Source organism: Prosopis cineraria, unplaced genomic scaffold, assembly GCF_029017545.1.
Source record: "Prosopis cineraria cultivar Desert tree isolate PC_DT_omini unplaced genomic scaffold, ASM2901754v1 PC7, whole genome shotgun sequence".
In the NCBI taxonomy this organism is placed as follows: domain Eukaryota; kingdom Viridiplantae; phylum Streptophyta; class Magnoliopsida; order Fabales; family Fabaceae; genus Prosopis; species Prosopis cineraria.
The window spans coordinates 19,933,697-20,005,785 of NW_026555338.1; the positions used below are offsets into that span (position 1 = coordinate 19,933,697).

The 72,089-nt window shown below is 29.2% G+C and overlaps 5 protein-coding genes across 6 annotated transcripts; 3 read left to right on the forward strand and 2 right to left on the reverse strand.

Moving 5' to 3' along the window:
* Positions 1-5,152: 5,152 nt before the first annotated feature.
* LOC129315359 (uncharacterized) lies at positions 5,153-15,592 on the forward strand. Of its 2 annotated transcripts, none has more exons than XM_054958995.1 (18): positions 5,153-5,743; positions 6,247-6,766; positions 6,919-7,179; positions 7,458-7,549; positions 8,780-8,989; positions 9,063-9,473; positions 10,714-10,883; positions 11,024-11,117; positions 11,221-11,277; positions 11,583-11,717; positions 11,848-11,919; positions 13,084-13,197; positions 13,374-13,535; positions 13,643-13,771; positions 13,908-14,009; positions 14,085-14,164; positions 14,583-14,729; positions 14,997-15,592. In XM_054958995.1, exons 1-18 carry the CDS (start codon positions 5,243-5,245, stop codon positions 15,532-15,534), a joined length of 3,795 nt encoding a protein of 1,264 aa, XP_054814970.1. In that variant the 5' UTR covers positions 5,153-5,242; the 3' UTR covers positions 15,535-15,592. The 2 variants fall into 2 exon arrangements, with proteins under 2 accessions (XP_054814970.1, XP_054814971.1); XM_054958996.1 differs by having other exon boundaries at positions 8,780-8,914.
* Positions 15,593-29,296: 13,704 nt separating this feature from the next.
* Positions 29,297-30,160, reverse strand: LOC129316556 (disease resistance protein RPS5-like). The gene has a single exon (XM_054960975.1). It carries the CDS (start codon positions 30,158-30,160, stop codon positions 29,297-29,299), a length of 864 nt encoding a protein of 287 aa, XP_054816950.1.
* A 1-nt stretch (position 30,161) lies between these two features.
* On the reverse strand, positions 30,162-31,935 carry LOC129316557 (probable disease resistance protein At5g63020). The gene is made up of 2 exons (XM_054960976.1): positions 31,344-31,935; positions 30,162-31,101 (listed from the first exon to the last, which is right to left on the reverse strand). The coding sequence occupies exons 1-2, from the start codon at positions 31,669-31,671 to the stop codon at positions 30,170-30,172; spliced, it is 1,260 nt and encodes a 419-aa protein (XP_054816951.1). The 5' UTR covers positions 31,672-31,935; the 3' UTR covers positions 30,162-30,169.
* Positions 31,936-40,981: 9,046 nt separating this feature from the next.
* LOC129315515 (protein TPLATE) lies at positions 40,982-50,492 on the forward strand. Its single transcript, XM_054959262.1, has 7 exons — positions 40,982-42,257; positions 42,858-43,454; positions 44,944-45,305; positions 45,930-46,233; positions 46,937-47,059; positions 48,509-48,964; positions 49,705-50,492. The coding sequence occupies exons 1-7, from the start codon at positions 41,130-41,132 to the stop codon at positions 50,236-50,238; spliced, it is 3,504 nt and encodes a 1,167-aa protein (XP_054815237.1). The 5' UTR covers positions 40,982-41,129; the 3' UTR covers positions 50,239-50,492.
* Positions 50,493-63,612: 13,120 nt separating this feature from the next.
* LOC129316048 (protein EXORDIUM-like 3) lies at positions 63,613-64,818 on the forward strand. Its single transcript, XM_054960293.1, has one exon. It carries the CDS (start codon positions 63,705-63,707, stop codon positions 64,761-64,763), a length of 1,059 nt encoding a protein of 352 aa, XP_054816268.1. The 5' UTR covers positions 63,613-63,704; the 3' UTR covers positions 64,764-64,818.
* The last annotated feature ends 7,271 nt before the right edge of the window (positions 64,819-72,089 follow it).

The window sequence follows — 72,089 nt, forward strand, 5'->3', positions numbered from 1 at the left end:
GGGTTTCCATCATCATCCAAGAGATTCCCATGGCCTAAAACATATAATGAATTCATTAAATAGCAAATTGTGAACGAATAATTTTGTGTCTTATAAATTTATCCAACTTAAGTATAAATTATGAAAATGTTATGAAGTGAATTAAAGTGATTAAATGAAAGATTAGGAGATGAATTTAGTTATGAGAAGTTTCTTAGGAGTTCTTGATTACAAAAACTAAACCTAAAATACTTCCAAAATTTATGGAAAGTAAAATTAAAATACAAAAAATGTGTACCTTAAAGGATGTTTTAATAAATAACTTACAATATAAGTTGAATTAACTCAAATTAAACTCATGAGATTAATGAAGAACTAAAAATTAGCAAATGATGATTTTTCTATTTTTCAAAAATTATAGTTTTGCCCCTAAACTTTCATAAATTTGCATTTTTGCCTTGAAAGTTTTGAAAATTACAAAAGTAGCCAAATGATCTTAAATGCTTCTAATATGCACAAAATACCCCTAAAAAGTATCAAAATCTAGGGAAAATAATGGGATTAAGGTGTAATTTTTCCCTTAAACTATTCTCAGAGGAACAATGTTGCCCCTAAACTATTCATCGTAATAATATTGTCCGTAAACTAATTAAATTGGAGCAATGTTGCCCTTGCCATTAAAACATCCGTTACTGTAACTAGTAAAACCCACTTTTCATAAGTTAAAGTGTAATTTTGCTTATAAATTATTCTCAAATGAGTAATGTTGCCCTCACCGTTTAAAAATCATAAAATTAAATAAAAATAAAATTATAATAATATTAAATAAAAATAATATTATATATATATATAATAAATATAAGAAAAAATATAAACTATAATTTTAAAACTTGTCAAATATAAGGGTATCTTGGTTAAATTATGTATAAGTAGACTTAAAAGTATCTGTATTTGCACCTATAACTATTGGCATTTTTATAAAAAAAAATAGTCTCAAATCATATTTTACACATGTAAATTGTTCAAAAATAAAGTTAGCTTTTTGTAAGATCTAATTTTTAAATTTTTTTATTTTTAAAAAAATTGTAAGCTTTTTTAATATTATATTTAAAATCATCCAATTTTTTGAAAACTGCTCTGGTTCCTCATTCAACTTCAATTTATGGTTTAATAGCGGCATAACTCTTGTCCAATCCAACTCAATCATGAAAATAATTTTTAGTCAAAATTGAATCGTTAATGATGGCTCCAGTTGATAGTTATATGTGCAAATACAAATACTTTTGACTCTACTCATATCTAATTCAATCAAGATCCACTTACATTTAACAATTTATAAACTTATAATTTATAATATTCTTAAATTCACAATATTTTATTATCATACTATAAACTTTTTTCTTATATTTATTTCATATATACTTTTAAAATTATTTTAATTTAATATTATTATAATTTTATATTTATATATACATTTAATATTATTATAATTTTTTAATTTAATTTTATGATTTTTAAAAGGTGAGGGCAATATTGTTGCTTTGAGAATAGTTTAGAGGCAAAATTACACCTTAGCTCATGAAAATGGGTCCCACTGGCTATAATAATGGACGTTTTAACGGCGGAGGCAACATTGCTCCAATTTGATTAATTTAGGGGTAACATTGTTCCTTTGAGAATAGTTTGAGGGCAAATTACAAATTAACCCAAAAAAATATGAAAATGATATGAACAAATGATAGTTTTCAGTAGTTGAACAGAAACACTGCTACATCATAGGGGTGGCTTGTGCTATGCATTTTCAAGCAAGTTTGCTAATATAATTTTGGGGGAATGCATGCTAGCCGTAATACACCTAATCAATTGCCTCCCATCCGAAGCTTTGCACCACAAGATGCCATATGAGGTATTGCTTCACAAGCCACCAACTTATGTACATTTATGTAGTTTTGGGTGTTTAATGTATGTGCACAATCCCAGGGTTATATGTAAGTTTGACGAGCACAAACAAACATGTGTTTTTATTGGCTATCCCATAGGTTTGAAGGGATATAGTCTATATGACATTCATAGTTTTGGCTATCTCATGGGTTTGAAGGGATTTTGATTAATATTTAAATTTTAAATCTAAGTATTTACTAATCTTAAACCGAACATGAATAATAATTAGATTATACAATTAGATTTTTTAAGATAATTAGAAATATAATTTTTAAAAATAAAAAAATTATATTATATAAAAATTAAATCGAAATCAACCCAACATATTAGATTATACTATAAAGATTTTTCAAGAAAATAATTAAATTTAAAAATAGTATATTATTAACGTTGAAACCACATAATCATATTATAGAAATAAAAAAATTCAAAATCTTAAAAAAATCTTATTTGATTACCTAATATATTTAGATTTTAATCTTAATATTAATATTTGTAACATCTTAATCGGTTATAGTTATGTAGAATAATATTTTAGATTGATATAGGATGATATTATTATTGTTTTAGGTAATTACAATAAAATCAAAACAAATTACCTAGGGTAATTTTTTTAAATTAATCACATAATCCTCAATCCAATTTAAAAGCAATCACTAAAAAGGAACCCTAAAAAGTAAAATCGAGGAAGAATATCAAATCCAACCCTGTCTCATTTCATCTAATTAAAAAATATTGCCATTTAAATAGAAAATGTTATTTACATTATTTACATATCTTTCAAAACTAAAAATTAGAAATTAGAAACTATGTATCTTTTAGCTACTCTATTAATATTATATATATATATATATATTAATATTTAAAATATCATCTTGAACCAATCCAAAAATTAATAAACAAACTATCTTTCGAAGTAGAAAATTGTAAAGACACCCAAAACATTGGAGAAGTTACTTTGGCTTGAAATTCACCTTTGCCTCATTTCGTAAACAACTAAAAATACTGTTATTCAACAGCGTGGATGTTTCAATTAACACTCATGAGGTTGGGTGTTGTTACCTAGTTTGCCTTCAAATTAGTCATTAGGTATGATTGAGATTAGCTTCATTTGTTATATAAATGACAACATTAATCCAGTGGCTTGACCTTCTACCTCTCAAGTGGTGACTTCAACATGCAATAAAATTGTCAACATTCTTGCCTTTCTTGTTGCAGCAAAATGGTCAAAGTTGCCTCCAAAGTGATTATGTGCTGTTTCTTATCCTTTTCGCTTTCTCCTTGCTCCTTGTTCGGCTAATTACATGAGCATCCTTGTTTGATGGAGCCTTCTTTGTCCTTCAAGTGGAGTTAATTTTAGGTGAGTCTCAATTCAAAGACTAATTGTCATCCAACTATATGACATATTTTGGTAATAAAAAATTAATAGCTATATATTGGCTTGTTGGGATTGAGACGCAAACCTATATTGCAATGGAATATTATTACCATCATGTGAACTACAATATCTGAATGGGCTTAGACATTTTTCCAAAAAAAAAAATATAGATAGCTAGGAAAAATACAAAATTCAAGCCAGCTCAGATTTAATACAAACCATAATGAAAGTTAAAGACAAGGTTAGATTATTCACCTATTTAGCAAATTCATCTCTAGACTCCTTTCATGTATGCCAATTAGAGACAATTGCCAATGAAAAGTTGTAGCAAAATTGAGACTAAAATTTGGAGGCAAGGGAAAATGTTGTGTAATTTACCAATTGTAGCAGCGTCCGCTTTATAATCACTAAGCAGTGCGTGGATGTTGGAGTTAGATGCTTGTGTATAAGTGTGGTATGCCAAACAATTTACTTGAAAAATTGGAGAAGCTAATAAAAATTTATATCAAACCTTAATTTTTGGCAAATATTTAGGGTCTCACGAGGACAAATAGAAAATTTTAAACACATATTCTTTTTTCTAAATTTTAAATAGATAAGTATTAATTTGAATTTAAACATGATCAGATTTGGATTTGAAATAGATAAAATTTATTTTTTAATACATCTAAAAAATAATAATTGATCCTACACCTAACTCCAAACCTAAATAATATATTTTATATACATTAAAAAATAATAAATCATCTAAAAACTAAGCCCAAACCTAATTCTGAGGCACAAAATTATAAGAAATGTATCCTGAAATATAGAATTATAGCAAACTTAAAAATAAACACATAGCATTCTCTTATAGCTTTTAACCCATTTCTTCAAAAATTTGAATCATATTTAGCATAAATAATTATTTTGAGAAATTTTAAATTTTAGTATTTAGTAATATTTTATCCCATAACTAAAAACTATATATTTGAATTTTGAATAGATATATATACACTTTGTTATACGATTGAAATTTTGAAAAATCACCCAAGATATATTAATAATTTTTTATTAAAATTTATTATATGATTGATTACATGAATCTTAATTTTTAGCAAATATTTAGGGTGCTTCAAAATTTTTAAAAATCATGAGGACAGACAGAAAATTTTAAACACATATTTTTTTTGCTAAATTTTAAATATATAAGTATTAATTTAAATTCAAATATGATCAGATTTGGATTTAAAATAGATAAAGTTTTTTTTTAATACATCTAAAAAATAATAATTAATCCTACACCTAATTCCAAACATAAATAATATATTTTATATATATTAAAAAAAAATCATCTCGAATCTAACCCCAAACCTGATTCGGAAGCACAGAATGTAAGAATCACACCCCGAAGCACAGAATTATAGCAAACCTAAAAATAGACATATGATATTCTCTTGTAGCCTTTAATCCTACTTTCATATATATAATAATAATAATCCATCAATATTTTTCAAATTAAATTTAGGAGATATGCACAAATAAAATAAAATTAACTTGCAAATGTGTAAAAATATTAAAAATATCATTTATATTTTAAAATTCAAGATTTAATTAGTTAAAATTTTAAGATTATCTAATGAAATTAAATAATATCTAATTAAACTCAGTTAATCTTAAATAAATATTTAAAAATCTAAATTAAAAAAATAAAAAATATAAAATTGGTGTCTAAATCGTTTGCAGATTACGTGCGATGTTATGGGCGGCGGATTACGTGCGATTCTTCATGTATATGCTCCAACTTTGTACGGCTTATGAGGTTGAATGAAATAATTCCCCCGTTATCAAGATCTTTACCAAGGTTTCAGAATCTTACGTCCTTTCTTGAGCCCTCGAAAAACCTTGGCCCGTCTCTGCGCGCAAGCAATTAGGTTTTTCGCACTCACTGCTAGCTCTAGAGCCATGGAAGGCATCGAACTAGAAGAACCTTGCTTGTCCCTAAACGAAGACAATGGAGATTTCTGCAGTTCCATTCTTTCTCGCTTCGGCAATTCCACCGACGAAAGTCATCAGCATCTCTGCGCTGTTATCTGCGCCATGTCCCAGGAGTTCAAAGAACAGAATCTCCCTTCCACATATGTTGCCTACTTCGGTGCCGCATGTTCTTCCCTCGACCGCCTCTGTTCTGAACCCGACGCCCCTAACCACCTCGTGGACGCGCTGCTCACAATTCTTTCCAACGTCATTACCTGTGTACCCGTTGCAATATTGAAGAAGAAAAGGGACTTTTTGTCGCATCTTCTGGTGCAAGTTCTCCGGTCTCCTTCAATGGCCGAGACTTCTGTTATTCCCGGATTGAAATGCGTCTCGCATCTGTTGAGACACAGGGATAGTCTCATGTGGTCTGATGTGTCTCGGCTGCTCAGTGTCTTGTTGGGGTTCGTCATAGATTCGCGACCAAAGGTACTATACAAAACAAATTCTGTAACTTGTTCATCATCTAAATTCTCTGTAGCAGTGGGATTCCTTGCCACTCTACCTTGAAATTGACCTAATGATATCCTAGAAGAAACTCACATTCACTGGTTCAAGTCTTCTTAGCGTTTAATCTTCAAATTTATTTGGTTAAAAAGCAATAATCATAAACCCGAATTTGATAAATTTTGAATATCAATGTCACGTTTTTTCATCGTCAACGGCGCATAATTTTCACGTTTATAGCCGAAGACAGTTGATATTTGATGGTGGTTTCATACTTTTAACACTATATTTGTATAACAAAGCCAAATAACAGAGCAAGACAGATGCAAGAGAGGATCTAATTATGTTAGGAACCTTCCATGACTTCCTCAGTTATAATTAGTCTTTGTCTCAGTTGCCTTAACTGTTGAATACGGACAAAGTTCACTGACTGGGAAAACAACGCTTGCCCTTTGATATTGCGTGCTAATTGGATCTATATACAGGTTAGAAGGCAATCACATTTGTGTCTTCGTGATGTGTTACTGAGCTTCCAAGAATCGCCATTGCTGGTATCTGCTAGTGAAGGAATTACAAGCATATTTGAGAGGTTTCTGCTGGTTGCTGGTGGAGAAAATGCACGTTCTGGTGAAGGACCAAAGGGAGCTCAGCAGGTTCTATATATTCTTGATGCTTTGAAAGAATGCCTTCCTCTTATGTCACTGAAGTGCAAGACTTGCATTCTTAAGTACTTCAAAACTCTCTTGGATCTACATCAACCCCTTGTCACTAGGCGCATAACTGATGGTTTGAGTTTTCTCTGTCTCTATCCAGCATCAGAGGTTTCCCCTGAAGCATTACTTGAATTACTAAATTCATTGGCTCTTTCTATCTCAACAAATGAGATATCTGGAGATGTAATGGCGTTTACATCTCGTTTGCTAGACGTTGGAATGAATAAAGTTTTTACTCTTAATAGGCAAATGTGTGTTATCCAGCTGCCTATTGTCTTTAATGCTCTCAAAGGTTAAGATTCTGGATGCACTTCGATTGGTGAAGTTCAGATGATGTTTATATTAGCAGAATTCAATTCCTTGAACTCTATTCTGTGTCTTTATATGTGCACCTTCTGTCACAAATTAATTATTAAAGTATGCTTCGTTCTTTAAAATGTACAGATATTTTGTCATCAGAACATGAAGAGGCTATACATGCAGCTACTGGTTCATTCAAGAGTTTGATACATTCTTGTATTGATGAAAGTTTGATTAAACAGGGAGTTGATCAGATATCTTTGAATGCAGACACTCCATCAAGGAGGTCTGGTCCTACCATCATTGAAAAAGTTTCTGCAACTATTGAAAGCCTGCTTGATTATCATTTTGATGCTGTCTGGGACAAAGTATTTGAAGTTGTTTCAGCTATGTTTCGCAAATTGGGTACTTCGATTGCTGGCTAGTCTTTTTCTACTTCACAACATTCATTCATATATGTTTTGCTTGTCATTAAACTGCAGAGGTAGAAGTGTTATTTCTCAAATCGTGGGGCGTACAAGCTGGCTACTATATTGAAGCGATTAATTATCTAACTCCCTGTTTGGGATATTTTCATTGAATAGTTTCTGTTTCTTCATAATCTCATCTCTCAAACTTCAAATTATAGCACGGTATGCGTGCGTTGTTGCTGAATTTTGCTGTGACTAATTTTGTCAATACAGGAAATTATTCCACTTATTTTATGACGGGAATAGTTAAAAACTTAGCTGATTTTCAGAAGCTACCTGATGAAGATTTTCCCTTTAGGAAACAGGTCTTTCTATCTTTTATAATAATACATTTTATTTTGATTCAATAATCCTGACGCAGGTTGAAATTTTGATATGACATATTTGCTTCTTTTTTTGTCGTTTTGGCATGTGTGGTACAACTTAGAGATCACGCAATATGTATCATTCATTGCATCTTGTTTGCATGTGTTTTACTAGGGGATCCAGAAATCATCAGAGTTTGAATAATACTCTGGTTCAGTTTTATTTGATGACTTGATAATGTACATATAGCTAAAATTACAATTACATTGAATCAAATATGATCAGATTCTAATATGATTTTATTCCTAAATATCTGTTAATAATAATAACAGGAAAAAAAAGGAAATAAAATAGTTTAAACCCTAAATAGAAAATAGGTTAAGCCCATAATAGTAATGGGCTCAAGCCCAAAATAGATGTCCGCCAACAGATCCTTATTGGAAACATCACTCGTCTATTGTTAATCTTGCATTTTGATATAGAATGGAGGTAGGAAAGAGAAAAAGCGAGAGAATCTGAGAGGGAATGTGACAGAAAGAGCAGAGAGAGCAGAGAGAGACCAAAGAAAGGAAAAATAGTCTATTAGTTCACACCACACCATGCTGATTGCAATGACCCTTACACCTTATATATATATAGTTGTTGGCTTACTAACATTCCTAACGGCCTTTTAACTCCTTTACTGACTATCCCAACGAACTTCCTCCTATTACATTTATATAACACATTCTTGATAGTTATGTATTTTATGGTGAGATCCAAAATACATGTTCTATTGTCTATTTTTAATTTCCAATTACATATTAAATGTAGACCAAATATCTCAATTTTGAACAGTTAAAAAAGTTGAACATTGTTTTAACTTGTACTTCAATCTTGAAGTTCAGAAGAAAGTAACCTGTCTTAGTAATTTTGAGAGCCCCTAATGAGGTGGCAGATCTAGTTTCTGGCATGTGATATTTGGATTGATGTTTGTGCTATTGTTAGATTTGATGTTTTAGCAAATGAAAAAAATATAGTTTCAGTGCTGCTAATCTAAGTTTATTATGCTCTATAAATTGGTTATTAAAGACATTGGGAGCACCTTTATTTTCTTTCATTTCTCACTAGATTAGATTTCATTGGCAGTTTGATTTGTAGTGTAGGATTGGGGTAAAAGCTCGATCATTAATATAATTTTTAGTTTTTAATGTATTGCAGACTGATATTTAATATTCTAAAACATGCAGCTGCATGAGTGCCTTGGTTCTGCTCTTGTTGCAATGGGACTGGAAACTTTTCTCTCTCTTCTACCTTTGAATTTGGAAGCAGATGACTTATCAAATGCAAATATTTGGCTATTTCCAATTCTAAAACATTATACTGTAGGTGCACGTCTAAACTTTTTCAAAGAGGGAATTTTGAAAATGATTGATAATTTAAAGGAGAGGTCTAAACAGGTATGAAATATTAATGATGAGTTGCTTTATTATTCTTTAGGACAATCTGTTTCTTACTTTTTACTTTCTGTAGTTTGACCTACAAGGGCTGATTGTGTCATCAAGGAATGCGGATGCTCTTGCATACTCATTGTGGTCTTTGCTGCCATCATTTTGCAACTATCCTTTAGACACTGCTGATTGTTTCATGGATCTGGTCCATCCAAAAAGCACTTTATATAACACGCTTCAAAAAGAACCTGACATTCGAGGAATAATATGCTCAAGTTTGCAGCTTCTTATTCAGCAAAACAAGAAAATTGTGGACGAAAAAGATTACGAGCAATATGTGGGTGGAGATATGGCCAGTGAGCCTAGTTTGGTCCATTATACAAAAGAGGTTGCAACAAGCAATTTGAACGTGCTAAAGTCTTCTGCTGAGCAACTTTTAGGTGTTCTGACATGTGTTTTGAAGTCTACAAAAGATGGTGGAGGTTGTCTGCAGGTACTTGGGTTAAATCAGTCAGAAATAGTTCTCTTAATTCTTTATTGCCGAAAAATCCTTTTGGCTGATCTGATTTAAATATATATTAAGATTGATGAGATTAATGTGGGATTTTATATCATACATGTCTCTGCCTTGTAATGGTTATATGCATGTGTTACCTGCATCCGTGGCATTCATACTGTTATTACTATCTATGACATGTTACAGATTGCATTCTAGTTCTAGGACTGAATTCTGACAGATTTTGCCATCCACTACCCATAAAGTGCATATTGTCTTTACACTTGTGTCACTTGATTCCTAGCTCCCATTGCAATAGTAGGGGTAACACTAAGGGATGCATCGTCGCAGATGCTAAAACAATGATTGTCATGTCAATTGATGTTAGTGGGAATTTAAATTCACAACATTGTCTAAGCTTGCTTCCATGTGGCTAGGTGGTCAATTGAGGCTTGCACTTCAGGCCCAAAAAAAAAAATTAAGGCCTGCATTGAGTTGATCAGTGTGAACATGTAGGCGTAGTTTGCTTGAATAGCTTCTTCTTGTTGTATTGGCTTTTAGTTTCCACAAAAAGGTAATTACTCTAAAATCAGTCCTAAACTCTAAATCACCACATTATGACCGTCATGTTAGGACTGAGATCATTACTAATCATAGATAAGTCCGAATGCTCAAGACAGTTTCAGCCAACACATTTAACCTCTGACTCTTCCAAGTTTAGGCCTTCCAAATTTGAAAGCTTATACCGAGTTACAATATATGGGCTTTCACTGCAAATACATTATCTGGCAATTTTTCTTCCTCAAGCTGGTTCATTCAAAATTAGAATGTTGTCATGTAGATGTAGTTCTTAGACATTCCTCATAGTTCACATTGTTCACAAGCGTACTAGATTCTCTTACTTGTTTGTAAGTGTTGGAAGTGGGCCTGCGGCCACTTACAAGGCCCAAACCTAACAAAACCTATTTTTCATTTGTTAGATCAGATATAATTATCTTCTGTATTTATTTGTTTTTAATGCTCTGAGATTATAGGAGGGATTTAGGTGATTTGATTAGATTTAATTTCTCTTATCTCTTCTATGTATGTAATCGTTCCACCTGAATAAAATAAATAGAGCTGTTTTATGCAAATCGTTTCAGTAAGCTTTTTTCCCTTTTCACTGTGGTTTTGGATTTGCACTTGGTTGCCTTTACTTACTCTAAGATGTTCCTAAATGATTTTGTTCTGTTTACAGCACACAATCAGGGAGATTGCTTCCATATCAAATGGACAAGTGACATCCAAGCTCTTCAAAAGGACAATGCGTGAGCTTTTAGAAGTCACACAACAAGCCTTTAGAGCAGCCAACACCAATTCCATGCAGGTTGATGAGTCATCAAATGATGTGTCGCTATCAGTTGCCAGGTGTTCATTGTCGCCACTTGTTTATTTCAGCCTTAGATTTTTGTGTCATGAATTTTTCTAAGGTGTCTTATGATCATGGTGGGTGTCTGCATATAGCTGACAGTAATCATTTTATTTCTTTCTCTTTTTTATAATCCCAGGGCACAACTCCTTGACGTGGCAGTTTCCCTGTTGCCTGGTTTAAAAGCTGAGGAGATTGATCTACTATATGTTGCGATAAAGCCAACGTTACAGGTTTGAAGGAGATATATATAATCCTTTGTTCTTTGCATAAATCCCCTAAACTTCCTTTTTGTGATGAAAAGTTATGTTGAATATGAGGAATCATTGTTTCCAGGATGTTGAAGGTGTTATACAGAAGAAGGGATACAAAGTACTTTCAATCATTCTCAGGGTATTTTCTCTAGTTGCTCATCTGATTCATGTAATAGTTTAAAATATGTTTAGTATCATATGGCCTTTCATCTTGACTAGTGTTCACCAAGAAACTTCCCTGCCTCAATCATTCAATGGATGCAGATTGTGCAATTACTAGTTTCCTGGTCTGAACTTGGTTGTTGAAGCATAATGAAAAATGTCATTCCGTTAATGTGCATTATGTTTCCTTTGAGAACCAAAATGCCAAATTAATATTTGGTGTTTTGGCTGCTTAGCTAGTGTCAAGCTAGTAATTTGTTTGTTTATGGATTTTCTCAACAGGATTCAAATGATTTTATCCCATCAAAGTTGGAGGAGCTGCTTGCTCTTATGCTTGAAGTTCTGCCTTCTTGTCAGATTTCCTCCAAACGCCATAGAATAAATTGCCTTCACTTCCTAATAGTCCATGTCTCCAAGGTACTTATGGTTATTGGTCTTGCTTCCATTTTCTAAACTACCTTGTTCTTTCCATGATGCATCTGATGTGCAGAATATTACTATATTCATATTGCAAGTGTAATGTATTTGAAATTATGCACTGCAACAGGATAGTCTGGAGCAAAGGTGGCGTGAAATTATTTCTACTTTCCTTACAGAAATATTACTTGCTCTTAAGGAGGTAATTTGGTTTATTTGTGGGAAAAACTTTCTTCTAGTACTTTTATTTAATGCCCTTTTCATTTCAATTTGGCAATTGTAAAAATAAAATATATGGTTTAGTATGCAATGTCTTTTGGCTTTTGCTACTCCTGCCAGGAATTTTTAGGGCACAGGAACAGCACCATAGAATTTACATTCTCTCTTTTTGGGGAGAGGGCTTGTTGGTTTAGTATGCAGTGCCTTTTGTAAGCTTAGCGATGTATTATTACTAGCACAGACATGTCTAGAGCATGTGCATTTTTTCGCTATTTTGGTTCTGTGTTTTATTAAAGTTGGGGTTAAGTGTTTTCCTCTTGATTATCCAAATCAAAGTCTATTTTTCTGAGTATCATGTATGTACAGGGCTCATCATTATCTGAGGCACAATCTATTAGTTATCGTCTGATTTATCCTTGGTTATGAGCCACTATATGATGATTGGGGAGCCTTTGATGTATGAAATCTTTTGAGAAGGAATTCAAACTAGCTATTTCCCCTTGCTTTCCTTTTTTTTTTTACCATCATTTCTTTGGAGAAGAAAGTGGTGAAAGATCAAGATCGCAGACGTGAATTTGAAAAGAAAGTGGTAGAGTATTTCATATGTCCACCAAGGCCCATCAGTAGGGGAGGCCTAGTTCATTAGTTGTTGTCCAATTTTATCCTCAGTTAGGAGCCACTATATAGTTAGCCTATGACATATGGAATCTCTTAAGAATGAATTTAGACGAATTTTCTCCCTTTCTATTCCATTTTCCCCAATACTCTGCCTTTTTTTGTCGTTTTTGTTAAATCTGTGCTGGCGTTCTTCCTTGGAAATACATCATATGATTCTATTTTCATTGCTTATATTATTCTTCGAAAGTTCCATGGGTTAGAGTTGTAGATGTATTTGATTTGCTAGGAATTTTATTATATTTGCTGAAGCGTTAAAAACATTGCTTTATACCAATTTTTTGTCCCACCCTTTATTATTGTATTCTCTTGTTTCTGCAATGGCACTTATACTACAGCTGGTCATGTTTATTGTGTGATGCCTGTATGTTGTTTAGTCATCTCACACAAACATCACTTCTGTCAATATGTTTTGAATTGACTTGATAAGTTTGCTGAGGTGTTAACTTTAAAATATATATTATTTCTGCAGGCTAATAAAAAAACTAGGAATAGGGCTTATGCCATTCTTGTTGAAATTGGTCATGCACTTGGAGATGAAGAGAGAGGCGGGAATAGAGAAAATTTATTTCAGATTTTCAATATGGTAAATATAGATTTTGAATTCTTCACTAAATTATTGATAAATTAATGTATAATAGTTGATATAAGTCTGCCTTGATTGGATAATGTAATCTAATTCTTAACCCACTATACATGAGCTGTGTATTTTTTAGGTTGACCATATACTATATTTGATTCTGTTCTTTTTCTTGGGCTTAGATTGCCAGTGGCCTGGTCAATGAAACTCCACATATGATTAGTGCAGCAGCTAAAGGTTTAGCTCGTATTTGCTATGAGTTTTCTGATCTTATTTCAACTGCTTCCAATTTGCTTCCATCTACTTTGCTCCTACTTCAGAGACAAAACAGAGAGATTGTAAAGGTTTGCTTCCTTTTCTTTTGTTTTATGGTTACATGCTATGCCGAATGCAGCAATGTAATTGATTTAAGCTCCAAAATCAAGTAAACCAGTGTTGAATCTTGCTGCAGGCCAATTTAGGATTATTAAAGGTATTAGTAGCTAAATCACAAATAGAATGGTTGCAATCGCATCTGAAGAGCATGGTGGAAAGTTTGATGAACTGGCAAGATAACACCAACAATCATTTTAAAGCGAAGGTTGGTGTTTGGCTATCCTATCGTAATGTTTCATTTAATGCAGTTTCATTGACCTGTTGCTGGTGGCTGCCATTTTTCTGTTTCTTTTGCTTCTTGTTCATATTATAATGTTGTGATGAGATTCAATTTTTTTCAGGCAAAGCTTCTTCTGGAAATGCTTGTTAGGAAGTGTGGACTGGAGGCGGTTAAGGCTGTCATGCCTCAAGACCATATGAGACTTCTTACCTGCATACGCAAGGTCTGTTGAACAGCATCATATGATAAAATCTCTCATCAGCACTCAATCAGACGTGTAATCCTGTTTTTAATGCAGATCAAAGAGCAGAAGGAAAGGAAAGGAGGTGCTAAAACTAAGGAAACTAGATCTTGTCTTTCAAAAGCACCTACATCCAGGTTAATATTATGATTATTTACATTTATACATAGGTTTTACTAGCAAGGACACTTGTTTCAAAACTACCTTCCCACTCAAATATGTTGATTTGCAGTTCTCTTAAATTTGTGCAAATTGATTTTATCTTGACTGATAAGCAAGAGAATTGGCGATGCCTAATGTGATGCCTAATGCGATTAGCAAGCTAGCTTCTTGATAGATGGTTAAACTTCATTACTTAAAGTATTGCCATTTTGTGATTGGTCTTGTGATTTTTAATACCTAGACCACCTTTGAAAAGCTCATCATTTTTTTAGTGTTTGTTGTGTCATGTTCCATATTAAAATAATTAACCTGTTTTAATCTGCATATGATCAATGCAATGCAATTCTTTATTGTTGTTGTTATTGATGATGATCAATATGACTCTAAATTCAGGCAAAGCATGTGGAACCATACAAATTTTTTTTCTGATTTTGATGATGAAGAAAGTGGAGGAACTGATGCAGAATACTTGAACACGAAGACCATCTCCAGAGGGGGCAAGTCTTTCTCATGCAGTAAATCAGCAGCGTCTTCATATCGGTGAGCTGTAGTATTAAATCTAATGAGTCTTCCTTTGACTACCTTGTGGATAAATTATGTGATGTTAAATAAGTGATAATTGCAATCTTAGTGGTTTTAGTCCTTGTGGATAAATAATGCGATGTTAAACATTTTGATTCATTTTGCCCAACAGATAACCATGAGTAATATAGAACCTAGCCTAGCAAAATGAGATTGTTCTTGTGCCTTATCTTGAGTGGTTCACTATTGAAATGGATTTTAACATTGTTATTGTATTCTACCTAGGTCAAAGATCAGATACAAGAAGAATTTGCTTGAGCACTTGCCTGACCAATTAGACGAAGAGCCACTTGATTTGCTTGACAGGCAAAAAACAATTTCAGCTCTTAAATCATCCGAGCATCACAAAAGAAAGTCAATGTTAGATGATGAAGAAGTTGAAGTAGATTCTGAAGGACGCCTGATTATTCGTGAGGAAGGGGATTGGAGGAAGAGAAAACCTGATGAGCTTGATTTTGATGATGCTGCTATGAGTGAAGAAGCTGAGAGTCACTTGTCTGGCAAGTCTGGAAGTAGAGTGAAGAAAAAGCGCAGAAAAACATTAGAGTGTGGGTGGTGGGAATATGGCAGCAAGAAAGCAAGTGGGGAAGTGAAGAGAAAGGAGAAGATGGAGCCTTATGCATATTGGCCGCTTGATCGGAAGATGATGAGTCGTAGGCCACAGCTCCGAGCTGCTGCAAGGAAAGGCATGGCAAGTGTCGTCAGGATGGCAAAAAAGTTTGAAGGCAAGAGTTTAAAACTGACAAGGACCAAGAAGAAATAGAAAATAAGGAACTTCACTGCTAGTTTGTACGATATTTTTATTTACAAACAAAACTATAAATTTTAATAGACATATATTACATTTTTTTTAAATTTGTCCCTTGTCAATGTTTATTTTCATTAAATAATAAATTTATTTCATTGATTATAAAGATAATTTAGTTTAAATTTTTTAATTACAGATATAACTATTATATTTAATCAATTTTTTAAACTGTATAAGTTAATTATTTTTTTCATATTTGAAAATGGATGATGTAATTTTTTTTTTTTTACAGCAAAGTCGATGATTATTTTTTTGAAATTTTATCTGAACAGTTGAGCATCAAAGAAGGAAAAAAAATATTTTGTTAAAGATTAGATATAAAATTAATACAGTGGAATGAAATATAAAATGGCACTGGATATTGACTTTTCAAAATACACTCCGTCCGATCCTCTCTGTTCTTTTTTTGGGGCCCAACGCCGTCCGATCCCAAAACATATGTGCTAGGCAACTAACATATATAGCTTAAAGAAATTTAATTAGTTATTTGTAAAAAAAACACGGGTTGGTTTTCTTAAAATTAAATATTCCTCTTTTTAATAATTTATATTTGTAATCACTAAGGGTGGTTTGAGATAAAAAAAAAAAAATTGAGACATAACAACTAAGTGAGTGTGATATAAATGGTAGCAATTCAGATTCCTTAAATATTATTTTAAGATTTGATTTCGGTAGGTATATATGAAAAAATATTGCTTGGGTGTCTTCTTTTTTTGCTTTGACACTATTGTGATGTTGGAAAGTTTGTGAGATATTTACATACATATTTTTCAAGCCAAAAAAATACATGTCATTCAAATTTTATTTTTGGCGTTTTATTTCAGGCTTGCTATAATACTTTCCAAATAACAACATGTAGTAAAAAATAGTCTTTTAATTATTATTATTATTAGTTTCATACAAAAATATAATTAATACATACATACATACATATATGGGTGTATGTGTATGTGTGCGCACTTATATCTAGATCTTATAATTTGTTTATAATAATGTAATATTTCTTAATCATAAAATCATAGAAAGTGTTAAATTTTGGGTTATTGTACCTAAACTTTAGATCAGGTAACACTGTAAACCTCAAACTTGTTTATTATGCAAACTAACCTTTCAACTTTTAAAAATGATACAATCTAGCCTCTGTTGTTAACAAAAGTTAACTTTAACTGTTAATTGACTAGAAAATAATAAAAAAGAACCTCAAAAATTACAAAAAATGATCAAAAATTTTATCATTTTCTATAATTTTGAATCCTTTTTTGTAATTTTTGTGTCCTTTATTTTAATTTTTTGATCATTTTCTATAATTTTTTAAGTCTGTTTGTGTCATTTTTTGTTTAACTAATAATTAAAGTTAACTTTTGTTAATGATTAGGGCCACATTACACTGTCTTTAAAAGTTAAAAGGTTAATTTTTATAATAAATGAGTTTAGGGTCTACTATGATATTAGACCTAAAATTTAAGGGATAATTTTATGTAATATCTATCTACATTCATGTAGTACCTATCTACATGCATATAATAAATTTAGCATTTATAACTTTCAAAAATAATTTATATAAACAAGAAAGTGATAAAATATTTATACTGACAAATCAATAACAAAAAATATCTTGTTAATAAAATATATACTTATCATCCAGAATTGTTAATTGATTCATATTTGAGCATTAACATGCCTAAGATTAGCATATTATCTACAATAAAAAAATTTAAAATAGATGTTGTTTTACATAATACTTTAGGAGATAATTGGAGAAAGAAAAAAAGGAACAAGACAAAGATCAAATTTAGGTAAATAATTTTTTTCTAAAATGTGTCATTGGAATCAAAAATTTTAGAGCTTAAAAAATAAGTAACTAATGGGGTTTGATAGTAACTAATGGGATTGAGTTTAACAGAATAAACTAATCCCTTATAAATTAAGATTTGAATTTTTATTAAGAGAAGTACTCACATTGAATGTTTGATAATATTTTGAATAAAATTATTTCTAACAAGAAGATACATGCAGAAACTAGAAGGAAAAAAAAAAGTTTGGTGATAGAAGGATATTTGATTTCTCTGTATTCGATGCAATTTGGTGACAATCAAAGTGGGGCCAAAAAAAAAAGAGCAAAGCATCGTATTTCATAAATAAATATAATTAAAATAAAGAGTGAGAATAATTTGGTTTGTAAATCCCATTTGTGTGCCTCCTTACCTTGTTTTATATGTATTAAGATAGTTAATTTGCCAACTAGGTCATATGCCATTATTTTTGAGCTACTTCCACTATCATTTTTTAAAACTTGTGTATTTTGTATCTTGGGTCAATGAATTATGGTCATAAATCTTGTATAAGGTTAAAATACTTGTGCAAGTAGTGATATGTGTATTTTGGATTGATTTAAAATGAAAATGAGGGATTTGTACTAAGATTTCCTCCCCTTTATGTTTTATGAAATTTGGTATTGAGTGGTAAAATTTGTGTTATATGAGTATTTGTGTGGTTATGGTATGTTGCACGAGTCCAATAGGGTTCCTTAAGTGTGGTCGAATGGTCGATGTAGGCTTTTGACACTTATGTGTGAGTTTGGACACTATTGATGTGAGTTTTGTGAACAAGGAGTAAAAATAGGTTTGAGTTTCCAACTCTTTGTAGAAAATGAATTTAAAAGTAAAACTTGTGCCATTAGCTAAAGCTAAGAGAAAGCTTTATATAGACACTGAAACTACCTCAATCAAACATCGGATAGAGATTTGGGATGCATTAAAAGTTTCTTTCTTATGTTATCATTAACAACAAAATTTTACTGTAATATTTCATGTAATACACCATGATGTATGACACAGAGGTGAATGAATCTTGACACAATGACATTTAGCCATGATGCACGTGCCATTTTTGCACTATTTTCACTATGTTGAAATTTTATACAAATTCCTTTACTTTCCTTTTGCCCATGCTTCCGCATTGTTTAAAACTCTAATTTGAAGATAGTGAAATTGTATAGGAGAGATTTGAATGTTAAATTTCTTGGAATCCTATTGTAAATGGTTTGAAATTGTTTTCTCCCAATTGTAGCTTGGGAAAAACTTGGTTGTTTCTAACTGTATTTTCTATCAAATGTGAAATCATATTGATTTTTGTAGGAATGAGAAGGATTAGTAAGGGTAACCTTACTAGTCTAACCCAGGAGATTACAAATCTCATATTTAAAATTTTACATTTAAAATTTATAGATTTTAAATTCTATGATTAGATGATATTAAAAAATTCAAATTATAATATTAAAATTTTTTGTTTTGATCTAAAGTAAAATTTTATATTTTATATTTGAATTTAAAAAAAACTTGGACGACTAGTCAAAGTTGACGATTCGAATGGCTAGCTTCCACCAGGATAAGATAGTTAAAGCCGACTACGACTATAGCACTAGTGACAACCAACTACCATTGGGATTGGATTGATGTAACGACAAGTACTAGATGGCCGACTTTCATTAGGACAGGACCGACGATGACAATTAGGATTTGATCGATGGCAATGACAGGGATCGAATTGAAGACTTCCACTGGGACTGGATCGACGGTGATGACTGACCTCCACTGAGATCATACTGATAGCGACAATTAGGATCAAATGGTCAAATTCCACTAGGATTAGACCGACGGCGACTACCAGGATCAAACTACATACTTCCATGGTGACCAGATTGACAACAATGACCCAAAAAGGATGGTCAACTTCCACCAGGAACAAATGATCAACTTTCATTGTCATCAGTCTAGTCCCGATCATTGCCTTAGGTTCACTCTTGATGGAAGTCGAACTTTTGATCCCTATGGTCACCGTCAATTTGATCCCCGTGGAAGTCGATTGTCCGGTTCTAGTCATCATAGTTGCTATCAGTCTAATACCAATAGAAATCAGCCATCCTGTCTCAATTGTCACTGTCGATCCGGTCCCTGTAGAAGTTGGCCATCCCCTCTCGGACATCACAATTGGTTTTATCCTGGTGGAAGTCAATCATCTTGTTTCGATTGTCAATGTCAGTCTAATCCCAGAGGAAGTCTGCCGTCCTATCCCGATTGTCACTATTAGTTCGATCTCGATGGAAGTTAGTCATCTCATCCCAATCATTAGCATCGATCCTATCCTGATGAAAGTCTGCTGTCCTGTTCTAGTCATCATTATCGATCCAATCCCAGTAGAAGTTGGCAGTCTGGTTAACTTCAACGGTCTAGTCTAATTACCATTAGCGAACCGATCAAATCTTTATGGATTTAGGTCAAATTACAAGAAAGAATGAGTTAGGATTTGAAATATTAGGGTTTAAAAAGGATATTAAATTATAAACAGATTGAGGTAGGACTTGAATTTAAATTTAGGTCAAATCCATATTCATACAGTTTTAGTTACTCAATTAATGGATTTGGCTCAAATCCAAATTCAAATCCAAATCTGTATGCATCTAAACATAACATTAGATAATTTGATGCAAGAGATTAGGAAAATATTAGCAATTGATAGGACAGATTTGATTAAAGTGAGTTTAGAAGCCTGAGAAAGTATACGAATGTTAAAATATATTCTAATTTTTTTTAAAAAAAAAGCAAAGTAGATTAGTAGTTGATTTTTTTTTCATTTTTATTTATTATAGAAGAATTTTTTAATTCATTATTTTATTTTATTTTATTCTATTTAACATATCAAGCCAACCATTTCTGGGTATAAAAAAGTTTAGGTGAATTGGGTCTTAAAAGTAGTGTTTTAAAACCCAAACTAGTTCAAATGATTGGATTGTCACTCAGATACAAAAGCAACTCGGTTTGACTTGTTAACCTTTTTTTGGGATTAGACTATTTTAGACTGTTTTAATAGAACCAAAGTTAACCTAGAGCCCAAAATGACTAGATTGTTATTGTTTTTACTCTTATTTTATTATTTTTTTAATTTAAAAATGTTAATGCCCATTTTCTTCCAGATTTTTATAGTAAAATTTTGTGTGCTTGATTTGTTTATTGTCATTATATAATTAAACTATATAGAACATTGAAAACTTATTTGCTTTAAAAGTCAAACAAGGTAAATAAAAATATGCATATGAAAAAAATGAAGAAACTAAAACTTAATATGTTATGGCTGAAAAATTTTAAACTAGTAATAATATTGTTGATATTTTAAATGTTATATTTATGCATCTATATAAATATTATTTTTTATTTAATTATTTTGTCACTAATTCGATCAATGGTCTAACCAATTAAACTATAAAAATTATGACCCATTGACCTTTCAAATTTATCATTTAATCTGATTTTTAAACATTACTTGAAAGCATACCAAGGACAGGATATGCTTTTAGACTTAAAGAACAATTATAGAGATATCTACAAATCATCCATTGACAAGGTCTTCACATGGACAGTAAGAATTGATCCTACAATCTTATAGAACATAGCTTATGGTCCAAATATTTATCAAGTAAATTAACCTTTGTTGGTCATATCAAATCAACTTGAGTCTTCATCCTACAAACAATGCAAGAAAGCAGCAGCCACTGCTGTAGGAATAAAAGCCCAATTAAACCAGAAGATTGATGTGTTTTGCATCTTAGGGCCAACATTAAAGCCTGTTTATTACATATTGGACATCAATGATTAACAAATAAAAAGACTCATTTGTTCTCATACCCAAAAAAAAATGATTCATTTGTTCTTAGAGAGGAAAAAAAAAACTCATTTGTTCTTTTTTTTTATATAGAAATCATAATGAATTACTCACTCCATTTAAAAATTTAAGACATTTTTAATCTTTTGAGGTATAACAATTGTCCTGTTTTAAAAAATACCCATATTGATGAATGACTTTATATTTATTATAGGGTGTTTAATAAGGGTAAATATAAAAAGATAGGGTTAGTTTGAAAATAGGTAACTACTTTAATGAATGTGAGATTTGATTAAAAATACTTTATATTTTTTAATGGAGAAAGTAATTTATATCATTTTAATTCATTGCTTTGATATTTCTATTCCACCAATCATAATAATGCAAATATATTTCTATCTGATCTCAATCATACCAAACAAAGGTTTAATAAAATATCATTCTCATTCCCTTTACCTTATATCATTCATTCCATCCCAACGTACAAAATGCAGAGTAAGATTTGCAAGATTATTTTTTCTTCACCAGAAAGATTTGCAAAATTGTTTGACTTACGTGTGAATATGTAGCGACAGATTAATGAATATAATACTTACTTGACTCCTTTTTTTTCTTTTTGCTTTCATTATGGCATTTCAGGTTTTGACCCAAACTAATTTAGTTAGCAACTTGCAAGCTCTTCTTTAATAGGCATTTGTTTATTTGACTTTTGACTAGCCCATCTTCATTTACATGTGATTTTTTTGGGCCTTTGACTCATGGATCCTGAGATGAGGAAAAAAATAATGTAGATTCTTGTTCATTTCGTTTGAAATTTAATAATTATATTAAGAGTGGAATAACTCAAGATTTAATTAAAATTGAAATTGATAATAGAGTATTTTAATCATACATACATATATACATACATACATATATACATATATATAGGTTCAAATTTGTCGAGAGGAAAAGTTGGCCTATTGGATATTGTATTTGTACCGATAACTTACCTTTTAGGTCCCTGCCTTGGAGTGCCTTGAATCCTAGCATGTCGTAAGGGAAATTTTATTTTTATATCAGACCACTATAAAATTACCAAAATACCCTCAATTCAATTTTCTTCTTCAAGCTGGCTCTGATTTGCGGCAAGGAGAATAAACGAAAAACCTAACCTTTCACCTTAGATTTTCGGGTTCGATTTGACTCCCCGTCGATAGGTGCCGGAGTTGTCTGCCGCTACTGTGACAACCTACCCCGAGTTCTTCCCTAGTTCACCGTCATTCTCTGCCCTTTTCCTCTCCATTTGCTGTTTTCACTGTCGGTATGAGTATTCAAGGTCACCGTGTTTCATCATTGCTCTGCTATTCAACATTTGAATCGAGATCCATTCGTTCTTCCCCTACATTATCGCCGTCGATCACTGATGTGGAGGCCGTGGGTGGTCTGAAATTTCCTCCTTGTTCTTCCTGTCTATGGATCACCGTAGTTACTTCTGCTGCTGCGTGAGTTTCTTCGTCCTCTGCTTTCGTCGATTTCTTCTTTCCCTTTCCCTTCTTTATCATTGCTGATTCATGTTTGAAGCTTCAAACTCTTATTCCAGTTAATTCCGTGCGTGTGAATGTATTGTGCAATTTCCCCTCTCTGTTGAATCAGTGCGTGTAGGTGAGGATTGAATGACGTGAAACTGATCGTTCCTCTTTATTCTGTGTGCCGTGTGAATGTATTGGCAGTAGAGGTATTTATTCAAATATTGGCATTATAGAGCTGTTTGGGACAAATGGTTGGGATGGGATTGGATGAGATGAGCCTAAACTTGCAATTTAAAAATTGATCTCTATAAAATGCTTGATAAAAGGAATTACTTGACTGTGTATTTTTTAAAAATTTCATTAAATTCTTTAGAAAACAAATGGTTTGGAAGCTGTTATATTGTGAATTGAGTTTTTTGGGATAATGCAGTTGTTGATAAATTGTTAGGCAAGACATTTGAATGTTAAAAAAAGCTTTATGTGAGATTTAAAATTAATATACATTTGGTGTTTTGACAAAAAATTTAATAGGAGATATTTTAATGAAGTATTGAGCTATGAAATTTTGAGAGATTTTTATTTGTGAAGTCTTGATTTTAAAATTTTGCGTCATATGGGAAAGAAGTTAGTGAATTTATTGAAAAGTTTATTTAAAATCTTAATATAATTTATAAGATGTTTGGAGGAGGAGAAATTTAATTGAAATTGAGAGGTGAATTTTTAAATTTTGGGAGTATTTGAAGTAGGTGAGTAGTATTCCAACTGATTTTCTAATGAAATTATATTTATTGAAATATTATACTTTTATGTAAATTATTTTTAAAACAATGTTGATTATTGGATACTTTAATTACTTTATTTTATGAAATTATAAAATGGTGGTGAAGAATAATTAAATTGTGGCATATGCATGCACTTCTTCTTATGAGACACATCTTCCAAATTGATGAAATTATCTTTACTAATTTGATAATTTTAGTTAATTAATAAATGTAAGTTTGGACTTTAATTATAAAATTTTGTCTTGGCAATTATTGAATTGATACTTAAAATTATTCATGCAAATTTAATTAAAAATTATATTTTAATAGTGATAATTTTCTCATATGTTTGAGAAGGAATTAGAAAGGGATTATATTTAGAATACTGATTGCTAACAACAGTTCTATTAACCATTGACATGCCTTGATTGATAACTAATTAATTTGATTATTGTGAGCTCAGTTCGCATATTTATTATTCTTGAGTCTAATACTTGTGTTTGTTCTCATGAGTTCAACTGATGTTTGATTAGTACTACTTTCTTAAACTGTATGTTCATATTTGTTTCGTAACTCATACTATGTTTGATTAGTTATTCTCATAAGTTATGTATCTATGTTTGTTTTTATGGCATAAGCCGTGTTTAGTTATTTACTCTCGTGGACTATGTATCCACATTTATTAATTGTTCTAATAAGTCTCTGTAAATATGAATTTTGACTGTTTAGTGATTTTATATTTCATTGATTTTGATTAGTGATGTTACTATATTTATTTATTATGTTTATTTGTTTTCTTGAAAGCTAGTAATAATAATATTTCATAAGAAAATTTTATGGTTCAAGATTTTATTTAAGGTTATATAGTGCTTCTTAATTTCAAAGTTTATTAAACATTTTATATGAAGATTGTTATCTCTTTAGTTCACATAATTATTTTAAATTTTCCTTCTATTTTTGTTCAATTATTTATTATTTGAACGTTATTCATTAAAAAATTATTGTTGATCTCAAATACCTTGACCAATGCTAAACCTCTTACTAATCACTAAGGGCTTATTGCTGAACTGGGTAGATATATAATTATTTTGCTAATACCTCTTTTTGATGAAATGATTAAATTTATGTATTATATTATGAAAATTTGTTAGAAGTCTCACAATGGTTATAGCTAGGCTCTTTATTTTGTTATATATGCTGTTTGCTGGTTGAAAGGAGCTAAACTCCTAATTGATCTAATTTTGTGTAAAATATTGTATTATAGACTTTTTGAGAGGTTCTATTTATAGAAGATATTTTATTAAAATTTCTACAAAAATATTAAAACCTTTGTTATGACATATATATTATTAAATATATCATAATTTTAGTATAAATTTAATTGTGTTTTAGAAATAAAAAAATTTTAATTTAAGACTTAGGGAATGTGTGATATAATTCACACCTTGTGACAATTACCCTTCATTTTTGGGATGTGACAAAGAAAAAATTAATCATTTTGTTCTTATATTTTTTTTTACTTGATCATAACTTAATTCTTAAATTTTAATTTGATGTAACTAATTTTCTATAGTTTGACTCGATTATAACTCAATCTTTAAATTTTAACTCAATGTAACTCAATTTTTTTAATTTTATCCATTTAAAACGTTAGCCCCTAAGCTTTAATAAAAAATTTATTCTTTATAATTTTGTTTCTAAAATGGAAAGATCAATGTTTTAAATAGATAAAACTGCAAAAAATTAGTGGCAAGAGTCCATGCTCAGAACTAAGTTTTAAAAAGGTCAAAATTATATTGAGACAAAAATTAAAGATCAAGTTCTAACTGAATCAAAATCTTAAGGATCATAAATGATTATTTTTTCTTATAGTAACACAAATTTTCCATGTGTATAATTGACAAGGTGGGAAGTGATTTAAAAAATTCATGGTAGATTAAAAAGCAAAGGAAAAAAAAAAAGAATCTTATGAAAGATACAACATATTATCAATAAAAAAAATAAATTGTCAAAATTGTTACTGTACTAAATTGGTTCTAAGAAAGAGGAAATGAACATGAATCCAATGTTGTCAAAATTAAATGAACTAGTCAAAATACTAGTTCACTGAATTATGATGATATTGTAGTTTGATTAATTTTAGTTAACTAAAAAAAAATTTAGCAATAACTTTCAACGACAACCCTAAAGAGCCATCGTTGAAAGTGAACAATCTACTTGTATGTAAATTTATAGGCAATTGCACCAACATTATGACAAAACTATTTATCATCAATTATAAATAATCTAAATCATCAAATATGGTATAATAATTATCTAGTCAAAGTAACATAAACTTTTATTATTAACTAAAATTATTTATAAATTATCAAATATATGTATAACACTACAGAAAAATCAATCACAAGACAAATAAAAATACAAAATAAAAAACAATTGTACCAACCAATTGTTTAAAAATCAGACCGAATGATCAATCGAATATCGATCCGACCGTCGATCGATCTAGATTTTGGCCTAGTCAGCATGTGAAAATCATTTTAAAGGTTGAGTCAGATTGAGTCATTTTGGACCAATAATCAAATTGGAAACCAGAATCAAGTCAGGAATCGAATCCAGTTTTCAAAAACTGGATTGTTCAAAAAAAATTCTTTTTTAATTTTTTATCAAAATTTTTTTTAGAAAATGACCAAATTTTTAAACATTTCATATTATATTGTATCATATGGCTTATTAAGTTATGATAAACTTAAAATATTTGATTTTATTTTTAAGTTATATAATAATTTTATATTTATTTCTTATATTTAAATTATTATGTACATATATAATTTTTAATTTAATTATTATATCACCAATTTAACTATTAGTCTAACTCGATTGAACCCTATGAATCGTGAATAATTGAGCTTTTTATATTCAGTCCAATTTTAAAAACATTGGTACCAACATTATACTAAAATAAGTTCATGGCCTTTCTTTCCAGTTTTGATCAACTCTTGATTCACTTTTTATTAGTTCTAAAGAGATGACCAGTTTAGACTATTGGCTGGTCCTAGTTGGACCAATCAAACTTGCTGGTCAGGTCCAGACAACAATGCATGAACCTCAAATACATCTTCCTTCAGTTAAATTATGATGTTCCTAACAATATCAAGAATATGAGGCTATGAGCCTTTTTGATAACTCCCATAGTAACAAATAAAACATATGACTAGCAGCATAATTAAGTTTTTTGTCATAGTTATAGTATTCATTTGATCTTATTTATAAGTTATTTTTAATATGTTTTATCACAATTAAGAAAAATTTTAAAATTTATTTAGTCTATCTAAAAATTTATTAAATTTTTAATTTTATTCCTATTAAATAGAATTACATATAAATGCTTTAGTACTTTTTCTCACCAACATTTAGTAGAGGATAAAAGAAAAAACTTTTAATAAAAAAATTATTCTCTCTACTCCTTATAAATAGGATTAGAGGGAATAAATAAGATATATTGAAAATACAAAAGATGCTTATTCATAAAAATAATCCAATAACGCTTGAATTAAAAATAATAATTAAAAACAATGCATGCATAATCAAAAATAGCAAGTTGATATTTTCTTGTGTACAATATCATCCAAACCAAAGAAAAAATAAAAAGCAATGTCCATACATCACAATCGATCCAAACACAGAAAAGAAGCAACTTTCAATCACACCATGTAATGAATACAATTCATACAAATTAAAATGTTCAAATATTCAGTCTTTAGCAAACCAAATTAAGGAAAGCCATAACTAGCTAGCTAGTAAAATCTGATTGAAATCCAATAGTCTCCAATGAAGTCAGAGTTGGAGCTTGAATATTCATATCTTCATGATCACCTGTTATATGTTTGACAAATAAAAATAATTATGTACATAAAATTAATGATATAATATTAAAATAATGAAATATGAACCTTTATTATGTTCAGATCAGATTAAAATACAAGAGATTTTCACACATAACAAATAAAAAATAACAATTTATAGACCGCCTCTTTATCTCCTATGCTATACATTATTCTCATTTTATTTATTTATTTATTTATTTAAAAATATTTATTTAATATATTTATATTTTAATCTTTTGAATTTCTTTCACTTAGGAACTGATGATGGAAATATAGTGTCCTTATAAAATCCAAGTTAAATGAATTAGTGACTAAGTCTACAAATATACTCGGTTTCTTCTCGTGGTGACTCCCTCTTCTAGGCTTTCTAATTACAAGAACGTTTATTATCCAAACCAAACATTGGAATTTTGTGATTAAAACCCAGTTCTTAAAAACACTGAATCTGATTTCAATTTCCTAAATTGATGTTCATTATTCAAAGTTTTACACTCCCAAAAAATATAAGATATTTTTAAATAAATTTCACTCTCAATAAATTAATTAAATATTATCATTAATTTTTTACATTTATTATTATTTAATAAAGTGTTTCACTTAAAAATAAATATAAAATGATATATTTATTAAGAGTATTTGAAAAAATATATTAATTATATTTTGAAACATTAAAAAATATCTTATATGTTTAAACACTAAGTCCCTAAAAAAATATTTTACATATATTTAATGGAGGAAGCAACACGAGAAAAAACAGATGGAGCAACACTGTTTTATCACTCCATTTAGCAGTTCTTTTATGCCATAATTTAATAGTTAATTTTGAACAGTTTAATTGCATAGATTAGTCTTATGTGTCAGTCATATATTCCTCGTAAACTGACGTGAAACAGGGAGCAGAAAAAAGGAAGAGAGAAAATAAAAAGGAGAGAGGGAAGAAAGAGAGAGAAGGAGGGGGAATTCAAAATTCTTGAGAATTGTATTCAATAATTGCAAAAAAATGAATACACCTGAGAACTATAGCCTTATTTATAGAGTCTTAAAAAAAATAAAATGATAATAAATTAAATTTAAGTTCTGAATTTAAAAGATACTGATAAGATGCTAACCTTCTATTTTATAGAAGACAAATATATTTAAGATAAAAATAAAATAAAATAATAAATCTTAATTTTTATGGATAAATATATTTATTCAAATATTCCATAAGATAATCTTAATATCCTAAAATATCTTAATTAATTATTATCTCATATTTCATCATAAACTTATTAATTAGTTGTATCACTAATTCAAATTTCAATGAAGAAAGATAGGACTGCTTCAGTAGATCAAAAGTATGACTGCGCCAACATTTTGAGGCCATAAAATAATCTGCTATTTTTTTATATCCCTAAGACTAAACTGTGCTACATGCAAACTGCTAGACTGCGCTTCTGTGATTTCCTTCTCTCTCTCTCTCTCTCTCTCTCTCTCTCTCTCTCTCTCATAAAAATATATTTTGCAATTTAATCAAGTTATGTTATTGATGAAAATTTCATTTGAAATATCAATGCATAAATCTAAAATTTCAATTATAGCATACCACTGTTGTATATATAGTCATTTGTTAATAAAGCAAAGAATGAAATAATTAATAAAACTAAATGTGATGAAAAGGGAAATCTAAAAAAAGTGAATAATATTGTTTATACCTGCAAGATAATTAAAATTATGTTGTCCCAAATGAAAGAGAAGAAGAGTGATCATGAAAACCAAGCTCGTCCCAGCTCCCAAATATTATGATTATGACGAAATCAATCTGCAACGATATATATGCCGGTATTTAATTATAAGTAATAATTAGATACGGCCAGTAATTAAAAAGACTAATATTAATAATACTAGAACTAGAGTGCCTTTACATCTGAGAAAATAATGCTCCAAACCCTAAAAATCTTGACTGGAAAGTGGTTTTAATGGCTGGATTATCCCATTCCAAGCTGTCCCACCACTCTGGTTCTCCATTAATAAGCCTCAACTTAGCCTTGGCAGAATTGGAATCAAACGGTAACCTCTTTAGATTTGGACAGTCATACACTTCAATAGATACTAGGGAAGAGAAAGACAGGACTCTCTCATGAATGCTCTTAAGATTTGGCAAATCATCTAAAGACAGCAGTACAAGGGAAGAGAATATAGAATCCACATTAGCTTTCTCTTCTTCTGATCCTTCTCCCTTTATCACTTCTTCTAATGAGGTGCAATTAGAAATTTCAAGACGATTGAGGAGAGGAGCATGCTTCAACCATGTCAAATAATGTATTGAGTGGCATTCTCTAATAGTCACCCTTTGAAGCATGGATAGACAATGGGTACCAAACACAAGAGAATGCTCCACAATATTAGTCACCCTATCCAGGTACAAAAGTTGCAAATGCTCCATTTTTAACATTGTTGCCAACAACGATGACATGTTGATTAGTAGGAAGTTATCATTGCTACCAATCCAAAGGCGAGATATACAATTTTGTAACTTGGTTGAATCAAGTAATTTGTTGAGGCCATTCTCAGTTTCTATTTCTATCCATAGTTCCTCTAAGTTTGATAAGCACCCCAACTCCTCTAGGAACTCTTTCTCTTCTTTGCCATTATTTCTTCCCACAATTTCGATTGAAAAGCGAAACACTTTTAATTGTTGAAGATTTGATATTAGGCCCAATGGAATAACACCATTTGTCACAGACAAATTAAAAACCTTCAGATTTTTCAAATTCTTCAACATACTTGAGAATTATGATACTTTTTGTAATTCTACTACCTGTAATGACAAGTATTCCAAATGAATTAAGCCACCAATTTCTGCAGGTACATTTGGCACTCCTCTTAGTTCCAAGACTTTTAATCTACTTGAGTGTTGGATATTTTGTAATCCAGTTATTGCACCATGATTATATTCAACATTCAAACATAATGTCATGAGATTCCGCCAAGCCATGATTGGTATTTGTGATCCAATATCTTTCATGATTAATATCCTTTCAACCATTTCCCCTTTTTCAGCATTAGCTTGAGATAATGCCCATGCATCTTCTTGTACCATAACCTTCATTTTGCTTCCATCTTGATCACATGCTATCCATAATGCCATGTCATGAATGACATCATGCATTTTAATTGTACACTCCAAAAAGATTTCATCTTCAACACTTTCCAACAAGCATGAAAGCTTCAACTTCTCAATTATAGATCCACCATAGCCACACATTTCTCGTACATTTCTTGGGCTATCCGTATAAAGAAATCCCTCCCTTATCCATTTATCAATGAAATCGTACACCATAATCTCATAATCCTCCGGGTACAATGCACAATATAAGAAACAATTTTTGTGTGTTTCATCTGGTAATTGATCATAGCCAAACTTGAGGATGGAAAACACTTTCGTCTCCAAACCTGATGCTGTATATGAAGAACTCCTTAAGTTATTCTTTGAGTGTTCCCAAGCTTCCACACTCTCCACCCCAGCCATGGCACTTCCTACCACAGCTAGTGCAAGTGGTAGCTCTTTGCATTCTCTAGCCATCTCCATCACTAGCCTCGGAATGCTAGGGTTAGAGTTCAGAGTTTCCACACCAACTTTCATATGAAATAACTCTAGCGCTTCTTTTTCTGTTAGAATTTTAACTTCAAATTTTCTTTCTGAATGCATTTTCACACACACATCTTTAGATCATGTTGTGAATAATACTTTGGATTGAAAATTAGTTTCCTTTGGGTGTGGCACCCCCACCCTTTCCAAAGGAAATCTCTCCCATATATCATCCAATAACAAAACAAATTTCTTCTGTTTTAGGATTTTGTAAATCCTTGCTACTTTTTCATCTTGGTTACTATAATGTTGCCAAATTTGATCTCCAATTCCTATCAATTTTCTGATGTTGTCCATAATATTGTCCAAGTTAGGCCTTTTAGATACCACCATCCACATAACATAAAAATCTGTGATTCCTTTCCAAATTTATTATTAATTTTCTTTAACAAGGTAGTCTTACCTACCCCGCCCATCCCATGCAAACCAATGACCCCAACATTTTTGTCGTCAATACTTTTCCATACCTTCTCAAACATCAAGTCTAGGCCCACCGTCTCTTCTAAAGGCAACTCAATTGGCCTCATTCGATGCTTTTGTGTAATTTTAATATCCTTGCCAAACAACTTTTCCCCCTCATCTTGTAATTCTTGTGCATTTCGTAGAATCTTTACAACATTCTTTCCCTGCTTGTAGCTAGACATGCAATTCTTTGAACAACATCTACTTAGACATTTGTTTTGAGTTTGTTGAGCTCCACTGGTTTGGATATTTTTTATTTCCTATGAAGATAATATTTTTTATTAGCTTCACAATTAATCATCTATCATTCCATACTTTCAAATCAAAATTTGAATGTACAGGTGTACATTTACGTATACTCGTAGAGAAGAATGAGCATGCTTCATTTGTTAATATCATATAAGACCATGGGTGAATAACAAGATAAACTTTGAATTGAAAATTAAATTTTTGAAGAAGCTAGGAAAGGACCGATAGACGCTTAAATATTTGGCAGCTTAGGGTGTCCTTATCCTTTTTTTTTATTATTATTTATATTTACCGCAATTTCAAATATTTTTCTCAACATGTGGCAAGAGCCTAGAGGTGTATAGAGAATATCTAATTATACATTTTAAAGTTTCATCCCAATTAATTGAATCTTTAAAATTATTATTTACTATACTATTTTTTAGGAAAAAACCGATTTTACTATTTTTGCAAATTTCCATGCTCTATATGGCAATTTGAGTGCGCCCTATTATTTGTGTGTAAAGGTGGGGAAAACTTATATTTCCACTTCTAATAATTTATATTCATTTATGGATTTGGAAATCTGTATCATTTTAAATAAATATTTCTTTCGCCCCATTTTGCAAGACTTTTTCTCTAAAATTGTAAATATCAATAAAATCAATTAAATACATTTTAGAATATTAATCATTTAATAAAAGAGAAAAATATTTAAAGCATGAAACAACCAGAGGTAATTTTAGAATCAGTTTCATTAAGGAATCATTATTTTTAAAACAAAACATCGAAATATCTAAAAAAATTATTATAAAATGGAGCAGACGCTATATAATAAATTGAAATAATGTATTTTGTCTATCAGTTATAGTTCCCATTATATATCTCAATAAAGTAAATAAATTATATACAAAAATAATGATAAGATCTAACTATGACGATTTATTTTGAAAATAATGAAATTCTTCATGAAACAATGAAATTTGATTTACATTTTTTCAATAGCATAAGAATTAAAAAGTAGCTTCTGTTGTTGATACAAGAAATTATCTCCCTAAAGTATAGAGGTGAAATAATATGTTCCTCCCAACTTAGTTGTTGTATACTCCCTCCTCCCTTTATATAGGTTATGCTTAGGGGTGGGAGTAAGCTAAACCCATTACACCGCCTAAGACCTATTCTTATTGGGACGTAACTTGGCCTATTTATAAAGAAATCAGGCCTAAGGCACGTTTAGAGGCTTATATACCTAAATAAGTTAGGCTTCAAGTTTTAAAGCTTGGTCTGTAAGCTTCTAGGCTTGGCATGTTTAGGTAAATTTATATATTTTAGTTATTTATCTATTGTATTATATTCAAATTTGTATATTTATATATTATTTTATATTTAAATAGTTTATGCTTTTAAGCCTATTTAAAATATGAAAGGAGAAGACTTATATACTTAACATTATATACCTAATATCATTGTTTTCAATCATATTAAGACATGTAAATTTTGTATAGATTATTTATTTTATAATAAATTATTGTTATTAATTTTATTAACACATTAAAATTCACTTACCATAATTTCATTGGATATAAGTATATTAAGTATATAAAGTTGAGTGCATAAGTCTTATCCAATATGAAATATATAGGCTTTGAAGCCTTATAAAAATACATGCTTTGATAGGCTTGAAGCTCAATTAAAGACTTTGAGACCTAAATTTAAAACTTTTTTTAAAGCTCTACATATGAAGTAGGCCTTAAAAAGTTTTCAAGCCTGTTAGAAAGAAGCATATGAATACAAGCTCAAGTTTAGGTTCAAGCTTGAGGCCTATGTTATAGGCTCAAGAAACTTAGCCTGACCTATTTCCATCTCTTGATGTGGCTTATAGAATGATTCTTAAATCCTTAATATAAATTATTTGATAAAATATTAATTATATTTTTTAATATTACCCTTATTTAAATTCATTAATTATGAGAGAGAATGTAATACAAATTTAAAAACTTTCCATTTAAATAGGGATAATAACATTGAATGGTTTAATTCAATGTTATTCTCTTTTTAGATAAAGTTAATGGTTTAATTATCTTTCCTTAATTCTAATGAAGTAATTAGAAATCCATCCGAGGGAGTACAAAAGCATTGAAATTTGATTGACACTTTAATTAGTCCTTATATAGACTTGCTTTGCTATTTTATTTGTCTAAACATTGAAAGTGAATTCCCTGTTAACTGAGTAAAAATTAAAAATGTCATATTCTTGATTATATTTTGAAATTATATTTCATCTAATAACAATGATTTTACAAGTTATATGTTGTTTCATAATTAACTGAGAGCCAATTTGTTAAACTGATTGGAAACATGAAATTAACTAATTGACTATAAACACTTGAAATTAATAAATAAATAAATAAAGTGTATTACCTCTTGAATCTTATCGACTTTTTGCATCCAAGCAGTGACTTGATGAGACCTTTGCATGTCTCTGGTAAGTTCTTCTTCTACATTAAGTGCTTCCAAATCTTTCTTCGTGACTTCAAGCTTCTTCGATTTCTCTTCCAGAGACTGAAGATTCTCTTCCAATTTATAAACGTAAGAAGCTTCATTCTTGGGACAGCCACACAAAGACTTGGTCATGTCCCATATGGCTCCGCCTATGCAAGATGGATCCATAATATATATATATATATATATATATTGATGATTTTGTGAATGATAATAATGGATTTGATCGGACCTTGAGAAAAAGATTGAAACTCACTTCGTCTTCTTCCTTATCTACAAATGTGTTTTCAGGAATTTTATGTCCCAGAAAGCTTACGGCAATGGCTATATATAGCTCAATCGTACACAAAACAATGGAAGCTAAGAATAAAGAAGAAATGGAGGGGCAATATGGTATTTTCACCATATAGGGGAATGAATATAATATAGTACCAAAAAATCGACGTTCCTTGTTAGAAAAAAAAATAATAATCGACATTCATTTCTTCAGGAGACAATGTGGTCCTCCAAAATTATTGAGGTTTACTTATTTCCCTATATCTTTAGTTTTGTAAAATATTTCTGAAATTTTTATGCCCATGTTTAAAAATTAGTGTCGCAATTTTTTAAATGAAAAAAATTTAAAGATTTTAATTACTTTTTTTTGAATGTAATCGTTTCTTTGTACATATTTTATCTTAATTAAAAATATTTACAATCGCCTCATTTTTTTTAAAAAAATAATAAACTATTAATAAAAAACAATAATAAAAATTTAAACTCACTACATGGGGTTAATTAATTATATATTTTACAAAGAAAAATATTAAAATAATTAATATAAAATTGTTCAGCCTTTAGATAATATTGCATCTCCACTTATATTTTGGTAGGAAAACATCTTTTAAAATTCTTCTAATAATAAAGATGGTAGGGAGTATACTCTAATGAATAATTCAATAAACTAATTAGTTTTTAATCTTTCCTTTTTTTTTCGCATGATTTTTTTTTTTTAAATCTTTCCGTGGCCTGAGGTTGAGCATGCATTCCAAGCACAGTCTAGTTCTAATATGCTATTTTTCTTATTTAAATTTAAAACAAACAAAGAGGATTAACAAATAGTTATGTATATTGCCTTTTTTTAAACAAGTTAAGTATAATGCTTTTGCTTAACTAAGAAAAGAATAAATGAAAACGAAAAAGAAAGAAAGAATTAGGTATCATGCTTTTCGTTTAGGTTAAGCATTCGTGCCAAACACGGTCTTGCTCCCGTATGGTGGCAGTGTTGTTCTTTTTGTTTTGAAAAAAAAAAGTAAATAACAATGAGGCATAATGCTTTCTACTTAGCGAAGAAAAGAATAAATAGAAAAAGGCAAAAAAAAAAAAAAAACAGAGTGACGACTTAGCACCTGTTTCGTTTTTGTTTTAAAAACAATTTTTATTTTTAAAAATTAAAAATTAAAAACTTATTTTAAATAATTGTTTTGAATTTAATTATTTTTTAAAACTACTCTCATTTTTTATTTTTGAAAACAAAAAATAAATATATTTTAAAGCTATTTTTATTTTATTTTATTTTATTTTTTTTCAAAATGCATTACATTTGCTTATTGAGAATTATAGTATCTTGACCAATAATTATATAAGTTATTACTATTAACTGCTGATGACAATCAATTTCAGCTGATTTTTTAATTCTAAAAGTACTTTTAAATTAACACAACTAAAAAAGGTTTTTGTTTTATTTTGAAAAATAATTTTAAAAACTATTTTTCACAAAAAATTATAATGAAAAAAGAAGCCCTTAATTTTTACATTTTTTTTTAATTCCTCATGACAAAATAGCGGCACGTCAAAATTCACCCAAAGCAGAACTCGCGGACAAGACAAGCAAATCAAACAAAGCATGAGATAATTAATATATATATATATATATATATATTTTCATGTTCTTTTGCCAGTGATGAAATAACATTTTTATTAATTTTCTTAATAATAATACAAAATAAAATCAAGGATTCATTTTTTATTATTAATGATAATAACTTAATCTCTATTAATAATTTAGTCAATGTTAATATTATTTTTAAGTATCAATATTTATCACTCTTAATTAAATAGCTACTTTTATTTTAAATAACGAAATATAGTGATAAAAAAATTTAAATGTACTATCTTATCAAGAAATAATAACATTTTTATCAAGTAAATAAAAAATAGAAATAATGTGTCAAAAATATACAAGTGTCAATATTAATCTGCCAATAAAACTGTCCTCATCCATTTTTTTGTCTTAGATCTCGAAGCTTTTTTCGGTACGGCAGTACCTCATTACAGACATAACATAATGAATCAAGCATTGTGAATTAGATGTCTTTAGCTTCTATAAAAGAATAATTTAAAGGAATATTTTCCTCTAAATTATTGGTTCAGGAACCTCTTGTATTCTAAAAACTTTTTTATTGTGTAATATTCCTCTCAACATTTAAAAATTGGATAATTTTTTCCTTATCATTATATAGATTAAGTTTGATTGTTAATTGATTCAGAAAATTACAAAAAAAATACTTCAAAAATTATATTAAATCATCTTATAAGAAAATTAATATCATTTTGAATAGCCAATTTGACCAACTACTTGGTGATTATCAGATTATCATTGGTAGCAATAACACCAGTAAAAATTATTCAATATTAAAATGTTAATGTTTTAATAAGATATTATTAAAAAATTTAATTAATTATCAATGTTGTTGCCAACAATAATCATCTAATAATCATCTGGTAACTTGTCAAAGTGGTTGGTCATGGTAAGAAATACTCCCTCAATTTAAAAATGTAAAGTATTTTTTGAGAGGTTGGATGTTAAAAAATGTAAGGCATTTTTAGTCTTTCAAGATGTAATCATTACTTTTTTTCAAAAGTATCCCTATTGATTATGATTTATATTTATTGTAAGGTGTTTAATAGGGACAAATATAAAAAGATAAGGTTAGTTTAAAAAAAGATAACTACTTTATTGGGGTGAGATTTAGTTAAAAATGCCTTATATTTTTTAATAGAGGGAGTAACTTTTATCTCTTGTAATTTATTTATAATTTAGGATATATAATCAATATTAATTTTCTTATAGGATATTTATTTATAATTTTTTGAGTCATTTTTTTTTTATAATTTTAGGTTCTTTTGTGTAATTTTTTAAATCAACCAAGAGTTCAAGTTAACATTTATTAACGATAAAGATAAGATTCTACCATTTTAATTGTTCAAGAGGAATATTGTGCCACAAAAATTTAGGATGGTAGACCTGCGTGAACAGTTGAAAAGCAAAAATGTTCATTAACCTTAATTTAAAATATTATAAATTCATAAATTGAGAATTAAAGATAATTATGCATACCAAGATTTTCAAAATTGATTCTTATTAAAAAAATTAATTCTAGTAGCTAATTATATTTATGATATTGTATTTTTTTTTTCATTTTCAAAGGTAAGATTAGAAGCGATATTAATTAGAAGCATCGCATCTTGTCTTCTGCTTCCAAACGTCCATGGTGTCTTCGTAAAGAAACTATCTCAAATTTCCAATATCCTTGGACAAAAATTGTTGAAATTTATTTATTTAATTAACTGCTAGATAACAATTCTTAAAGCAATTTGAACTTGGGTTCTAAAAGACACTTTCTTCATATCTTGCAAATTAAAAAATAACAATTAAAGTGAAAATGAATACATTAACTGCGTTCAGAGATAATGATTTATTAATTTTTAACATAATTAAAGGATAGGTATGAACTTAAAGATATTTTATTTATAAAAAATAAAAAAAATCAAATAACAAATTCTCATATCTTATGGATGTTGGCCCAAGTTGGACACTTGGGGTTTTTTCTTAAGCCCAAAATATGGCCATAACGGTTGTTTTTGGTGTCTAGCTAAGGTGTAACTGTTGTCCATAACTTGATCTCATCTAAAGTTTTGTCAGGTTTTTAAACAACATGAATTGGAATTGGATTCCAAGATATGTGATCCCAAGGTTCACAATTTTTATCATATTTGGGCCGATTTCTGGCATTGCATTTTGGACCCATTTTCTGGCCCAACAGAAAACCAACCCACAATCATGTTTTCCCAACTTAGACAGGTAATCAGGGGGGAAATCCTTAACAATACCAACAAAAAGCAATCCAGTTGGTTGGTAAAAATTTGATTTATAACCCATAAAATCATAGGATTAAATTGTCTTATTAATATAAGGACCTTGTTGGTGGATAATTTGTAAGTATTTGTATAAGCATTATTTAAATTTACAGGTATATCTTAATCTTGATAAATTCTCAGAATCCAACTTATCTAAATTTTTTATAAAAAAAATACCCTTAACAATAGTCCACAGATTGTATAAGCATTATTGGACATGAAATAACAGCACATATATGACTTTACCTTAGTCGATGTCAATCATCATCAAAATTATCCAATAAGTTTGTAGGGTGTTAACTTTCCAAAGGTATGTAAATATTATTACAATTGGCTTTTCACAAAATGCTGGTAAAAAAATTGGCATTTGACAATGATATATGATATTTAAGCTCTCCAACAAAATACCAAGGGCCAAAGAGGGTCTTCATTATGTGGGGAAGGATGTGAGGGATCACTACTTTGGAGCTTTCTTGTTATAGTTAAAACCTTTAACTAAAATTGTTGAAATGGAGATAGACATGAGATATCAATTATTAAGAAAAATTCATTGTTTGTAAAATTAGATTGACCCCATTGAGTTGACCTGTGAATTGATGAACTAATCAATTTAGTTGATTGAATGAATTAGTCATTCTGTGACTCCATTTTAATCAGAAAAATTCGATCAACTCAAAGAATTAAATGAGTTGACATGATTAGATTTTATGTTCTTCTTTTTACTTTTTCCCTTTACTTTTTGGAATATTGAATCGTAAATGAAATATAAATCTCTTAATTAATATTTTTAATGTTTGTGTATTATTATTGTCAAAAATTATAATTGATATTTGTATAACATGTGTATAAGTATTATATTTTTCATGGTCAAGTTTGAATATTTTTGTATATTTAAATTGAAATATAGTGTTAAGGTGCATTTTTGCTAACTATTCTTTGAGGAACACCTAATGTTCTAAATTATTTGTTGTAGCAATTTTGCCTCTAAGATAATTAAAACATAACATATTTGCCCTTGATGTTAAATAGCACAACTTTAACTATTAAAAATGCTAACAGTAAATTAAATTTGATCAAAAATGCCACTTTTCATGCAAAATGGATCTACGTTAAGGTTTATTTTTATTATGTTTTAATTACTTTAAAGGCAAAATTGTTACAATATAAATAATTTAGGATATTGGGTATTCTTTAAAAAATAATACCTTAATGAGAGTTTCAAAGCTATAAAAAATCATAAAAAATTCAATTTCTCAACACTTTATCCTAGGGTTTGATTAACAAGGAAAATAACTCAAATTTCACTAATTAAAATAATGAATAAACCAAGAGTACTCTAAAAGCATGAAATAAACTCCTAACCTGCCATTCCAAACAATTTCAAAATCTAGTTGCCAAAACAGAAATTTCCACCAACCCACAAAACCAATTGGAGAGAAATGAAGATATCTAAACTTATTTTGATCATGGGAAGCCAAAACTTACTTGAAAATGTTCAGAAAATGATCAAAAGTAAGCTCATCCCTTTTTGCCATTGCTCCTCACTTCAAAAAACTTAAATTTTCCTTATGTCCTCTTATATTGGTGTCATCTAATTATCATCTAGTATTGAATATAAGCTTTCATAAAATTCATGTAGCATAGACCAGACAATTATTTTTGACCACATATTTAAAAAAACTAATAGATACGTTGATTTACTTGTTTAGCAAGCACTTTGTGACAACTTAGCTTTTATAATTTTTAATTATTTGCTACGAGAACACAGAAACAATATAAATTTTGATATGACTTGATTGTATTTTTTTATACATGGATTTTCTGTAACCTTGTAGTGGAGTGAAAAAAAAAAATCATCTAGCAACAATTGTGATATGTAAAAATGAGTTTTGAATTTTTTTTATTTATTTTTCAAAATCCTCCTTTATTTCATTTTCTTTTATTTTTTCCAATCCTAAACCACATTAAAGATCCTTAATTAGTGCAAAACCATGATAACTTAACCAATGAAAAATTCAGATGTTACATGTATCGTGTTACTATATTATAAATATATAAACAGTTAAGAAAAATGATTAAATTTTGCTCTAATCTAACATTTCAAAAACTATGCGTATATATATTTTTGTCTTATACAATAATCTTATTAAATTGAAAATAAAAAAATTAAACTAAAAGGTTACAAATGAAATTTTTTATAAATTAAACTAAAATGCATTCTATATAGTTATTCAAAATTTAAAGTCGGGCACATTATTCATAAATTACAAATAATTTAAAACGTCATAACTTGAAGAAAAATTTTCTTTTTCCATGTAAAAAAAAAAGAATACTTTATTTTATTAATATCATCAAGAATATGTTTTAAAATATTTTTCGAACAATTTTTAGACACACTAATGCTTTAATATTTAATAATTTAAATTAATAATTTTCATAATTTAAACTTAAATTAACTTGTCATATTTACAAATGAAATTGCGTTATTTTTAATTCACTTCCCAAATTACACCTCATTTCTCAATTGTAATAGCAATAATTAAAAAAAAAAACAGATTATTCTACAGTAATCTTTTTACACCACCATCCCCAACTCTGCAAGACTGAATTGCGTCTCCGATGAATCTTCCATTGTTTCCAGAGTCCAGATCCATAGGCATGATTCTCATTTTCAATTCTCTTCAATATCAGCTATAATCCTTCAATACGATCTTGAACTTAACTTCTCTCAATGGACATTCTCTTCGCTGAAATCCAAGCAGACATTCGCTCCAATGACGCACTTCGGCAATCCGGGGCTCTTCTTCTAGCTCTGCAACAGTCAGCCGCCGGCCGTGATATCTCTGTCATTGCCAAATCCGCCGTGGAAGAAATTGTCGCCGCTCCTGCTTCTGCAGTCTGTAAAAAGCTTGCCTTCGATCTCATCCGCTCCACCCGTCTCACCCCTGACCTGTGGGAGACCGTCTGCAACGGAGTCCGCTCGGACTTCCACTTCCCGGACCCCGATGTAACCGCTGCCGCTGTCTCCATTCTCGCTGCCATCCCTTCTTATCGTCTGGGAAGGCTCATCACGGACTGTAACAAAGAGATCTCTGACTGTTTCGACTCGCCCAGCGACAATCTTAGGTTTTCGATCACAGAGACCTTAGGCTGTGTTCTTGCTCGCGATGATCTTGTCACGCTGTGCGAGAACAACGTCAATTTACTCGATAGGGTTTCCAGTTGGTGGACGCGTATTGGGCAAAACATGCTTGACAAATCTGATAATGTTTGCAAAGTTGCATTTGAGTCCGTTGGGAGGTTGTTTCAGGAGTTCAATTCCAAGAGAATGAGCAGGTTGGCTGGTGACAAGCTGGTCGACAGCGAGAATTCGCTCGCCATTCGATCCAATTGGGTCTCATCCATGGTGGACTTTGTGTGGAAGAAGCGTAACGCTTTGATGGCTAGGTCTCTGATATTGCCTGTGGAGAGTTTCAGAGTAACAGTGTTCCCTATTGTGTATGCAGTGAAGGCAGTAGCGTCGGGTGGGTACCAGGTTATTCGTAACCTTTCAAAGTCGTCTGGTACCGTGAATGGGAGTGTTAGGGTTGATTCCAATGCTGAAAAACTAGTTGGAGTTTCAGATGTGGTTTCACATTTAGCACCGTTCCTAGTTTCTTCACTGGAACCGGCATTGATTTTTGAAGTAGGGATTAATATGCTTTACCTGGCTGATGTGCCTGGGGGGAAGCCTGAATGGGCATCGCAGTCAATTATTGCAATTCTTACACTGTGGGATAGACAAGAATTCTCTTCTGCCAGAGAAAGTATAGTTAGGGCCGTTGTCACGAATCTTCATCTCCTTGATCTTAATATGCAGGTGACTTTCCCTTGTCTAACTCTAAAATACTCCAATCCAAAGTAACAGTGTCTCTGTTTATACGTTTTGCTCTTTAGTCTTTGCTGGTCCTAAATGCGTAACCAGCCTTCTACTAGATGACAGGGCAACTTGAAGCATTTAGTGTGGTTTAGTTGTAAGAAGTTTTTGCAGCTTACATGAGATCTTAGGCTGAAGCTTTCTTCCCGCATACTAAAAGAAAGTAAAGGACCGCTTTCACCTGAGAGAATAACGTCATAATATTACTGGTTTTCTTATGAAGCTTGGAAACTTATGGGAGAAACTGTAGGTAGCTAGATATTTTTGTTATCTTAATTATTAACTTATGGGAGAAACAGTGCGTAGCTAGATTTTTTGTTTTTATCTTAATTATTAATATACAATATGCTTTCGTTTACTTTTCTGCTGATTTTTAATGGCTGTTATGTTTAAATTTTGTGTCATTTTATCTTAGTGCTAAAGGATTATACGAATAAAGATTTAGATGGTTTCTGAGAAAAACTCAATATTGCTTGATATTTGAATGCCTATTCATGGTTAAGATAAGGCATCCATTAATTATTTATGAATGGTCATGTGTAGGTATCATTGTTCAAGAGGCTACTTTTAATGGTGAGAAATCTTAGAGCAGAATCTGATCGCATGCATGCTTTAGCATGTATATGTCGAACAGCTCTTTGTGTTGATCTTTTTGCCAAGGAAAGTGTCCGAAGAGGTCAGAAGCCTCTTGCTGGAACTGATATTGCTTCTCTTTTTGAGGATGCTAGAGTCAAAGATGATCTTAATAGCATTACAAGTAAAAGCATATTTAGGGAGGAGTTAGTTGCATCACTAGTGGAAAGTTGTTTTCAGTTGTCTTTGCCTTTGCCTGAGCAGAAGAACTCAGGAATGGAGAGCAGGGTTATAGGAGCCCTGGCATATGGAACTGGTTATGGTGCATTAAATTGGACAGAGCCTGCTTTGGAAGTGGTGGAAGTTTGTCGGCCTTGTGTTAAATGGGACTGTGATGGTCGGACCTATGCAATTGACTGCTACTTGAAGTTGCTTGTTAGACTATGCTACATATATGATACAAGGGGTGGTGTAAAAAGAGTCAAAGATGGAGCCTCTCAGGATCAAATTTTGAATGAGACGAGATTGCAAAATTTGCAACGGGAACTCGTTAAAGACTTACATGAGGTAGGATTTCTCATACTGAGCAATGCATCTAGTGGCATATATCATTCAGAAAGTGATTCAAATCATTGCCAGGGTGAAAAAGTGTTTAAATATCATGTTTTTCCCGTTCTGTTTTTAGAATATATTTCTGCCATGTTTGCACAGCATCACATGGTTCCTATTATAGCACAAGGATGCTTTTCTTGAAAAGAAATCTGACTAGCCAATGTCCTCCCTCTTTCACCTTATTTTATGGAGTCACGTCTTTTTGAAACCTAAACCTATTGTCTTCTACCTCTCTGTTGATATTGTGGTCCTTTACAGTTTACTTGCTTCCAAAGCTTCTACCATGAAGTCAATAAAACTTGGGTGATGACCGTGTTGCATGGATGAAACAACATCCTGTCAAGCCAAATTGCTGCTCCATGCGTTAGTTTCCCGTATGATATAAAAGATGTGTTTTCTAAAACTATAGAAGATTGCTAGAAAAAAGAAAAAAATATATGTATGACCTTGAGGATTTGAAGAGGCGTGGCTCAAGATCTTTGTCCAAAACTAATTCAACCCAAAAGCTTAAGCTATTATGTGAAAACCCATTATTGGTTTTTATTAATATATTTTACATGCCCCTCATGCAAAATCCTTTTAGGGTTGAAGCATGAAGAAAACATAAGCTTGTTGCCTATCAAAGATTGCATATAAATCCAGTTAATTGGGGAGATAGCAGCAGCAAGGATCAAACTATTGTCCACCTGGTCATATTGACGCTAAAAACTGTCAAGGATTATTTTGGTTTTTTCCTGACAGTTTTGATTTGGAAAGGGAAGCATTTGTCTTATTTTGTTATTTTTCACAAAAGGAAATGTAGAGACAGTGAATGATGATATTGATCCTCAAGAGGATTAAGACTAGTGAATTGTGATTTATAATTTTGTACGTTTTATTCTTAAATCCATTTGAGGGTTATGATGACTTGAATGTTGATATGTTACTTTGTGGATTTGAATCTTAGGTCCATGATTTACTGTCACGACATCGCATATTAATAAACATGTCTTATTTTTTGTCATGCATTGATATTTGCCCCTTTTTAAATAATTGAGTTTTGATTAATCGTGTTATACATGCAATTCAATTTTTCTTTAAATTTTGGTCATGAATATTTCGATTTACAGTCCAAAGAGTTGTTTTACCTTGACAGAAAATGTAGTATCTATTGGTTATAACTTATAACTATATGTGATATACTTAAAATGAATGTTTCCTAATTTCAGCCATAATCTATACTAAGATTCTTATTGAAAGAATGTGATTTGATTTTACCCCTGTAGATTTGTTCTTTACTATTTTATTTGTCATCAATAACTAAATCCTGGATTACTTTATTTTTTCTCGCACATTTGGTTTGCTGTACTTATGTGACCTCAAATTAGTTGCTTGGTTCTTAATGTAGAAATTGAATTACTGTTCTCTGTTTGGAAATTATCTTGCATTTTTGTCATTGTGACAGGTGAATACCCCAAGAATATTGGCCCGACTTATTTGGGCTATTTCAGAACACATAGATATAGAAGGATTAGATCCACTCCTAGCTGATGATCCAAGTGATCCCCTCAATGTCATTATATCAAATATTCACAAGGTTCTTTTTAACATAGATTCATCTGCGGAAACAACCAATAGAGTTCAAGATGTCCAGGCAGTTCTTTTATCTGCTCAACGTTTGGGATCGCGCCACCCGAGGGCTGGACAGTTACTTACTAAGGAGCTGGAGGAGTTTAGGAACAGTACTTTGGCTGATTCTGTTAGCAAACATCAATGCCGTTTTATGTTGCAAAGAATTAAATATGCTTCAAATCATCCAGAGAGTAGGTGAGAATATTTTGCAAAATTTGTACTTTCCACTACTCCCATAGGTATCCTGACTTGGATTTTCATTGGACATTTTTACTTCTTTATATCTTTTCATCTATTTAAATTCTTGCGATCTGTTACACTCCTGACTTTTGATTTTCCTGCCTCAATTAGCATTGTTAGCATTGTGATGTTTCTTCTGTAGTTTTAGTATTGATTTCCATTTCATAGAAGCAGGCCTCAAAATCTTAATTTTTTTTTTTAAGTAAAAGCTCCAAAATTGTGTGACTCGTGACCCACTCTGGAACTGTTCCGATCTCACTAGTCCTAAATCAGTCATCTCAGGCTGTGGGAAATGCAGTCCGAGATAAAATTGGGCTGGGTAGAAAAATTAGCTCAGTCTGATGTCCCCCATATTTCCTGAGCCCATGCTTTCTTTTCGTGAGTTATCTATAAAAAAATGTTCTGCAAATGTTCTTATTCTGACATTGTCAGTAAATTCCATTGCTGGTCACTATAAAAAGCTAAAATATGATGTAAACCAATTCCTTTGGCATTTATCCATTTTTCTGATGTTGATTTTTGCCATGTGATAAATTTAATTCATCAGGTGATAACTGGTAATTGTGCTTCCTTTTTCAGGTGGGCAGGGGTTACTGCAGCTAGAGGGGATTACCCATTTAGCCATCACAAATTAACCGTTCAATTTTATGAATCATCTGCTGCTCAAGATAGAAAATTGGAAGGATTGGTTCATAAGGCTATTTTGGAGCTCTGGAGGCCAGACCCTAGTGAACTAACCCTCTTACTGACAAAAGGGATTGATTCTACTTTACTGAAAGTTCCTCCTACTGCAATTACGTTGAGTGGCAGTAGCGATCCCTGTTATGTTGAAGGTTACCATTTAGCTGACCCTGCTGATGGGCGTATCAGTCTGCATTTAAAGGTTAAAGCCTTCTTGATTTGTTCTTTCATAATTAGTCATTTGAGAATTAGTTGTTTTAGGTTATGGCTTGTTCAGATAATTTAAGCAGGATATTTTCATTGACAATATTGTGGTGGTAATGTTTGATGGCAGAGAATGTCCCACATCTGATGGGTGAGACACACAAGGATCTTTTTTTAGTGGACATTCTTCCCTCTTATCAGCCTTGTAGGATTGAATTTTACTTGAGATTTGAGGTTACCTTGACTAGAATTTTTCTAAGAATTGCATTACGTGGTACATTTAATTTGATGCACCGTCGTTGCTTCATTTTAAAATCTTGACAAATTTTCAGACAGATTGTCTGCTGTTTTTTCAAGCAAAGTTCCGTCATATTGTTTTGAGGAAATTACTTTCTTGCTTATGAATATAGTCAAATTAAAAATTGAAAAAATAAGGGATGGATTAACCATTGTATTTTAAGCATGCAGTTGCTGATGATATTGATTAATTAGAAGCCTGAAAGTAGACTGATGTTAATTTCTAACGCTACATATAAATCTGTCTTTGTCATCAATTTGGAAACTAATATATCTCACTGAAGGTGCTCTCTGAGACATAGGATTATAGAGGGAGGCATTTGTTTTCTTGGCAAAATTTTATCTAACTGCTGTAACATGTCTATTCCAGCATTTCCCATTGACTATGAGTAAAAATGTTTCAGATCTTAAATTTAACTGAGCTTCAACTAGACCGAGTGGATGTCCGGGTGGGACTAACTGGTGCCCTGTATTATATGGATGGTTCTTCTCAAGCAGTTCGGCAGTTGCGTAATCTTGTTTCCCAGGTTTCTTCTCCTTCTAAGCTAAAGTGCATTCTATTTCTATGTTTGCTTTTACCTGTTTTGAATGTTACTATTTTTGGATGTGCTTCTTCTGGGTTATTCTGCATGTGTCTCAAGTCCAATGGGTATGTCTGTTCTCCTGAGGGAGTTGACTTAGTTACATTGTGTTTACGGCTTCTCTTTGATGTCTTTCTCATAGGGAGTCATCTTTTCTAATATGCAAAGACAATGCGCAGCTCTTCTTCACCGTTTACTATTATACTGCCTCTGTAACTTTTTTTTTTTTTTGAGATTTTATTGGTTCTTTCTTGATTGAGGATTCTTAACCCAAAAAAATGTGTACTTTCTTCTCTTAAACTGAGGTTTCCATTGTTTCCTCAGATAATTCTGTGCTACTAATAGTGTACTCCCTCTCTTTTTTATCACAAGAGAAACTACTTGTTTCAGTGTTTTGTTATAACTTATAAGTCAAGCTGCAAATTTCAAAAAGCATTTATTACATTTTCCCATAATATTTCTAAAATCTTTGTTAGTGATAGAGCACAATAGCATTGTGTAATCCATGTAGTCAACACCACCTAGTGGGATAAGACTTGTTGTTGTTATTGTACATTTTTTTCCAAATTATATAATTGGAAATAAAAGTAAACATTAATTATAAAGGCATTTTAGTCTAAAATTTTCAGGATTAACTAACTTTTTTAAACTGAGTTGATTAAAATTTGCTTATATTTGGAAGGGGGGATTATCTCTGATACATGGGAATTGGGAGTAATAGGTGTAATTTGGGATGTAAGGGTATTAGAGATAGAAGGGGGAGAGAGAGAGAGAGAAGAGGCAGAAGAAGAATAGAGACGAAGAGAGAGATTAATTCCATTCATAATGACCCCTTACAACATAAAGGTGATGAAATATAAAAATTAATATATTTTGAAGAAACCTCTTATAGGAAGAAGCCTAGGCTAGTAGCTTATTACTATTTTATGTTGCTTGTAAAAAGCCTATCTAGGAATAAGCAAGTTACTTTTGTGTTATTTCAATACTTTTGTAAAGAGAGAAATCTGAACATTAGCTTTATCTAGAAAGTTTAGTTTAAATAGTTTAGGCTTTGCTCTTGTAAGGACACTTTTGACGAATGAGTTTTACGTGTAAAATCTGATAGCTGTCTCCCTCTCTGCGTTCTGCCTCTCCCTCATGCTCCACCACTGTTCTGTCTTCATCTTCTTCATTTCTTTCTCCCTGTTTCTGGTTTCTCTCTGCTCTCTCCCTCTATTCAGATCTGTGCAAGTGTGTGTGAGTGTGTGTCACATCAAAAGGCCTATTTATAGATAATATAACTAAATACCCAAACTACCCTTATATCCCAAATTACCCCTATTACTCCTAATTCCCATGTATCAATCTCTTATAGTGTATCTTGATCCTTGTTCTTGACAAATGTACCATCCCCAGGATCCAGTACTCTGTAGTGTGACGGTTGGTGTTTCCCACTTTGAAAGATGTGCCCTTTGGACTCAAGTCATGTACTACCCTTTCTATGGAAGTGGTGCTGTTGGAGACTATGAAGGTGACTACACCGAAGAGGATCCTCAAATTGTTAGACAGAAGAGAAGCTTAAGGCCCGAATTAGGGGAACCTGTGATACTGAGATGTCAGCCATACAAGATTCCGTTGACTGAGCTTCTTTTGCCACATCAAATCTCACCTGTTGAATTTTTCCGGCTGTGGCCCAGTTTGCCAGCTGTGGTTGAATACACTGGTACATATACCTACGAAGGAAGCGGCTTCCAGGCTACCGCAGCCCAGCAGTATGGAGCTTCTCCTTTCTTAAGTGGATTGAAATCTTTGTCTTCCAAGCCATTCCACAAAGTTTGTTCACATATTATCCGTACTGTGGCAGGATTTCAGGTTTGGATTTATTTCCAGTAAATATGTTCTCTGTAAACTGTCTTCCTGGTTGAATCAATTTACTTATTGTCATTTTTCTTATGAAATCTGCTGATATGCAGCTTGCCACAAGAATCTGAATTAATGTTTTCACTTGGATTGTACTTTTTTTCGAAACAATAATAACACACCTAGTTCAAAAGAAACCTAACCACAGATTAAACTAAAGGGATTATGCAACTTTTAGTTCCTCAATTTTGTTTCTATTATTAATTTAGTCCCACAAATTTAATTTTTATTAATTTAGTCATTTAAATTTACCTCGATTATCTATTTGGTCTATATTGCTTTAAAAAACAAAAAAGTTACACACTATTAAAATTTGCTGACATGAATAGCAAAATCTTGATGCAATCATGTAGATTAATAAAAGAAATGTAATTATTTAGTTAGAAAATAATAAACTCTGAAATTTTAAAAGCAGGAGACTAAAATACAATGTAAGCAATTGTATTGATAAAAATTAAACTGATTTGAGGATAACTCATTCTCATTTGGCTATATATATATATATATATATATATCAAGTCATCAGTATAATTTATGCATTAGATTTTTTTTTTGAGAGTCAAACTTAATGGACTTACATAATAATTTAAGAAAATATAAAGGATGAAATTGATAAAAATTGAAACAAAATGGAGTTAGGATGGGATCAGCATGGTATAATTTATTGAATCTTTTTTCTCCTGCTGCAACAGCTGTGTTATGCTGCAAAAACTTGGCATGGTGGCTTCCTAGGCTTGATGATTTTTGGTGCCAGTGAAGTGAGTAGAAATGTGGACCTCGGTGATGAAACCACCACCATGTTGTGCAAGTTCGTGGTTCGAGCATCTGATGCATCAATCACGAAGGAGATCGGGTCGGATCTTCAGGGCTGGCTTGATGACCTTACTGATGGCGGCGTGGAGTATATGCCGGAAGATGAAGTGAAAATAGCCGCCGCTGAAAGGTTGAGAATCTCAATGGAAAGGATAGCCATGTTGAAGGCAGCTCAACCGCCTCCAAAGTCTCCAAAATCAGAAGAAGACGAGGAGGAGAAGGAAGATAGCGAGGATGAAGAAGACAAAGACCAGAAGAAGAAAGAAAAGGATGATGATAAAGATGAAAAAACGAAGGGACCTTCAACACTATCAAAATTAACTGCTGAGGAGGCTGAGCACCGAGCTCTTCAAGCAGCTGTGCTTCAGGAATGGCACATACTATGCAAAGATAGAAGCACTGAAGTAAACTAATTGTCACTAATAGAAAGGTTTGATTGAGTAAATTCTTTGTATTCTTGTGTACTGATTCTGTGTATGGATATATAACAATTTGAGGAATCTAAAATCTGGTCAAATCGTGCTCTCCAGTTTTGTCTCCTTTTTTTTTTCTTTTTTGCTTCCCACTTCTTCAGGAACGAGCTTTGTACTTTTTGTATTGTATTGTATTCCATTTCATTGTATGTGAAAGTTATTTAGAAATATGAATCTTTCCTTTTTGGCCTGCATTTTCTTTTCTTTCACATACGTACGTACGTACGTTCGTGTTAGAGTGACGGAGGTAGTGACAAAGGAAAATTTGTTTTAATTTGTTTTAGTTTGTTTTTATCATTTAATGATGTCATGTTTCTATGGGTACAGAACAATTATTTCATGTTTAATTTCTAATTTTTTTGGCCAAGAATTAATAATTATGTCCAGATTAAAAGTTACTCCCTCCATTCAAAAATATAATATTTTTTGAGAGTATTGGCTGTTAAAAAATATAAGGTATTTTGAGTCTTTTAAGATGTAATTATTATCTTTTTTTAAGTGCTCATGTTACTTTATATTTTTGTAGGGTAAAGCATTTTATTAAATAGGGATAAATATAAAAAGATATGGTTTATTTAAAAATAAATTCTTTATTGGGGTAAAATTTAGTTAAAAATTTTAATGAAGAGAGTATACTTAAGTTTTAAGGCTTTGATTTGAGTTAAATGTTGAAGATAGACATTCTGCTTATCTTAGTAGTACTTTTTATGGTATTATTTTGAGAAAACATAAAGAATAAAACGTTTATTTTATTTATTCTTTTTATTAGGATTAAAAATATTGAAACTTTTGTGTGTCAATATATTTATATATATAGATAAATTATATCTATATATATATAATTTATAGCAAGGCTTACAGAAACTATAATAAATAATACAACTTCTCAAATTTTTGGAAAAGCTTATATATTTAACCTAATAAATACTTCAAAACATGTGGATTCTTTTTATATTTGTTGTATAACAAACTCTTGTTATTAATACTCTTAATCCATTAAAATATATTTATTTTGATTTAATTGGATAAAAGTATATTAAGTAAATAAGGTTAAGTATCTAAATTTTGTCCTTTTATATAATATATGTTCTTAAATTGTATATAAAATTTAAAGCAAACATAGTGCAATTCGGTTGGAAAATTAATTTTATTTCATATTTTTGTTATATGATTGAAAATATGGAAATTTTTCAATATAAATAATATAACAAGTCTCATTGTTTATAAATTACGGATGGTATGGCTTTTTATCACAATTTTTTCTTTTATTCTCTATTAAATGTTAGTAGAAAAAAAATGTTATTAAATATATATATATATATATATATTGAATAAAGACATAACTGAAAAATTATTAATTTTTTAAATTAATAAATTTTAATATTTTTCTTAATTTTGATAAAGCATATCAAGAATAACTTATGAATAAAGTTGGAAGTAAAATGCAAGATTTATTTTTTAGGGCTGCACATGGGCTCAACCTGATGTGTGATTTGGACCAACTTGGCGCCAAATGTTCAAACCAAGTTTACCCTGATCCAAATGAATTTTTTGTGAAAAAATAAATATAGAAAATATCTTTCAACAAAAAATATAACTACTATCATTTAAAATACATTCTCTATAAAATTAATATCAGGATAAAAAGTAAATATTTTAAAATTATATATGGTTAACAATTATCATGTATTTTTACATACTATTAAATTAAAAATAAATTTAAAATTTTGAAAAATAATAAAAATTTAAATAATGTTATAAAATATCATAAAAATAATACAGTACATGATAAATCTAAAAAAAAACTATAAAATAATCATTTCACAATAAATTAAAAAATACATATATAATACATTCAAGTCAATTTGGGCAAGATTTCACTCCTGTTCACTGGGCAGTTTATCAAGATTTTGAGCTACTTGCACAACCAATAACCATGATATTTATTACAAGTTATGCCACTCACAAACTTTCAAGGTTCACTCATTATAAAAATATTATTAGCATTGAGATGCAAAGTATCTTTTCCTAAATTTTATCAACAAGTTTATATATATTTACCAATATGATGACATTTTGCTGCAATTGCAGATATATTGTCCATTGCTATTGAATTGTTGTGCAAGTTGTGGCAGATAAAGTGTAATATAAAGACCAATCTGATTCCGAAAAGTGGAAACTGGAAAACGACATTTTAGATTGACATAGTATTAGTATTGGGCCCATGTCATGCACGTGGCACTGACACATGGGTTTGGGCCCATTGGTCGGCCCATTATCCAACTAGTCGGCCCGCTTTATGTACTGAACAATTCCCTGTGTTCTGCGGTCCCCTTTTTTCTCTCAAATATTGACGGGGACTAAGAAAGTGACATAAAGTTTCAAAAATAAAATTAAAAAAATTAAATTAAATAAGTTGTTTTAAAACTTTTTTTGACCTGAAAATTATTTTAAAACTTACTTATTTAAATAAATAATAAAATAACATATTCGTTAAAAATGTTAGTTAAATCAAGTCAAAGAAATTGGATACTCCTCACACAATGACTCCATGCAAGCCTATGGGTGAGAAAAAAATCACTGAGAAAAATATGTTTTATTTATCTCAATAATAATATATTATTATTAGTGTGCTATAATTAATTTCCCTAATATTTTTGTATTCCCTTTATTTTGGGGCAAAAAAGCAAAGATTAAAATCTTCATTGTAATAAATTATACGTATATATCACCAAAATATTTTAAATGCAAAAAAAAAAAATCTCTACCCCAAGATTTTAAATGTTTCCTATGGTTAAAAACTTTTATATATAGCATTCTTTATATTCCTAATTATACTTTGTATATATCAAATATAAATCATTAATATGTGATAAAATATATGGAAAAAATATATATCAATTAAATGAGATAATAAGACTTTTGTCACAACTCGCGATGTTGAACTGCAGGGCAACCCAGCTCCTTTATACAGCTTTACTGTGCCAATAGCAATTATGGTTATAGTATTATTGGCCCTGCCACGCACTTTTTTAAGGCTAAGTTATACAAAATTATCTTGAATTTTGGGGACGTTTTGCAAAACTCTTTACTTTTATAATTAATTTTTTAATTATTTTTATGCAAACGTTCATACCGTTATTTTTTAGTAGTTATTTTGCTAACAAAATTTGAAGTTTCATTTGTGTGTGTGTGTGTGTGAGTTTACGTTGCATCTGATATAAGTTAATAATAACAAAAAATATGAACAAAATTTTTATAAAGGCGTTAGTAGTTTATATTGGACACCAGATAAGTTGCCAGCCTTTTTTTTTTTTTAAATATGGCATGGCAATTTTTGTCAGTAAGATAACCAAAAAACAACGATAAGGAGTCTATAAAATTTTTATAGTAAAAAATAAAAGTGAAGGAAGGTTAATTTAAAATTTTTAAAATTGAAAGAGTTACATGCAATTGTCTTAAAATTTAAGAGAATTTTATATATTTTAACATTTTTTATTTGAGAAATTTTTATAGAGTTTTTATAATCTAATTTATTATTGAGATTAATTATTAAAAGCCAACAGTTAAATATTGCTTTTAACAAATATTAAATATTTGTAACACATTCTCTCAGTCATATTTTCTAGGATTTTTTTTTAGATAATTTAATATCCTACAATATAAGGCGTTTTAAAAAAATAATATTTTATTAATGATATTTATTTCAATATTATCTCTCATTATTTTATTCTTTAAATTAATAAATTTATTTTTATCTCTTTTTAATAAAGGGTATTTTAAAAAATTTATGAAAAAAATTTGAGTTTGTAAATTATATTTAATAAACTTCATTTATATTTGTAATTTTTTTCAAAAATTTCCTTATAAATTTTCACGAAGTTGGTATTTATTAATTATAACCAATTTTAACACTTTTCTTTAATACTTGTTAGTCTCAATTTACAAGAAATTTTTAAAAAATATTTTTCCCCTGTAATTTGACAACAATAAAATTTTATTAATAATGCCTTTTAATATTATCATTTTTATTATTATTTTAATATTTTTTCATAAATTGAGTATTAAATAAAAATATTTTTTAAATTTATATTTTTATTTGAAAAGAGAAGATTATATACCATATTTGATGAGATTTTTGGCATGCATGATTTTACTTAAAGTAGTACTCCTTTCATTTCAAAATATAATATAATTTTAAGAAAAATTCAACATCCAAAAATATAAAATATTTTAATTAAAATAAAATTTTATTAATAATATTTTTTTAATATTATCATTTTCATATACTCTCTCTCTTTAATATTCTTTCATTAAATAAAATATTAAATTAAAGATATTTTTAAAAAATTTATATTTTTATTTTAAAAAATTAAAATTATAAAATGTATTTAATAAAATTTTATTGATATGTAAAATTTTATTTAAAAATATTTTATAATTTAATATAGAGAAAATAATAATAATAAATTAATTATTTTTTGACCTGTTGTCTCTTGAAAAAAAAGCTGTGGAAGGGATCAAGGGAATACCAATATTATCCGAAATGACGAAATGACGAGAGTACCCCTGTGGGATATTTTGGCGGGGAATGATGGCATCTACAGCGAGGAGGCGCCGAGCAACATGATGCTGATCGTGATGATGACTAGGAAGGATTCTTTCGCTCTCTCTCTCTCTATCCATGACTCAGCGGGCCCCACATTGCCCTCTCTCTGATTTAGGGAGCCCCACATTCTCCTCTCTCTCTCTCTCTCCCCCTTGGGAATCAATCTAACTGTCCTCCATTACCCGCAAATCAGTGCTGGCTTTCACGACAATCATAAAATCGTCAATTTAAATTAGCCATTCCGATTTTTGCTAATTATGGTAACCGTATTAATTAATCTTCATCTCCAATCTCTCTACCCGTGCAATTAGAAAAATGACATTTTTTTTTTCATTTCCACGTTTTTGGTATTTAGAATATATATTAAAAAAATTAATTTTTTAATCCTTCAACTTTTAAGTCACTTGCAACTCAATTCCTCAATTATGACTCGCTGTAACTCAATCCTTCAACTATGACTCATGTCTAACTCAATTCCTCAACTTTTGAATCACTTACAAATTAGTCTCTTAATTTTTGTTAAATTTTTTTATGTTAACTTATATCTCACATTAATGAGCCAGGGAAGGATATTTTAAAATAATATATAAGCATTTTTTATCCCTCTTATTTGATAAAAAAATTTAAAAAGATAAAAAATAAGGATCAAGTTATAGGTGAATTAAAAGTTGAGAGATTGAGTTACAGCGAGTTATAGTTGAGGGATTGAGTCGCAGTGAGTCATAGTTGAGAAATTAAATTACAAGTGAGTTAAAAATTAAAAGATTAAAAGATTAATTTTTTCTATATTAAATAATTTTACAAAATTTCCAACATTAAATTTATTATTTAAATGGAGAATGGCACCTAATGGCTCCTAAGTGGGAAAAAAATACATCTAAAACTCAATACATTGTATATATAATATTAAATTGTTTTTGCAAGTTCAACAGCCACAAATGCAAATATGTTTTTTTTTTTCATGAACAGATGCAATTGCCCCAAATGCACAAGTTTCTCATGTTTATCTATAATATAATGTTCATAAAGAATATAACAAAGTTCATATCTAAACTACACAATGTCTGTATATTATATATAATTGATGTGATTAAATTGAATTATAATATACAAATTTTTTAATTATATGTATAACACAATGTTCATAAAAAAAATATGATAAGGTCCATATATAAATTACACAATATTTGTTTACTATACATTTTGTTTGGTCAAGGGTAAATACAAAATGTAATAGCTCTTAGGTGTGATTCTTTCCATTCTAAGAGCTTTAGGTCAGAGTTAAAAAAATTGGCTCAACGGGTTAGTCCGTCAATTTTGGCAAGCTAAGTTGGTAAAATGAGCACGTTTTGTAAAATGGATTAAGTTGGCCTAACCCGTAAAAATTTGTGAATTAAATGGGCTAGCCCGTTAACTTATTTATGTTGTTTTTGAAAATTTTGGCACGGTAGACTTTATGTGTATTGGACTCCCATCATCTCATCTCTTGACTTTTTTTGGACCAAGATTGTGTTGCTCATTGCTTTGCTCACATATGTATGAAAACAACATGTTTGGTATTATTCCTAATACATCCAAACTCTCTCTTCATCTTCATCCACATACTAACACTCTCTTTCATAACACTGTTCTTTTTATGGTTGATTAAAGTCTAAGTTTATTTTGTTTATTTATAACTTTTTTAATTGTTAAGTTGTTATAGAGTGTGGACTAAATATACATATTTATGTCATATAAATTTTAAATTGTCACAAGGAAAAGAAAGATTTTGGAGCATTTTTGTGGGCTAGCCAACCCACCAAAAAATGAGTTGACTTTAGATTGAATTTTTCAGCACGTTTTATCTAACAGGTTAACCCAACCTAACCCACAAAAATGCCAATCCAAACAGGCTAGCTCGCACGTTTGCCCATTGCTACTTTCGGTGCAATTCTCCTTTATTTAAATTTGCCACTTTTATGCTGCCTTGAAATTAAGATGATGGTGTGTGCACCAACTTTAGCTGATGTGAGTGATAGAAACTCTCATAATTTAAGCAAGTGATTAGTGTTCAAATCTTAACCTGATAACTTAATGCTTATTTGGATTTCAATTTACATATGACAAAAGTATATTTGATAGATTTAACTATTTGTTGAATTTAACAATAGAACATCCTCAAATATGATTTGAATATACTTTTGAAAATTACTCAAAAAGTCTCTTAAGTGGGTAATGTTTATCCTTTACTCTAAGCATATGAGAAGAGATAATTTTTACTATCAACAATGCCTATTCCTTACACTCATAAAAAGAAAATATGGTGGTGGATGGAGGGATATAATCAAAATAGAGTTGCAACGTAATGGAATCCATTATAAAATTGTTTTAGAAAATTTTGAAGTCTTCAAGAATTTTATCTAATTTCAACAAATTTCTCAATCTATGTAAATAATTAAAAATTTACTTACATGTAAAATCAAACAAATATTCAAATGTAGCTATACTCCCTCCATTCTATTTAGAATTATAAAATATTTTTAACTAGTTTACATGATTCAATAATTTAGTTGATGACATTTAAAATTATACATTCTTTTCATATTTACTTTTATTTAATATATTTTTTCAATTAAAAAAATTTATTAATTATACTTTAAAAGACTTAAGATGCTTTATAATTTTAAACATGATACTTAAAAAAATAAAAAAGTGATTTATAATATTACATGGAGGGAATATATATATTATTGATGGCAAAAAAGAATTTGTATATTGGAGTATTATTTACTCCCTCCGTTCAAAAATACAATACATTTTTAACAGAATTTCACCCTCAATAAAGTAATTACCTATTTTTAAATTAACCCTACCTTTTCATATTTACCCCTATTAAACACCTTACAATAAATAAAAAGTTATTTATTAATAGAGGTGTTTTTGAAAAAAAGGTAATGATTACACCTTGAAAAACTAAAAATGTCTTACATTTATGAACCTTTAACTCTTCAAAAAATACCCTATATTTTTTAACGGAGGAAGTAGTGCTTAGTTGGAGTGATTCCATCGTTGCTCTCCTACAAGTAAAACTTTTTGTTTGAGTTTCATTATAAAGATTTAAAAAATTGCTATTGAAAAATCTTTATACAGAGTGTTTATTAGTAACATAGTATTTAAATCATTACTTCCTCAGTTAAAAAATATAAGATATTTTTTGAGAGTTTAAATATTTAAAAATATAAAGCATTTTTAGTCTTTTAAGGTATAATTATTACTTTTTTTTTCAAAAGTGCCCATCTTAAATAAATTATTTTATATTTATTTTAAGATAAAAACCTATTAGATAGGAATAAATATAAAAAGATATGATTATTTTAAAAAAAAAATAGATATTTTATTGAAGGTGAGATTTGATTAAAAATGCTTCATATTTTAAATAAAGGGAGTATCTAGTTAAAAATAGTTTATTCATATCATCAAATATATTAACTATAACAAATAATTTTTAATAATTTTTAATTTTTAAATTTAATTTAAATTGTATGAATTTTCGGTAAAAAATTCTTTCTAACAAATATTGATGTACAAAATAATTATGTAATTGGAAATTATTCAATATAGCTATCATTTTCCTATTAAAAACTGAAAATATTCTTTGAGAGTATGGAATATTAGACAAAAAAAAATTAATAATTTTTAGTTATAAGTTAGGTTTATATATCTTTTAAATTAAATTTGCAAAACTAATATTTTTAAGACGAGTATGAACAATTGGAAAATGTCAGGTAATATAGTCTATCATTTTCATATGTTTTTTTTTTAGCAAAACTATCATTTTCATATGTTAATTGTCTTTTTCAGGCCCGAAAAATATGTTAACTTAATTCAATTATATTTATTTTTTATAATAATCATGTACTTGAAAACTGGTGTCAAAATTGTAATAAGGTTATAACTGAAACTAAATTTTGTGACATCATAGTATCTGCGGACTACGTACGAATTCGGTATTTTGTTCCTATAAAAAAAAAATAATGAACCAAAGATCGAATTAAAGTATATTTTATTTATAAACCTTCACCCTTATCGTAATGTTTTAACTTTTAAATGAATCATATTGTTTGGATATCACAAGTAATATTATTCTTCTATATAAATATTATATATATTGATATTTGGTACAAATTTAGACTCATTTTACTGTAATATCAACATATAATTAATTTTTATATGTTGTTAATTTGTTTGCTGAGGATTTTTTTATATAATAGTGATTATGATTTTGAAACTATTTATTGCTAAAGATGATGGTACGCCATTTTTTATTTCCCTTTTGAAAGAAAAAGTAAAGTTTGGAGGGGTAAAGTTAAAGACTCTCATGAATAAAATAAAGTGCCCCTGATTTTACCACCCAAAAAAAAAAAAAAGTGTCCCTGAACCATCATTTTAAAGAACAGGCCATTATTCTAGTCTTTATTTTTCTTTATGTAAATATATATTTGATTAGAAGTATTGTCATATCTAATTAGAGATAGCTCCATCAAAAGCATTATCTATATTCACACATGTGGTCTTTTATTTTTCTATTAGCATTTGAAGGATACAATTGTTTTATGCCATTAAACTATATATTGAATTAGAATATGAACTTATGATTAATCAAAAAAATATGAACTTATGAATTTATATTTTCCTAAAAAAAAGAATATGAACTTATTTAGGCATATTTGTTTAAAAATTTTTAATGGAAAAAATTATTTATTTTTTGAAAAAATATTTTCTGAAATATTATGACAATTATTTAAATTTTTGAAATAATTAAAATCTGAAATAAAAAAAATAGATTCAAATTAATTTGAGAAATTGCCCAAAATAACTTTTAAAAATAATCTAATTTTCTAAATAAAAGAGCATGGAATAAAAATATAAAAATACATGAAGGTATTGTAAAACTTTGAAATAACTAAATAATAAATTATTTTTATAGATCAATATCCAAAAAGATATTATAAAATAAAAAATGAACATATTTATTACTTTTTTTATTATTGTAGATAGTAAAAAATAATTTTTTTTATAAAATTCTTAACATATCTAAAAGTAATTTTCTTTTTATAACATTCTTTACATATGCGCATATTAAATTTTAAACAAACTAGCCCGTTATTGAGAATAATTTTGAAAAAGATCAATTTTGTACTATGTTAAAACTTATTTTCATTTTTCTTATTTATAAAAATATTTAAAAAAGTATATTCATTGACTCATGTAACTGTTCCTAACTTCATATAACTGAAAACATATATAAATATACATAATGTCTCACATAATATACATTTTAATCTTAATCCACAGGAATTCAGTTCTCTAGATAGTTATCGTGAAACTATATACTCCACGTGCATGGCCTATGAAAATAAGTTACATTTGAAAGCTTAATTTGAATAATAAATATTACCATATTTTAAGTTAATTCTTATATTAAACGTAATGTCAAGTTAATTATAACAGTAAAGATGAATGAAGAGTTATAATTTAAAGTTGTTGACATTGTTATATACTCCCTTTATTTAAAAAAAATAAGGTATTTTTTAAAAGGCTAAATGTTAAAAAATGTAGTATATTTTTAGTCTGTCGAAATATAATTATCACACTTTTTTTAAAAATACCCTTATTAAATGAATCACACCTCATTAAATAGAAATATATATGAAAAAACAGGGTTAGTTTGAAACTAACTAATTATTTTATTAAAGAATGAGATTCGATTAAAAATATATTATATTTTTTAACAGAGATAATAGTATTTTGGATTTTAACATGATAACATTATTTTAAAATTTTTGTCGTGATATGAATTCACTTGTGACTCACATACGTTAATGTTATCAATATCAAAGAAATTTCGTGAAATCTTGTGCTTTCGAAAAAGTTAAAATGATCCAATTAGGGAAAAAAATAAAATGAGGTACTAAGCTCTCAAACTCACGAATGTATTAGATGGATTAATACTTTTTTTTGGTTTAAAATTACAAAAAAGCCCATGTTTAAAGTAATTTGACCGGGCCCTTCATATTTATTTCACACTCTCTCAGTTCAATATTATATGATATATTTTTTTTAAGTGTTATGTTTAAAAATATACTCCTTTTAAATTATAATATAAGACGTTAGTAATAATTTTATGGTTCTTAAGAAAATTAGGTGAAACCTTTCTCTTAAAAAAAATTACATTTAAACAAGGTTTTTCAATATATGATGAATTAATACATTTTGGGCCTTTCAATATATTATTAATAATTTTTTTTTTCAAAAATGCCATTAATTAAAGGATTAGATGATAAGATTTTTTTAATTAAAATATCCTATTGATTAAGAACAAATGTAAAAATTGTATGTAAATTTAAAAATAATTAATTAATTTATTTGAAGTGTAATTTAGTTGAAAGTTTTTTATAATACTAATGAAAGGAGCTCGACTTCCCATCTCACCATCTGACCATTTTATAATGTTTTATACCATTAACTAAATGCGAGAATTGCACTGAAAGCCCCATAACTAACATATATGTATTAAAGGTTCAATAGAATTTAAATTAATTCATTCACAAAAAAAGAGAGAATCTAAAATAATTCTACAAGCCGAAGGCCTCTCTTACAATGAAGTTTTTTTGAATGAAAAGACAGTGTTGTCCTTTTGTGAAATAAATGAACCTTTTATTAAAAATAAATAAACTTTAATTGTTATTTACATACATCCTCTTGATTCATGTATGTTTTGTTGTAAATAAATAGACTTTAAATGTTATTCAAACCACGTGAGATATGTGAAATGAATAAACATTTTATTGATTAATAAATAAATTTTGAATGTTATTTACAAAATTTATCAATTAAATGTATAAGGTTAAAAATTATTTCATACTCTTTAACAAGTATGAATCATGTGAACTATATAAAATAAACATATGTATTATTTGTTAAAAAATAAACTTTAAATGTTATTTATAGATGTGTTATTATATATTTTACAAAAAACTGATTCTATATTTTCACCAAAACTTAATTGTAAGATATGTCTCTAAGCTTGTATAATTATTTCAGATTTTATTGGACATTTAACGTAAATATGTTGGCTTGGGTGCTGCATTGTAATCCTCCCGAACTGAACTAGCTTTTTTTTTTTTTTTTATTTAAACCAACAAATTAGCTGTCTCATGATGTGTGATTGGTTCCTCGACTTTAACCACACATTCAAAATAAATATTTCATTCACTTAAAAATATAAAATATTTTTTAAAGAGTTAAATGTTAAAAAATATAAAGTATTTTTAATCTTTTGAGATATAATTATTATTTTTTTTTTAAAAAGTGCCCCTATTAATAATGACTTTATATTTATTGTAGGGTGTTTAATAGAAATAAATATGAAAAGATAGAATTAGTTAAAAATTAAATAACTACTTTATTGAGAGGTGAGATTGATTAAAAATACCTTATATTTTTAAACAAAAAGAGTAATTAAATTGCTGGTGCTCATTACATTGACATTCATAAGTAGATGTATATTATCCTCCACCTATTGTTTGTAATAATCTTTTTCGAGCCAACATATTTATTGAGCACTAGGCTTTGGGATAATTTTTTTTTTAAAAAAGTTATAATGGGATGTTGATACAAAAACTAATGGGAGAACTCACGTATCAAATTACTAGCAACTATAATTTAATTAGTTGTTCATAGCCATCTTCTCCTTTCAATAATGTATCCATAACCAGATGCATTTATTCATAAATTACATGAATTCTTACATATGAGTCATGTTATTCATGACTTATAAATAATATGTGTTTGTATTATATATTATTATTATTATTATTATTCCAAAGTATTAATTTTCTATTGTTATGGATTATTGATGATTATCAATTATTGATGAAAATGAAATTAATTTATCAGTTATCAATTAATTTTTATCAAATTATATTTTTTATTTACACTTTTATCAAATTATATGTATGTAATTTGAAATTATTGATTCAAATTTAATTATATAAAAATATATTAAGTATATAATATTAATAATCTAAGTTTTGTCTTTTGTGTACTCATTAATACTCAATTACTCTCAATTTGTAAGATATTTTTTAAAAAAAATTACACGCATTAATGATATTTTATTAAATATATTTTATAATCTTAATTTTTTTTTAATTTTTAGAAACACTTTTCATTAATAATAAAAAAAAGAGAAAAATTTATTTAAAGAGTAAACTAATGAGAGGCAATGTTAAAATAATTATTATTAATAAAATCTTATTTCTTTCAAAATATATTGTATTTTAAAATAAAAAATAATATTTAAAATTATTTATATAAAATAAGAAGAAGGAAGTAATAAAAAACTCCCAATAACTATCAATTAAAGTTCACATGAATATAAAAACTTGGTGTATAATTTAGTGCAGAAAAATTTACTTATATTATTTGCTATCCGTCTAGCATGCTTTAAAAAAAAAAAAAAACAACTCCTGGCAGCCATACAGGACTTTTTTACAATTAAATCAATTATTTATAGGGCAAAAATAGTTTTTTTAAATGTATGATAATTATACTGTAGTTATGTTTTGAGCCTGACTGACCGGTGTATGCTTTTTTGAAAATTCAAAAAATTGGAAACAGGGAAATTTTTTCTGTCTTGAATATAAAAGGGATATCCTCTTCCCTCACTCTTCGCCTTCATCGTTGAGAGCTCACTCAGCTCTTCTCACTTCCCACTCCATAGCCTCTCTATATCTCTTCCCCCTTCAGTCCCGAAATGTGCCAATCCTCCTCCCTCCCTCGCTCTCCGGCGCCACCGTCCACGGTGGTTCTCTCCTTCGTCCTCCTTCTCACCCTCACCACCACCACACTTGTCGACGGATGGAGGCCCTGGTCTCCCTCCGGCAACAACAGATTTAACCTCTCCGACTACACCTATGGTGACTCCAAGAAGTACGAAGGCTCATCGGAGTTCGTCAAGCTTAAGTACCACATGGGACCGGTTCTCACTACCAACATCACCGTCCATACCATCTGGTACGGCCGGTGGGAGCGGAACCAGAAGAAGATCATCCGCGAGTTTATTAACTCAATCTCCGCTGTACAATCAAAACGCCCCTCCGTCGCCGGATGGTGGCGGACCGTACAGCTCTACACTGACCAAACCGGCTCCAACATTTCCAAAACCGTACGGCTTGGCGAGGAGAAGAACGACCGGTTCTACTCCCATGGAAAATCCCTCACGCGCCTGTCAATCCAGTCTGTGATCAAATCCGCCATAACCGCTAGAACCAAACCCTTACCGATCAACCCTAGAAGCGGACTCTACCTCTTGCTCACTTCCGAGGACGTGTACGTTCAAGATTTCTGCACATCAGTCTGTGGGTTCCACTATTTCACCTTCCCTTCTCTCGTCGGCTACACACTTCCCTACGCCTGGGTCGGAAACTCCGCCAAGCTCTGTCCGGGTCAATGCGCATACCCGTTCGCCGTGCCGGCGTTTATCCCAAATCGGAAGCCGTTTAAGTCTCCGAATGGCGATGTGGGAGTCGATGGAATGATAAGCGTGATAGGACACGAGCTGGCGGAGCTGGCGACGAACCCGTTGGCGAATGCCTGGTATGCGGGTCAGGACCCGAGTTTTCCGGTGGAGATCGCCGATCTGTGTGAGGGGATATACGGTACCGGAGGAGGAGGGTCGTACACGGGGCAGGTAATGGACGCACAGGATGGTGCCACGTATAACATGAATGGGATCAGACGGCGATTCTTGGTTCAGTGGATATGGAACCATATATTGAATTACTGTACTGGCCCTAATGCGCTTGATCAGTGAGCGATGGAGTCTGTGAGAGTGAGAATATATGAAGAACATGAGCGCTTGTTTTTTGTTTTTTTGTTTTTTGAATTTCTTGGGTTAATTTTGTATGTGTGCTTTTTCCTGGGAAGTATGTTAAGGCATGAACATGGTTTCGTTAAGGCAGTCATGTTTGTTAATTAATGCAAATAATGTAATTTTAATTTCTTTGATATAAATATAGCTATATAAGTTTTTCGTTTTTTGGTTTTATTGATTTGTTAATACTTAATTCCAATTCCAAGGGTTGATATATAAAAAATAAATTAAATTAAATATTGAAGCAATGTATGCATTTATTTATTTAAGTTAATGACAGTTTATTTTAATATTTTGGTTATCTAAATTCTAAAGAAATTGGTTTACTAGCCTTCAATAAGTACATAATTAGAGAGAATTATGTGATGAGAATATTTAGTAAAATAATATTGAAAAATAGTGTATATTCTAATATAATTGATAATGTAAGTGTTTTTACAAGCCACAGTTAACGTCAGGCGATAAGCAAAGGGGGATAATGTTATCAAAATCAAATAATTTTAGCAAGAATAAAACATTCTCTAAAAAATAATTTAGGAAGAATTATAGAAAAGATTTAATTATTAAGAGTCCTCATAAAATATATTCCTTTCGTTTAAAAATATAAATTATTTTTAATTAAATCACACGTTTTAATAAAATAATTACTTACTTTTTAATTAAATTTATTTTTTTATATTTATTTTATTAAACACTTTATAATAAATATAAAGTTATCATGTAAAAGATAAAATATTTAACTCTTTAAAAAATACATTATATTTTGTAACGAAGGGAGTATAAAATACTCATAAATTATAAATCCTATACATTTATAATTTGAAAAAGAACATTTATAATTAAATAATGACTATTTATAACTTGTAAAAAAATAATAATTTGTAATAACAGATTATAAATGTACATGATTTTGGTGTATCTCGTGTGTTTTATGGAATTTCTTGGCAGTAAAATCTTTTTTAAGGGAAGTAAATATAATTTTCTCAATAATTTATAAAGTTAAAATAAATAAAGTAAAATTTAATAAAAACTTTTAGCTTTTAAACTTAAAGTCAATTTTATTTTTGATCGATTAAATATTCAAATGGTGGAATTTTGGATTTAATCACAATTTTTAGACATAAATTTTCTACATTAATAACGAATTAATTTTTTAAATTATTTGTGTTGTATATTATTTTTGTCCACATATGTAAATATTTATTGAAGAAATATATTATTGAAAGAGTGGTCAAGGGAAAGAGTAGGTGATGATAATAATGGAATTAAATAGAAATAAATAGAATTAGGTATATTTGTCTTTATTTTTTTGAAAGGAGAGTAGAACGGCGGAAATGCAAAATAGTAATGGAACGCATGATTTTGAGGTTGAGCACGCGCTGATCGAGGGATTGCTAGACACGCGCGAAAAGCAGACAAAGTTTTGTGGGACCCATGTTTTGGTGATGGTTGTCTACGACTGCGAAAGGTTTCGACTGAGACACAAAGAATCAGTACACTCACCGAAGCATGTCAATATTAATATATAAAGTGTTTTTGGTTTGGCGGCGATAATTTGAACTTTGATTTTTTTTTCTTTTTGTTTTGGTAAAATAAAAAGTGAGCATCAAAATATTAATAAATAATTTTGAAAATTGTTTAGCCTTCTTTGGAGTTCACATTGCTCTCTTTTTATCATCCCGATATTTTTATAAATTATGCTGACGGCACTTATATTTATAATTTTTGAATATATTATTTTTATTAACATTATTTTTAAATTATAAAATATTTTTAAAATATAAGACACTTTATATATATAAAGATTTTATTAAATACATTAATTTTAAATTTACTCTTCTCTCTTTATAATTAATTTTTATATATTCTTTTTTTAATATATTAAATGATAAATATTTTTAACAATTTATATTTTTATTTTGGAGTATAATTTACTCTAAATTAAAATTTGTGTGAGAGTTTTCAAGATTTATACTCCATTAAAATCAAATTATTGGAAGTTCATTTAAAGGAATTTAATAGGATTATAATTTTTTTTAAATTTTTAAAATTATAATTATTTTCGTAACCAAAATTGCTGTCAATCTCAAAATAGATTCTGCTTTTTGTGTAATGTATGGAATAGAAAGTATATAAATAGATTTTTTTTTATACAGCATGAGGATTCAAATAGAAACTTTTTATTGAATAATATGTTGATTAAACAAAATTTCAGATGAAAAATTTAAAAAGTAAAAAAGAAGAATGAATATATAAAAATAAAAATAGTAAAAGTATAATAAACACATGTTCAGAACCCATACAAGTTGAACTGTCCATATACATTAACACATTGTTAATAGTAAAATTTAGAGACATAGTATACTCCTTATTATATATAAATGCTTAAACTTGTATTTTTTTTTTTTTTTGCCAGATACTAAGACTTGTATGAGCTTGTATAGATATATTAGAAAGATTTTATAAAATTTTTTAGACAAAAACTCTTTATTAGGTATCGAATTTAAAATTACATTTGCCAAAAAATATATAAATTAAAATTTAAGTAAATTAAATTTTAAGAGCTTATCAAGATCAGTGCATGCCTTCAATCTTAAAGAATACTTGTAAAAATATTTACAAGTTTTTATATTAATAGTAAAATTTGATCTCTTGATTTTGTGAATTGAGTTAAATCTTATTAATTGAATCAACATTTATTATTTTTTTAATTTTTTTGAATGTCACTTAGTATTATATAAATTTCCATGCATTAATTAATGCGTGAGACAATTCAAAATAAAACATCTAAGTTATTATAAATATTAACACTAATTGATATAATCAAAATTAAATATAAAATTTATAAAAATCTTCTTGTAAATCACGTAAAAATTAATTAATTATTAAACGAATTAAATTTCCCCTGATTTAAGAAAATAAAATAAATATGAATTCTTGTAAATCAACATATCCTCCAAAAAAAAAATCTTTGAATAGAAAAAAATGTGCATCCCTAAGATGTTGATGTGACAGCAATGATGTCTTTTAAAAATTTGATGGAAATCATTTATGAATGAATCTCATAAAATGAGACTAATACAGCCCCTGAAGGGTCATTAATCAGCCATGCTTTATTGCTTTAATTAAGCATAATCAAGTACCAATGCCCAGCGGAAAAGAATAATAATTGATTTTTTTAAAAAAATATGTTTATTTTTAATTAAGTTTTATTAAATTATGTTTTTTTAAATACACTCACTTTATCTATATTTTATTTTTTTAAAAAAAATCTTCATGCTAGTATGCTTTTTGGATGAATAAACAAACAAGTCATTAAAAATATGATTATAAATTTTAGGCCAACAAAATTATAATTTTTTTGGCGAAAAAACAAAATTATAATTAATTTTGAGGATGATCTCACAAGATTATTAAATTGAACAATAATGAAAACTGAAATAATTTTAAGGACAATAAATAAAATATATGGTGAGCTACTTAGAAATGATTGTGAAATGAGCTCTGGATTTGGATCGTTTCAATTGAGTTAATACTAACCATAAGATTGATATATGATGGTGTTAGAAAGGAATAACAATTTTTTCTTAAAAAATTGAAATTTAATTATTTCTTTTTTAGAAAAATGTGTAATTCCTCTATCAACAGTTATTTATCCACGTATAATAAAATTTAGTAAAAAAATAATTACTTTAGTTAATTTTGAATTGATTACAATTCAGCTCCTAAATTTTAATTTGATATAATTCAATCTTTTATTCACTTCATTAAAAAATATAAGACATTTTTTTAGAAGTTTAATGTTTAAAAATATAAGACATTTTTATCTTTTTGAGATGTAATCATTGTCTTTTTTTAAAAGTATCTCTATTAATGAATGATTTTATATTTATTGTAGGGTATTTAATAAGGATAAATATAAAAAGATAGAATTATTTTAAAAGTAAGTAATTATTTTATTGGGGATGAGATTTGATTAAAAATACATTACATTTTTTAAATAAAAGAAGTAAATTTCAACCATTTAATCTATTAGTCTATATAATTTATAATTCAATTTCAACTCATTGGGTGCAGAACAAAAAAATTTATGAAGGTAGATACCAATAAAAAGGGTTATTTGCACAAACCCAATCTATCAATACCTCTTAAACTTTGTTTTCACATGCGTTTAAGCCCTAAACTTTAATGATATGTGGATAACCTTCTTAAATTTTAAATTATGTGTAGATACTTAATATATAAAATTAATCATATAAAATTATCTACATAAATATATGAATTGAGGAGGGTTTATTATAAAATTTTAAATATTAAAAAAAGTATGTGTATATAATTTAAAGTTCACAAGAATAATGCATAATTTAACTTAATAAAAAATAAAAATATTGTTTATATTTAAAAATGGAACAGTAGGTATTAAAAATAATAAGTTTGTTTTAGAATACTTTTAAAATTGTAAAAATATGGTGTCTAATCAAATTGGAAAAAAAAGAGAGAAAGATGTCAAAGCTAGGGTAACAAAGATCATAGGCGTGGGGAAGAGTGGGATGGCATGGCCCCATGGGGCCCACAAGCGAGCTTTTTAAAAACGAGGGAGAGAACTTTGTGGGGATTTGTGAGGGAAGAGGAGAGGTCATGTTATAATATAACAATTAAAATATAAAAATACGAGTCAACATGTTTGGACTAATAAATTATTAAATTAATATCTTAACTAATTTAATAAAATAATTTATTTATAATTAGTTTGATTATGATTTGATTACTGTTTTAATTATTAATCCTTAAACTAATGTGTTAATTGATTTAATAACCACTCTGATTTTTGCCCCATTTATAGTAATACTTCCTCCACAGCCCACATCCTGATTATAATACGTGACATCTTTTAATATTTGATCCAAAATATACTACAAAGTATTTGATATTTTTTATAATTATTTTTTAATTATATTTCTAATTAATTTACTATTCTTTTTGAAAAGTAATATATTAAAGTTTCAATTATTATTATTAAAATATTTATATAATATATTTAATGAGAATATAAATAAAAAATATGCTAATTTTTTTAAAATTAAAGTTTCATCTAACTTCTTTAAAAAACTATGAACTGGTCATCAATATTTTATGTCGTGGTTATGAGGAAGTATAATATAATATACTCCTTGCTGTCGATCCCTTGTATAAATTATTTCAAGCATTTTTCACGGAGATTAAAATAGTTATTAAATTAGATTGGCTCGTTTAATTTATTAAAAAATAATTTAATATTTCAATTATACACTTATTAATTAAAAACATGTTTTGGAGGAGTGTACACGTAATAATTTAGACGAATTTTTATTTTTTAAAAAAATTCACCACGCATAAGGAAGAGGAGAGAGTAATGTAATGTACTCTTTTTTATCGTTGTCATAACACAACTTTTTAAAAAACAAATAATCTTTATTATAAGTTAGTTGATGAAATATTAATTAATTTTTTTAACATTACCCTTATTTAAAATTATTAATTATAAGATTAGATGTAATGTAAATTTAATTTTTTATTCAAATATATATAAAATCAGAAATTTCTTTCATTTACATATAAAAGTTAATGACTAAACCAATTCTTTTTAGGAAAAATGACAATTAAATCCCAAACGATCAATTTATTCAAGGTAAGTCCCAAGTCATTCTGAAAGGCCAGTTAAGTCCCTAGGTCCTTGAGTAATATTTAATATAATGAGAAATGATCGAAATACCTTTATTTGGCTGATGAAAATTTGAGGTTGCTCCTTCTCTACTCTTCCCTGCCCTGTTCGTTATCTCTTCCCTGCCCTGTTTGTCATCTTTTCCTTGTCTCATTGCAAGCGAGTAAAAATCTCTGTTGTCTCTTCTTTGGGCTGTCCAGTAAAGCTGTATGTCATCACTATTCTAGTTATGTTTGACGTCTCTTCTCTGCCCTAAGTGATCAGTTGCTTAGGTCATTAATCTGTAATCTGTTTTGATCATTAATCTTTGATGAGTATGATGCATTTGCCTAGCTGAAGAGTCTGATCCTCATCAACATTCACCATTTTAATTATGCAGAAATTGCTTTTTCTTCAATTTTTTTCCTTGAGTGTCTTAGCTGAAGGGGGACTATGTAGTTTATACAAGTGAGGACATGCTCAAATAAATTTTAAGTTTGAAGTTATACATTATACCTAATTAATCAAGTTTGCAATTTTGTAACTTTGTAATTTGTTTTCACAATTGTATTCCCAACTTTTAATATTGAAACGTATTTGTAATGTTCAAGTTATACATTATACCCAATCAATCAAATTGCCAAGAAACTTAAGTACCCAATTTTACAACTATCTCGAGACAAATTTGCCACTGCTTGTCAAAATTTTGGGTGGAAGAACCATTGAATTCTTAAAAAAGTTATTATTCTAGGACAATACTCTAGTAATTTGTAATTCAGACACCAAATTTTACAACTTTCTTATGAATAATTTACAACTTTTCAAAATTTTGGGTGGAAGAACTATTGAATTCTTAAAGTTATTATTGTAGAATAATGCTCCAATAATTTACAATTGAGACACCAGATTTTACAACTTTCTTACAAATAATTTGCAACTCCTTCTCAAAATTTTAGGTGAAAAAACTATTGAATTCTTGAACTTGTAAAGCTACCAAATTATTTTAGGATATGGCTCTAGTAATTTGTAATTGACATACTAAATTTTGCAACTTCATTACAAATAATTTGCAACTCCTTCTTAAAATTTTAGGTGAAATAACTTTTGAACTCTTAAACTTATAAAGCTATCAAATTATTTTAGGATAACGCTCCAGTAATTTACGACTGACATATCAAATTTTGCAACTTTATTACGAATAATTTGCAACCCCTTCTCAAAATTTTGAGTGGAATAACTTTTGAATTTTTAAACTTACAAAGATATCAAATTATTTTAGGACATGGCTCCAGTAATTTGCAGCTAACATACTAAATTTTGCAACTTCCTTACAAATAATTTGCAACTCATTCTCAAAATTTTGGGTGGAATAACTTTTAAATTCTTGAACTTGTAAAGCTATCAAATTATTTTAGGATATGATTCCAGTAATTTGCAACTAACATACTAAATTTTGCAACTTCCTTACAAATAATTTGCAACTCATTCTTAAAATTTTGGGTGGAATAACTTTTGAATTCTTAAATTTGCAAAGCTATCAAATTAATTTAAGACATAGCTCCAGTAATTTGCAATTGACATATCAA

What these genes read in the sequence shown, in the direction of transcription:
- LOC129315359 (XM_054958995.1), top strand. Translation starts at nt 5,243, where the DNA reads ATGGAAGGCATCGAACTAGAAGAACCTTGCTTGTCCCTAAACGAAGAC. An exon ending in CGATAAAGCCAACGTTACAG is followed by an intron (nt 11,118 to 11,220) that starts GTTTGAAGGAGA and finishes CATTGTTTCCAG; the next exon opens with GATGTTGAAGGTGTTATACA. An exon ending in TATTTCAGATTTTCAATATG is followed by an intron (nt 13,198 to 13,373) that starts GTAAATATAGAT and finishes TCTTGGGCTTAG; the next exon opens with ATTGCCAGTGGCCTGGTCAA.
- LOC129316556 (XM_054960975.1), bottom strand. Translation starts at nt 30,160, where the DNA reads ATGTTGAAGAATTTGAAAAATCTGAAGGTTTTTAATTTGTCTGTGACA.
- LOC129316557 (XM_054960976.1), bottom strand. Translation starts at nt 31,671, where the DNA reads ATGTCTAGCTACAAGCAGGGAAAGAATGTTGTAAAGATTCTACGAAAT. An exon ending in TGGATGGTGGTATCTAAAAG is followed by an intron (nt 31,102 to 31,343) that starts GCCTAACTTGGA and finishes CATGATCTAAAG; the next exon opens with ATGTGTGTGTGAAAATGCAT.
- LOC129315515 (XM_054959262.1), top strand. Translation starts at nt 41,130, where the DNA reads ATGGACATTCTCTTCGCTGAAATCCAAGCAGACATTCGCTCCAATGAC. An exon ending in TCAAATCATCCAGAGAGTAG is followed by an intron (nt 45,306 to 45,929) that starts GTGAGAATATTT and finishes TTCCTTTTTCAG; the next exon opens with GTGGGCAGGGGTTACTGCAG. An exon ending in GTATCAGTCTGCATTTAAAG is followed by an intron (nt 46,234 to 46,936) that starts GTTAAAGCCTTC and finishes AAAATGTTTCAG; the next exon opens with ATCTTAAATTTAACTGAGCT.
- LOC129316048 (XM_054960293.1), top strand. Translation starts at nt 63,705, where the DNA reads ATGTGCCAATCCTCCTCCCTCCCTCGCTCTCCGGCGCCACCGTCCACG.